The 57,419-nt window shown below is 41.1% G+C and overlaps 5 protein-coding genes across 5 annotated transcripts; 3 read left to right on the top strand and 2 right to left on the bottom strand.

Moving 5' to 3' along the window:
- Positions 1-822: 822 nt before the first annotated feature.
- LOC142369853 (apolipoprotein D-like) lies at positions 823-5,812 on the bottom strand. The gene is made up of 5 exons (XM_075452255.1): positions 5,705-5,812; positions 3,024-3,162; positions 2,826-2,947; positions 1,464-1,549; positions 823-1,257 (listed from the first exon to the last, which is right to left on the bottom strand). The coding sequence occupies exons 1-5, from the start codon at positions 5,737-5,739 to the stop codon at positions 1,025-1,027; spliced, it is 615 nt and encodes a 204-aa protein (XP_075308370.1). The 5' UTR covers positions 5,740-5,812; the 3' UTR covers positions 823-1,024.
- A 3,493-nt stretch (positions 5,813-9,305) lies between these two features.
- Positions 9,306-12,033, bottom strand: LOC142370489 (apolipoprotein D-like). The gene is made up of 4 exons (XM_075453066.1): positions 11,923-12,033; positions 11,723-11,844; positions 9,741-9,823; positions 9,306-9,529 (listed from the first exon to the last, which is right to left on the bottom strand). The coding sequence occupies exons 1-4, from the start codon at positions 12,031-12,033 to the stop codon at positions 9,306-9,308; spliced, it is 540 nt and encodes a 179-aa protein (XP_075309181.1).
- A 4,758-nt stretch (positions 12,034-16,791) lies between these two features.
- otos (otospiralin) lies at positions 16,792-18,473 on the top strand. Its single transcript, XM_075452578.1, has 4 exons — positions 16,792-16,870; positions 17,018-17,081; positions 17,470-17,493; positions 18,062-18,473. The coding sequence occupies exons 2-4, from the start codon at positions 17,027-17,029 to the stop codon at positions 18,247-18,249; spliced, it is 267 nt and encodes an 88-aa protein (XP_075308693.1). The 5' UTR covers positions 16,792-16,870; positions 17,018-17,026; the 3' UTR covers positions 18,250-18,473.
- Positions 18,474-19,264: 791 nt separating this feature from the next.
- Positions 19,265-25,054, top strand: cops9 (COP9 signalosome subunit 9). Its single transcript, XM_075452643.1, has 3 exons — positions 19,265-19,440; positions 20,762-20,834; positions 24,944-25,054. Exons 1-3 carry the CDS (start codon positions 19,378-19,380, stop codon positions 24,979-24,981), a joined length of 174 nt encoding a protein of 57 aa, XP_075308758.1. The 5' UTR covers positions 19,265-19,377; the 3' UTR covers positions 24,982-25,054.
- Positions 25,055-26,530: 1,476 nt separating this feature from the next.
- On the top strand, positions 26,531-36,242 carry and1 (actinodin1). The gene is made up of 6 exons (XM_075452642.1): positions 26,531-28,189; positions 30,150-30,194; positions 30,546-30,691; positions 33,833-34,234; positions 34,484-34,738; positions 34,833-36,242. Exons 1-6 carry the CDS (start codon positions 28,123-28,125, stop codon positions 35,826-35,828), a joined length of 1,911 nt encoding a protein of 636 aa, XP_075308757.1. The 5' UTR covers positions 26,531-28,122; the 3' UTR covers positions 35,829-36,242.
- Positions 36,243-57,419: the final 21,177 nt, after the last annotated feature.

Genomic DNA, 57,419 nt, shown 5'->3' with positions numbered 1-57,419 from the left:
GCATAATGTGACGTTTAAGAACCTAAAACGCCGTTTCTCCCAGTTGACACGGCAACACATAACCGGCATTATCAGAGATCTCCACTTTGGCCGGAGGTTTTAGAAATAATCGTTTTCTGTGATAAAAACGGGGTTTTGGTGTAAATGAGAGGCCAAACCGCAGGAAAATATCTGCGCCTTCCTATCGTGTAAACGGGGCCTCAGATGTATAAAAAGCAAAGTGTGAACATGTGTAGTTGTGTGGTGGTCATTGTCTGTTTCTTTATGTGAATTAAATGTGGAAACTGATAACCTGCTGGTAGGTTTAGCTTAGTTTAAAGATTAGAAACAGCTAACATACGGAGGAAGGAACCTTTTTAGGCTGTGAAAGACTAATAAAGCGCTTTCACGGAACTCTATAGTGAGAATAGTCTGTTACTGGTCTGATGGAGGCACGCTACCCTTGATTGCACAGTTTTTCTGCTGGCTATACAAAACTTCCACAGAACAGATCAGTGAGCAAAATGAAAAGTGACCAAACACTGTTTAATAAATAAATTTTTAATATATCAAGAACCACTCCAGAAACTTCTTTATCACCAAAAATCAGCTTGTTTCATTGAAATTATAGATGAGAGACACTGTGAGACTATAAGAAATGTATATATATACAGTGTATAATCAACATCTACAGTAATGTAGGTTTTATAAAGCAGACTTCCCCTTATCTTTGATGTTCTGAGCAGTTTATACAGATATTAAGTATAAAAATAAATTGAAATGTCTGTAACGCTGTGCTTATTGTGAAGATTCGAGCAGAAGTGAAACCACGATGAGTCTGAATCAAAGCAAATCATTTAATTCTTTGGAACAATTAAAATAATGCGTGCAGAATTCTTTTATCATATTTTCTTTCGAAGAAATCATGAAAAACTGATATCTTGAAAGCTCATTTTGTTATATATATCCAGAACCAGTTTGAAAAATCAGGAAATATCACTTTGCAGAGACAGATTCCTTAAAGATTATGAGCCTCCGTCAGCTTTTAGTGATCCTTGCATGCTTTCTGCTCTGTGGCTTTCATTCGGAAAACGTTGACTCCTTCATTGCTCAGCAGGTTTTTGGCATAATGTACCGAATATGGCGGCAAGAAGCGTGACCGTCCGAGGATCCAGGCATATTCGTAGTGGAAGAGGTAGAGGAAGTCTGTGCAGGAGTACACGATGGCAAAGCTGGTGTAGTCAGTGCTCAGAACCCAGTATGGGCTGTACGGGGAAACTGGGGGCAAATGGCACAAAGAGAAAATGAAAACTATCACAACTTCTTTTTAAGTGAAAGAGTGAAAAGATTTCCTTATGTCATGCAAAATGTTACTTTTCAGGCCTTTTGTTAAACTCTTATATCTTTGTGGAAATAAAAGATCAAAGAATCACAAAAATAAAAATCGGCGTTAAAGCAAAATTCTCTTTCTGACAAATACTTACAAAATGAGAAACTGATTCCAAGCTTGGCCGGTTCTCTGAAGTCTTTAATCACAGCTGTCCCTTCTACGGATCTGAGTTTGTCTTTACTGAAACAGAAGATAAAACATTTTCAAATCATACCAAAGCGAGGCAAGAGCTATTAAGACACTTCTCTGCCTTCTCATGGCTTTCTCCTCTTTTGTGGAAACCAACAATTTGAATTTGGACTCAGAAGCTGTTTAGAAAAGCTCATGGCTGCTGATTGATGTGAGAAAGCTGGAGGAGTTAGATTTTTTATAAAGGTTTTCCTTATAATCGTAAACAAGCTTCAGCCATAACAGGAAAATCAAGGTCCAAGGCTTCGGTAAGAGAGGAGAGGGATGTTTCTTCTTTCATTTTAATCCTGATCGGTTTAATTCCAATTCACTTAAATATTAACAGCAACTCTGACAAATGTAAAAACAATCTGCGCTTTCATGTTTCATTGTGTTTATATAGTGTGTTGTTGGGGCTTTCCCTTTTATCATTGAACTTTGAGGCACAAGTAGAAGACTTTGATATGTTTGATTCGAGAAAAAACAGATGTTTCTATTTGTTTCATACTGACTGCTAACATCAACTTAAAGGGATAGTTCGCCTCTTTTGACATGAAGCTGTATGACATCCCATATTAGCAATATCATTTATGAACATCTTCTTACCCCCTGCTGCGTCCTGTGAGCAGAGTTCCAGCCTCGTTTTGGCGTTGACGAAGGTAGTCCGGCTAGTTGGCTGGGGTTTAAAAAATAAAGCGTCTTGCTTCTCAAAACAATATGTGTTCAAAAGAGTAATACATTTGCATCACAAAATCGTTCATCCAGAAAAAGTCAGACCTCACAATCGCTTGCCGCTATTTTCTCTCCCTTCGTATCACTGCGTGCTGTGCAGACCGTGCAGACCGAGCAGTAAGCACCGTAACAGGTGCGGCTGTCGGCAGGTGGCAGCAGGCATTGATACGAAGGGAGAGAAAATAGTGCCAAGCGATTGTGAGGTCTGACTTTTTCCTGGAGAACGATTTTTTGATGCAAATGTATCACTCTTTTGAACGCATATTGTTTTGAGAAGCAAAACGCTTTATTTTTTAAGCCCCAGCCAACTAGCCGGACTACCTTCGTCAATGCCAAAACGAGGCTGGAACTCGGCTCACAGGACGCAGCAGGGGGTAAGTCAATGTTCATAAATGATATCGCTAAAATGGGATGTCAGCTTCATGTCAAAAGAGGCGAACTATCCCCTTAATGTCAGGCCGAATATGATAAATGGACTTTTTCCAATTCTAAAGCAAATGATCTGTTGTAATCTGATGTAATATCTACTCATAAAAAAGCAGTAGGAAAGTCTCACTAGATTTGAGAGTTCAGCACTCGGATGGTACCATCCATCCTCAGTGCATAGTTTGCCTCGATGCACTTTCCACGAGCGAAGGACGTAGGGATCTTCTCAATCTCATACCACCTTCCAAGGTACTGTTAACAGGAAGAAGTCATTACTTTGGTAGCACACAGTGTAATGTACGTGCATGTATGTTAACGTTCGCGTTACCTTCTGTATGTTGAAGCCGGGCTGCACATGTGGAGCAGAACAGGGACCCCAGCCAAAAATCTGAGCTGAGATCAGAGGGAGCAGCAGCAGGAGGAGGAGGTAGAGAGCCGACATTATGGCTTCAGGAGGTGAGCGAAAGCTGCAGAGGTTAGAGGAGAAAGGTGTTTATCAATGAGTGTGACGAGCGTGGAGCTGTTAAAATGTGTGAAGATGAGGCGATGGTACATATGCTGAGTTATGTAAGTAGCAGCTTCTAAAGAGGAAGCACAATAAGATGATTAATATTTGCTTTAGTGAAGGAAATACTGGAGCATTTTTTATGAAAGCAAAGAAAAAGGTGCCATCCAGCAGTTCCCCAGCAGTGTCTTTTCATTTTCACACAGCTGGACAGATGTTGGTTCGTGTGGAGAAAGTACACCTGTTTCAAATCTAAGTTTGGGATTTTTGTGTTTAGTTTTCTTTGTTCTACTTAATTCCTGTTTCATTTTGGTAATTCTTGTTCCTTTGTTCAGTCGGTCGCAGCTTCCCTGTCACACCTGGTTCACTTTGCTAATTGCCTCACCTGCTATAATCATCCCCCTGCATATATCATCCATGCTAGATCATTGTGTGTGTTTCTTTTCCCCTGTAATGTCCCTTTGAATTTACTTTTGCACCTAAACTTTTTAGATTTCTTCAAGTTCAATGTGTCCACTCTCTATCTATATCAGCACAGTTCCTGACAATCAGGAAGTTTAGTTCTCATCAGGTTTCGAATTGTGTAAATACAAAAAGAACAACACATGATATTACAATGTGTCATTTAACCAAAATGGAGAAGCAGACGTCAGCAATGATCTCAGAGAAGCAACGGTTGTTGGTCATCAACCTGGGAAGGATTATGAGGCCCTTTCCAAACTATTTGGAGTCTGTAAATCTACAGAAAGACAATTGTCAATCTTCCCAGGAGTGGATGTTCCAGCAAGTCAGACTGTGTAATGCTCAGAAACTGAAAAAACCCAAGAGCTACATCTCAGACTCTGCAGGCCTCAGTTAGCATGTTAAATGTTAAAGTTCATGACAGCACAGTTAGAAAAAGACTGATCAAGTATGGCTTGTTTGGAAGGGTTGCAGGAGAAAGCCTCTTCTCTCTAAAAAGAACATGGCAGGACAGCTTAGGTTTGCAAAGCTGCATCTGAACAAACCACCAGACTTCTGGAACAATGTCCTTTGGACAGAGCAGACCAAAGTGGAGATGTTTGCTCATAATGCACAGCAGCACGTTTGGAGGAAACCAAACACAGCATATCAGCACCTCACACCAGCTGTCAAGCACGGTGGTGGAGGGCTGATGATCTGGGCTGGTTCTGAAGTCATTGAGTCCACCGTGAAATATTTGGAAATTATTAAAGTTTTTTTTGAGCAACTAGAGACTACAGTAGTAGCTGGTTGATGTATGATGACATGTTACTCTGGTCACTTTAGTCCTGGCTCCAGTTTCACTCTCTTTGCTCTTTTCCACTCTTCAGACTCGTTTGGAAATGTTGCTTTAGTTTAGGCTAATTTCTTGTTTTTGATGAACTCCACTATGGCACATGTTTGGTGGACTGAATAGAAATATGCACACGTAACATAAATGAATTGAGTTTATGTCTTTTGAGTCACGTAAATAAAAGAAAAGTCAGATAAACTGGAGCAAAATGGACTGAATCAATGAGGAATTGCTTCAAACCAATGACCCTTGTTAAGTCAATACATTAAGCAAGCATTTAACAAGCCTAAACTTTATACATCTGCTATGCAAACATATTTTAAGTAAAAGAAATGTAGTTGATTTTGATCAACTAAATACAAACATGGAGTATGGATGGAAATACAAATATTTCCAATCAAGTTGATCTACTTGAGAAGGATTAACTTCATTTCACAGATTTAAATGGATTAACGGCTGATTCATACGCTGCATCAACCCGAATAAATCCTCTTGATCCATCCCAAAGTATGTTGAATTGAAACAATAGAATTGATTAAAGAGAGCCACACAATTTAGTTTGAAAGTTTTTCATGTTTATTCAACAGTTCCGATGGATCAGATGGATTTTTTCCATCATAGAACGGCAGAAACTCAATGGTCATCGCCGAGTTATTTGTTAAACAGTTGCTTATTAGACGTTAATGTCGAGTTTGCAGGCTGAAACAACTTGTTTTACAAAGTTTTTGAGTAGTTGAACCTCCACAAATCTAGATTATTCTTTCATTTTAGTCCAAAGAAGGGGACAAGGAGTATAACACTTACATAGCTGAAATTATTGTCATTTTAGCTTCTGTTTTTTTCCCCATAGATTTCAGAATTATGAAACAGACAGCAGAAAAAAAATCTTCTTTTTAGCTCTTCTGCTAACTAAATAAATCATGTTGCCTCACTTTTTTTTATGGTTTACACAGAGCAGCTTCACACAAGGCACACTTGCTGCCTCCTGGTCTTATAAAACAATCATAAAAACCTAATCTAAAAGCCTCCTGATCAATTTCGGTTTAACTTTAATGAAAATGACTCAAAACATAAAAGTTACTGATAACTCCAGACGACAGAATCCAAAACCCTGTGACAAGCCTGTAGTCTACAGTGGAAATCAGTGTTTACAATACAAATAAAGACAGAATAATAATGTGTGATTCCCGTGTGTGCATCGGTTCCTTACCTGGGCTGTGGGAAGATGTCGGGCTGGAGGCTCATCCAACCGGTCTGAGAGTCTCCAGCTCTCCGCGGACACACAGGCTCTTGTTCATGATGCTCACAGCACAAGGCAGCTTTTAATCGTTATCATGCGCACATTCCCACATTGTGAGATTGCTGACATCGTGATAAGGGATAAACAGGTCGACTCATTCAGTGCTTTTTATCAACTGTGAGTGTGCCAGCAACTGACTCTGACCATTTTTCAGGCATCTCATATCTGCTCCTCGTGAGTCCGTTCTTGTATTGTTCATTATGTCCCAATTAGGGAAAGTTTGCCGATTGTCTGTCACAGAGCACGGAGTGAATGAGCTGTACTGCAGCGGCGCGTGTCGATGACATCATCACAGTAGATGCGTGTGTAGAAAGCCCCCGATAGCCCCCGATTAACTCCTGATAACAACAACACGGCAGCTCTGAGCTAACAGTGCAATAGTATGCATTCATTCATTCATTGGTCTTAAAGTTTTGGTGAAATAAAGACAGATAATGCCTTATTAGAGGCTGTATTGTCTCTGCCCTGTTCTCTCCCGTTATATGGATAACGGTTATAAGGATATCCCGTTATGTGGATAACTTCCAATAAATTTATACTGTTTTATGTTGAGTGCTTAAGTGCATGTAGTCCACTGTAGTGGACATTTCTGTAACTTCCTGAAAAATGTTTTGTTTTTTTCATGCCCAAAGAAGAATAAAAACAAATTAAAAAAAAAATAAAAATCTTCACTCAGGATTTCACAATTCATGCCTCAGAGGGTTTTAAACAGACATACATGAAGGTGTGTTGTGCAGATAACAGTTGGCTAATCTAGCAGATCTAGTTCTAATCAAGCTACAGCAGCCTGAACAGATGTCATTCTCCCTGCCTGTTGCCCCAGCCCCAGCTGGGAATTGAACCTGCAACCCTCTTGCTGTGAGGCGATGGTGCTAACCACCTATAATGTCCTGTAACATTGTTGTCACTTTACATTTTTGGTGGCCGCTGAGGGTTGTCAGTTCCAGAAGGATGACAACCAAAGCCCACATACAGCTGTTTAAGGAAGTCTGCTGTGCTTTTAGGCAGATTAATGCTTCTTTCATTCCTCAAACATTTGCTTTTGCACTGACGAAAATACGTAAAATACATGCAGCCGTTTTACCATTATATGCAGCCGCGGCCGCTGTATTTGGGCAGGATGGGCAGAGCCCTGCCCGCCACACCCCCAACCTTTCCGAAAAAAATAAATAAAAAAAATATTTATTTCAACTTCAATCACAGTGGGAATCGTATTACACCATATTGTGGCTTGTGACGGACTTTGCGAGTGGAATCTGTTTTTATTTTCGCTGAAATATAGCCTACCTCCAGTGTGGCTGCTTAACGTTAGATCTATGGCCACTGGCCAGGGCAGATGCCTGGCTGCCCTCAGCTAAGCCCCGCCCCGCCGCCCCTTCTTAGAACTCTCGAGCACATTCTACCAATCAGAATCACTGTAGGCCCCTACGTAGCATAATATCATGAAACATTTAGCGCGCCTGTATAGATGCTATTGGGGCAGGTGTATGATCTGCCCTGGACATGGAAAGGACTCAAAGGGTTTAAGAAATATATTACTCCGCCCATCTAGCCAGTGGGAACTTCAGAGCCGCCAAATTCCCCTACAAACTTGTTGGATAAAACGGATAACTATGTCGGATTTGATGAAGGATATTGGCTGTTTAATCCGGATTCACGTTTGTGGTAGGTAAAGATTTTACTTTATAGTTGCTATCTTACAAAGTTTAAGTGATTGTGAACGAAGTCTTTGCAAAATGGGAAACTGGGAGTGATTTAATGAAATATCTTAGCTTGATGAGCAAAGCAATGTTGAGACAGTAAACAATGTGTTGACAGCTTCGTACATGTACAGTAGGTTACTTGTTTGCTAGTTTAGGTTTCCCCAAGACTAGCTAAAAACGTTGCTACACACTGTCCCGCCTACTGCTATATTACTCTGCACAAGCTCAGGAGCGAGTCAGTCTGATAGTAGGCTACAGTGAGTGAAAGCAGTAATCCGCCGGGGAAGTTTTAACCATGGCTGCTAGCATCGAACCTGTACCACAGCCATTTTACATACAGCCGTTTCGCTTCCTATTCGCCCCATTATACAAAATTTGGCCACAACTTTAATATGCTTTATAGTACCAATTCTAACCACGCAGACCCATAACAGGATGTACGAGCTGAAATCTGTAACTATTTGAGCTAACACCTCTCTGCTAGCTCAGCGCTAGGACTGACCATGCCGTAAAGTGATGCCACATGTGTGACGTCACTCGTGATGCAATACTGACAATAAATGTGTATTTTAAAAAAATCTAGTGAGTCTAAAAAATCAAACCAAGTGCCGTTTGAAAGAATAATTTATCCTGCCTTTAGGAAAATTAAAATGAAAAAATATAAAAAATTCTATCCAAAGCAATGGCTCATCTAAGGTGGCACCACATTCATTCTGCCTGCTCTGCACTGCTTCGTTGGCGCCGCCCTAGAGTGCAGTACCACCCGGAAAAAGCCGCCAGCTTTCTCTCTCCTCTCTGCCTGTACTCAATAGGGTTGAGTTTCTCTTGGAGAACTCATTTGAAAGACTAGATTTGGGAACAAAATTGGCTATTAAAAACCTCGGCCCCCATAAACCTGATATTAATATAGTTCAGCAAACAATGGATAAGGGTAGGTCTTTCAATCGGACGTTTTCCCGTGCGTGGTATGACAAAAAGCCCTGGGTCTATGTTCTGTTTCCCATGCTTGCTCTTCCAATCGCCTGGCACGGGGGGATAAGGGGATATGTGGAGCACTGTCGGTGTGTGTGACATGAAGCATTTTTCGGAAAAGGCAAAAAAACACCATTTGCGACAAGTTTCCCTCTAATTGAAACGTGGGCAGTATTAATTCCTTTCACAAACTTTCTCTTCGCTCATTTTCACGGGGCTTTTGTGTTTGTTGTATGGCAGACTTTTATGCGGGTGCGCACATCCCCCGCTGCGCATGGTTACATAGACTATTGCATTTTGATAACGCAGATCATCTGCCCCGCCTATTTTCCAGACCACGAGCCGCTACTGATTACATGCATTGTAAGACACGGTCTCATTTGTATCCTGTTAAATACCTTTTATTTCACTTAGTTTAGCTAAATCTGAAATTCAGATTATTAGTTATTAGACATTAAACATGACATTTTTAGTCTATTCTAGTGAATGTAAGTTTATTCAAACACCCCCTATTTGTAATGTTCAGATAATGTAGCAATAAAATAAGAGAAAAATGAAATGATGTGTTCTGTAACATCGTGTTTATGTTAGAAAGGGACGACACGTCAATGATGTGAGTTCCGATCAAAGCAAATCCTTTTTATTCTTTCAAATAATCACAATGATGGGTGCAATATTGTTTCAATGATGAAAAGGGTTCAATACCAGATCATTTCAAAGAATCGATTAAATATTGATTTTGGCATCAAATTGGATTATGTTTCAAAGGTTTTGAAAGGCCCCAGTGTGACACAGATGAAGATGTCACTTTGCTCAGATCGTGGGTCTCCACCGGCTCAGTAATCGTCATGCTGCTCTGTGGCTGTCATAGAGGAAGTGTCGATTCCTTCCTGCTCTAGTCGGTCTTTGGCCTTTTGCACTAAATGTGGAGACAGACTGCACGACCGTCCCAGGATCCAGACGAATTGTTTGTGGAACAGGTGGTAGTCTCGGCAGGAGTACACGATGGCATACTTGGTGTAGTTAGTGCACAGAACCCAGAATGGCCTGAAGGGTTTGTCTGCAGGCAAAGGTCAGAAAGAGAAAAAGAAAACTATCACAACGTTTTCTTGAACCGAGTAAGAAATAAAATCCTTGAATCACAAGACAAAAAAATGAGCTCTCTGTCTCAACTATCAGCCCAAGTTCAAGTTAAACTTTGTCTTTTATGATGCAAAGTTTTTCTTTAGGCCCTTTGTGTAAACAAAATGCGATGCACGATAAATACTTACATGACACACTGATTCCAAGCTTGGCTGGCTCCTCTGGGTGCAGAATCTTAACTATCCCTTCTGCTTTTTTAGTTCTGCCTTTACTGAAATGCAGAAAAACAAAGTAAAGGGTTCAGTTATTAATTCAGCGAGAGAATGTGTTTTAAGTTCTGTCTGCAGTACATTTTGTTTAAACGTATGTCATCAAGGCTTCTCCCCCATCTCTGGCCCCAGAGCTGAATCTTTCTGGTCTCTATAACTACTGGTCCTAGCAAAAGCATTGATTTAAGGATAATTCAAGACTGATATGCTGCTGATCAGATGATCCGTTTCTGCATAGAAGTAACAATCGTGTGTTTTATAGACATCAAGGTTGAAACCATTTCTTATCTTTCTGGGGTAAAAAGTGGTCCAAAATATTGAAAAACTACATAAATACATAGTGGATTTTTTTTTTCTATTTGGAGCTCTAATCTCTTCTCTCTTTCATAATTTGTTCGTTTTATTCTATGTGTTAGAAGATTCACCGTGGTTAAACTGAAGAAAAGTGAGGTCAGCCAGCAACTAAAAAGATCAGAAGACGAAATCCTGACTACCTGTGCGCAGGGCCGTAGCCAGGATTGTGGAATAGGTGAGGTCCATGATGTGTACAGCGCGCGCCGAAATTTTTACAATATATATATATATATATTTTTTAAATTATATAGTTTTTAATATATAGCCTACATTTATGTATATGTACAATATATATTTATATTTTTTAATGTATTTATTAAATTACAGGTCACACAAGAGTTGTATTGTTTAAATGTCTTTTAATTGTATAAACCAGCATTTATTTTTTTAAATGTAGGCCTACTGTACTAAATTTACATTTTTTTTTACAGTACACCACCATGTTATTAAAGAATATAGGGGGTAATTTTGAACTTGTTGAACTGAATGATGAATGGTATTGATATTCCAAAATAAAAATAATATTCAAGTAGAAATAAATCATTGCAAATTACAGCCCCTAAAAGTACAAATGGCATCACCTAAAATCTCAACAATCTATGCTTTTACATGAGCCTATGTTTTTAATGTTCATATTTTATGCAGCTGATGGTGTCAGTCGGTCTTTTTTTTTCTCCACTAACCAAATGACGGCTTCTTAAAAACAGTGACTTATCAAATTGCTTCAGAAAGTTGTCAAAGAAGACATCATAGCCCACTCATAACTCATTATGCATAGGCTACTGTTTTAAAACTGTTGGCTTTGTTGCGCCCAAGTGCTGCACTGCGCAGGCTTAATCACTTGCGATGTCTGCTAAATTGCGTTCTCTTCCACGAGTCGCACCACTCAACTCGCACAGTCTTTTTCCCTCACACAGGCAAAAAACGAAAACAAAGCCCATGGATGTTAACCACAATCTGCAAAGCACGTTTCACAGAGGTTTTGAGGTTTTTTATGTTTGATTCAGTTGGCGGTCCAAAAAAAAAAAAAAAAAAAAAAAACCTCGGAGGAAATAAGGGAGGTCCAGACCTCGCTGTCCTCTAATGTCGCTACGGCCATGCCTGTGCGCTTGGATGTGCTGTGAGGAGCAAATCAAATGAGAAGTTTGCAAACTTGTGGATGAATTACCCAGACCAGAGCTCTGCTTCAAGCAACTATCCACCCGCTTACTGGCCCAAGCTTCTGGCATCTACAGTCTTACCCGTGTGATTTTTTTCAGTATAAAAAACTTCAAAATGAGTATTTTAAGAAGACGGGTGAGTTTCTGGAGGATCAGCAGGTGACTTTAATTCACAGGTCAGCGTAACTTCCACTCGTTGAGGCACAAGTGCGGAGTTGGATTCTGAGCTGAGCTATCCGACTGCAGGCTTCACTTTTATAAGGTCGAGAAAGTGGTGACAAATCTTCTCATTCATTCACAAAATAAAGAGCAAAAGGCCTCGACATGGAGCATCAAATCAAACATGAAGTCAAATCAACCAAAAACTCAGAGTGCCTCAGTACTCACACGATCATAGAGTACACCACATTGAAGGTCTCATCATCTATCTTTTCATATTTTCCCTTGACGGAGGTTCCTTTACTGAAGGAAGTAGGGATCTTCTCAATCTCGTACCACACTCCTGTGAACTGTTAACAGAGATCAATCATTATTTTGACAGAAAACAGTGTAATTTATGTTTCTATATGTAAAGAACATTGCATTACCTTATCGATGTCGAGGTCCGACTGCACGCGTGGACAGGGACAGGGACCCCACCCAAATTGTTGAGCTGACACCAGAGGGAGCAGCAGGAGGAGGAGGCAGGCAGCTCGCATGGTTGCTTCAGGAGATAAGAGAAGGTTCCAGAGGTTAGAGGAAAAATCCACCTGTTTTCAGGCGTGTGAGGGAGTGAAGAGTGTGGAGCTGGTGAAAGATGTGAAGGGTGAGGAAGTTCGGACTTGTTTAAAGGGAGGCTCTGCGGTTTTGGTGTAAAGATAGAGAACAAATGCAAAACTGTAAAGGAAGACGCATCTGTTGCTGAAGGTGTAGAGAGGGTGGGCCACACTACCCGGTGCATAAAGGGTCGTCACCACACTGAACGAACTCATGGTCATTATGTCGTCCTTCTATCACAAAACAATAATCACACTTAATCCGATCTGAAGCCTCCTGAGCAATTTCAGTCTAATGTGCGTGAAAAATATGAAAAATATACTATGTTGACGAAGAATTCTGGACCACAGAATCAAAAAACAAGATGCAAGTGTGCCTTTCTTACCTGAATAGTGAGAAAATGTCAGGTGAAGACCTGAAGCTGGAGCATAGAGTCTGAATATCAAAGAGTCGGAGCGTGTCTCGAGCTCACTGGACAAACACCAGTTCTGGTTTGTGTTGCTGATGGCACGACGCAGCTTTTATATTCTTGTGCCGTGCACACTCCCACTTTTTCTGAGATTGCTGACATTATGAAAAGGGTCAAACAGTTTGGCTCAACTGCGTCCCGCAATCACTTCTATCAGATGCTTCGTCATCATTCCGTTTATTTGTTTTTTTTTAAATCTGATTTACGACCACATGTCCCCAAAAGTTGCGACGCCGTGTGAAATGTGAACAAAAAAACAGAAAACAATGATGTTGACGGATCCTATAAACCAATATCCCGAGTTGGATTAAGCAGGTATAGATGATTGGATTGAATTTGAAGGCAGAAACTTATATCAGAAAGTTGGAAAGGGCCGTGTTTGCCGCTTTGTAGCCTGTCTGCAGTCCAGAACTTTCAACTGATAAACATTTGGAGCATCATGAAACACAAAATACAGTAAAGAAGAGACAGGACAACACTGCTGTAATAAGAAGAGGGGATGTTCGCTTACCATTTACATTTTACACAACGCATTAGGCTTCTACTTTACCGCATCGACTCAACATTATGCGTCAAACAAGACTGGAGTTATCTTCATGTTTGGAAAAAAAATTCCTTTAATCTTTAATCAACATTTTACTGTTTGTACTGCGTGACATTGACTGTGCACTTTCTTTCCTATCTTCCCTTTTGCTTTTAACAAAACTTTATATGTAAGATAGGCCTCCTGTCACCATGTTGGGTAGCCACTCGCTAATCTCCTCCGATGTGCATCATGTTCAGTGGTGTCCATCTTTTTCCCGGAAGGCCAAATACCGATCTGCTCCTATCTGTCTCAGGCCGACTCGCATCAGCTGCCTTCACTTGGAAAGGTTTATGCATAAGATTTAGAGCTTTCATTTTATACAGGAGTGCGGTAAGATGAGCACATTTTTACTCTATGTTGTCCTCAAAAAAATTGAAAGAAATTACCCAGAAGTGCAATGAAAGCCTGTGGCATCATTAGAGATGCAGAAATGAGAAAAGCTTTTAAAATACAGCCTTTTGTTTTTAACAAAAGTTAAAAGGTTATGGGTAAGTTGCACCCTCTGGGAGTAAACTGACCATCCAGTTAAATCTGAATTTAACCGAGTTTGTTTAATAAATAGGGCTGGGCAACGATTCAAATTTTTAATCTAATTAATCACATGATTTCCCTGATTAATCACGATTAATTGCATTTGTACGCAAAATCCAAAAACTAATTCAAAAGTAGTGTATAGGCCTTTAGCATTTAGTTTTATTTTAAATGTGCTGCCATATGAATGAAAGTGCCATAACATTTGTTGTGCAAACACACTTTTAACATCAGCATCTTTCTGTAGTTTTTATGTAGAAGCCTCGCTCCACTGTCTGTTTCCTTGAATGACTTGCTGCTATCAGTTGTGTGTTTTACCTTTAAGTGATATTTTAGACTGGAACTACTACGCTGAGAAGACAATTCAACTTGGCAGAGTTTACAGATGACTTTGGTTCTGTCGACTCCGCCGTCTGGAAGAACTTTAAAATGAAAATGGCCGAGTAAAAGTTCTGTACCCTTCTCCATGTTTGGTGGATCCGCCGATTACTTTCTTTTCCTGTTCCACAGCAGACAGCAGCAGACTTTTACAAAATAAAAGCCTGTGAGCAACAGACTTTTACAATAATAAAATAAATAATAAAACCTACGTTAATGCGCGATCAAATATTTATCGGCGTTAAATAATTAACGAGTTAACTCGCCCAGCCCTATTTATAAACTTAAGTTAATTAAACTTAACTTTAAAAGAAAAGTGTGGTTGGCTAGACATAGAGGTCAATCTTAACCTATTCTCTGCTATCCCCTGATTAAAGCAGCACATACTAACACCACTGGGCCATGTTTGGGTCAACAAAAAAGGTAGAAATACTCTTACATGTCATTGTTAATAACACGGGGTGTTTACGCATTGCCAAACAGGCTGCTGAAGCTAAAGTGGGGCAGAAACTTTGAATGTACTGACTGTACCACTATAGTTAGCAGACTTTTTTCATAAAGACATCTGGAGATAAGGCAATACAAGTACAGGATAGAACTGTAACAGACAAGAAAAATACAAAACTAGATAAGTACTCAGTGTGTCAGGAGATAAGCTTGATGAATATAATGAGTTTCACCATGTTGGGTTAATCTGGAATATGTGTAAATTCATGTGTGTGTTCTCACGTCTCTGCTTCACATTGTAGAAATAACAGGGTTTGGAAAACAGGGGAATAAATCAATTAATGAATCAATAAACTAACTGCAAGAGGTTTCATAAATAGATCAATAACATCACTTGCAGGGTCTTAAACAGAAGCTTGATCTTGGTCAGTTTGGTAACCAACAAGCCAACTATGAAGGAGATCCTGACTGAAACAATAAGTCACTGAACGGATGATGTCAGCCTGCTGGGAATTTACCAAACGCCTCCTGAATGACTCTTGGACCATGAGAAATAAAATCATCTAATCTGGTGACATCAGGATTATTGGACCTCCGTGTCCTACACGATGTGTGTAAGAATCACCTCACTGGTACCAATCCCTGCACTCAAACACGGTGATGGCAGCATCGTGCTGCGGGTATGTTTTTCTGGCGCCAAGCGCCAAGCGATTGTGAGGTCTGACTTTTTCTGGATGAACGATTTTGTGATGCAAATGTATTACTCTTTTGAACGCATATTGTTTTGAGAAGCAAAACCCTTTATTTTTGTGGCCCCAGCCAACTAGCTGGACTACCTTCGTCAACGCCAAAACTCGGCTGGAACTCAGCTCACAGGACGCAGCAGGGGGTAAGAAGATGTTCATAAATAATATTGCTAATATGGGATGTCATACAGCTTCATGTCAAAAGAGGCGAACTATCCCTTTAATGTATGTATCATTGGGACGCTTTTCAATAGAAGAAAATACTATTCTAATCTGGACAGATGATTGATGGATAACCGGGACGATTTGTAGCTGAGTTGCCTGTAATTTTTGTTAGTTCGTGACCCCACCAATGGGGCTTAAACAAGTAGTCAGGGGTGTGAATATTCATGGAATTGTTGTTTGAGTTCCAAAAGTGCTTTTTGTTTGTCATTGTGGAGAACTGTGTGATGAAGACAAAGATTAAGGGAATCTATAGTATTTGACTCTGAAACCATGCTGGGATCCCACAGAAGAAACAAAGTCCTCCTGAGACCCGGCGATTCATTTTTGGACCTGGTGGGGATGTCACTGTTGTGAGGGTGGAGCTAAAACACCACCTGGACTCTCTGGACATTGTATGGGGACAAGAGAGATTATTAATCTTTTCTTTTTATTCTAATCAATTGTTTATTTCCAAATTAGTGTCCAAACTCTAGCAGTAAGAAGTCAGCAGCGTGCAGTAATTCTTACCCCTTTAAAAACGCTTGTTTTTGTTGATTGTCCGTTGTAGATGACAGCGGGATTTCCTACTTTCCATATTTAACATTCTTCAGGAAGTTATTTTACTGATGCAACAAAATCAGACATAAAACTGTCGGGGGAGGGGGGTGCAGACAGTAGAGCTGAAAGGTGAAAAGGCTCATTAACCTGATTTCATTTCCGTTAATAGTGCATTGAACTACACCTCTCCGTTCTCCATCAATTTAGATTCGACCCCAACATGAAGGAGTAGGCTTTTTCTTTTTCTGGATGATTCAGGCCAAAATCCCAAATATTGCTCACTTCAACCCACACATACACGACCAGGTTTGAGAAAACAGGATGACATCTGTAAAGTAGTAAAGAGACGATCAAGCAAGAGCATATGTGCGTTACAGGGGACAGATGAGAAGAACTAAACATGATTTTTCTTCCGGGTCTCAGGAGGATTCAAGGATCGATGACAAGAGTGAATGTAGATAATAGTAAAGACTTAACATTATTCCCCAAGCAGGCTGGCTAACTCAGAGCAAGCACATTCTTCCAGCTGGGTTGTCTGAAATCAAACATTTCAATGTGACACAAACTGATCAGCATCAACAGTTGTGAACAAGCTTGACATGCCCAACAATTCAGGCCTTGTTGAATAAGAGCTGTTTTTCAAGCACAGCGTCCGACCACGGAGCAAAAGGAGACCTGCGTGGACAGAGTTTGAATATGGGACGGAATAATCTGGGCATAGTTTGGCTGGGTTTGTGAGTTTTCGTGTGTGTGTGAGCTGGAGGTCGGCTGCCTCTTCGAGCCCCCCGACACCACACACCGCAGTGAACCAGCAGAGGAACTGCAGCATCGTTCTGCACAGCTTCGCAGAGCATTTCCAGGTAAACGTTCCGCAGAGCTTCGCTTTGTTCTCAGATAATTATGAAAAGCAGGATCGTATATATATATATATATATATGTCCTCTTTGGTATGATTAAACTGCTAAAGATCCAAAACTCAAACAAGATGGGCATTTTTGTCTGTGCAGGAGGACAAGATGAAGCTGCTGCTGTGGCTCGGTGCGCTCTCCCTCTTTGCTTGTCATCTCAGTGGTGAGTTTGTTTTTAAATCTCTCTTAATGCTGTAAGTTTATTTACGGAGTGAGACGTGCTTAGATAGTGTTTCGATCAAGTTTGATAAATGTTCTCGTACGAATACATCGAAAAACGTCCGTGAGTCACGTGCTGCATCTACAGGAGACAAAGAGAACTCTGTGTGAGTATCCAGGATGAATTCCTTCAGGCCCGAACCGTTGGTGTGTGTGTGTGAACGTGCACATGGTCAGCAATAATATTTGAGAAGGGAGCAGGTATTCCTGCAGCCCTCTGGGGGGAAGCTCGGTTTTTAGCTCGACAGACCTGAATCCCGTCTTTGTTCATGGAAAACTGTGGAATTTTTGGGAATGTTAACCTTTTCCTCTCCTCTTCCTCCTCTTTACAGACGCCAGAGTCATCCCAGAAGGAGGTACTTTTTAACTTCTTTTTTAACTTTAAATCACATTTCATATTCATTGAGGCTGTTCCCATTCCCTTTTATAGACTGCAACATAAACATACGCTAACTCAGCAAACAGTTAGTATTAGACGTTCTTTCTACATTTAGAATGTGTGTGATTCTTTCTGAAAGACATAATTGGGTTTATACGTTTAAAAAAAAAAGAAAGTGTGTTTCTAAAGCTGACAACAGCTGTGTGTGAGCGGAGGCAGACAGAAAATATCTCACCATCTAAACAAATGTGAACATTTCCAAGGAGGAACAAAAGAGCAACAATAGAGGAGGTGTGGTTCCATTCTATTGAGTGGAAAAACTTGTTCTGTATGTCTTCTCGCCTACATAATCTTCATTCAGACATTCAGGGACATCGTGTCTCTCATTTATCACTTTTACATCATTATGACCTGATGCAACATTCAAAATGTTTGTTCCCGTGCTTAAAGAGCAGCTCAACTCTTAGAAGAACATGGCAGGAGTGTGGGTGGAGCTGTTCTAAACTATTTTGATTGTTTGGTCTGGTTCATTGCTCGTCTCTTAGTGCCATATGACGAACCACCACCTGTGCCCTACTGGCCCTACTCCACCTCTGACTTCTGGAACTACGTTGAATACTTCAGATCCATCGGAGCTTACAACCAGATCAACGAGATGGCTCGGGCCTTCTACGCCCACCAGCCCCTCGGAGACACCCTGGGATATGAGACCAACGCAGGGCATGAGCACTGAGATGGGCAGGAGGAAGAGAGGAAAGGGGGAGAGAAAGAAAGGGAATGAGACGTCCATATAAGATTATTATTATAAGTTAAAGGGAGAACACATACACACATAAACTTTTTTTTCTCATTGTTTGTAGCATGGTCATACGTATAGACTACAGTTAGAGTAAATAGCTGTTATAGGACTGTAAAATCTATTCATTTAATGTGAGAGAAATAAATTGAACATTTCACAACAAGGAAATTATGTCGTCTTCTTGAAATCTCTCTTGTCCCAGCATTTATTTATTCTTTTCATTCTTTCAAAAGAATCAATCTATTAATGATGAATCTATTTCTTTATTTTTTTTAAAAGAATTCAGCAGAAATGTTCAAAACAGTTCAGACTACATTGAGCACACAGCTCTATGTGGGGTCCACAAAGCAATAGAATAAAATGAAATAAAGGAAAGATAAAATAAAATAGATCAAATTTAAAAAGATTAAACAATAAAAATTTGATTAAATGTTCTCTTGTTCTCTTCTTCCTAAAATCTCTCTCCCTGCATCTATCTATTTTCCAAAACTTTAAAAGATACTTTTAAATCTTCTTCTTCTTTTTCGAATATTATCATTATTTTTTTATTATGTTCAAGAACTAATAAACACATTAAAACCAGACCAAACCATATAAATGAAACAGCTCTGGGTTACCATAAAAAATCAAATGAAATTGAAATAATTAAATCAAATCAATTTTATTTAAATTAAGCTTTCCGAAAACAATTATAAAAAATGTATGTAACATTTCCCAAAATGCTCAGTTGTTAAATATCCCAAATACTGGAACTCTTCTTCACTAGTGTTCTGAAAGAACGATTTATTGTTGAATTATATGAATGGAATTCTAATAGTTTTATGTATTTAGGTTGAAATTGTTGAGGGGATTTAACCCTTTCAAGATAGGTTATATTATAGATAATAACAGTAGTTCGTGAAGGTAATTTGGCGGAAGAAAGCGGACCTAATGGAACAAACCAGGAGTTAAGGTCGGACACAAATTAGCGTTGCACACATCTGAGTCGTTTGTTTTAGAACCGAGAAGCTATTCTAGCTAACCTAACAAACTTTAAGCAACACCAACTGCCTTCGCTACAAGATGAAACCCGCTGTGGACGAGATGTTTCCCGAAGGCGCTGGACCCTACGTGGATCTGGACGAGGTTGGTCCACAGATTTGGAGCAAAAAAATAACAAAGCCGTTCAAACATGCTAATTACTAACTAGCATGCTAACACTTAAATGTAACGGAAACGTCAATAAACGTCAACGGCTGGCTTTGTTTAAAGAAAAAGGGTCGAGTTATAAATGAAAAAGTGTGGAGGAGTTTGAGTTGAGATGTTACTAAACCCACAAAATGGGCGCTGGCTTTATGTCGGTTTTGGTAGGAGTAAGAAATTGGAGCAGCTCTGGTTAGCATTGCCTGTCTTTTTATATATTTGTGTATCAGCTTCAAAAGAAGCAACTAAATCCTGTTAAAGTGGCACTTTACTCAGATTAGATCTCCCAAAAGAAAAGAGGAACACGAACTGATACTTAAATCTAATTAACTGACAGTTAAAAACCAGATCCTTGTTCACAGATGTGAGTTTATAGTCGGTGTGTGTATTTCCTGCTGATGACATTTAACTCCTTCAACACCGCAAAATCTGAGCTCTTTGAAAGATTAAAGATCTCAATTTAAAGCAACATTGGCTTGTTTTTTTCTTCTTTTAATCTGACAAGATAATTCTCAGATTAGTGGTAGGAAATGGATTAATTGTATGTAGTTCCTTTCCAGCCAGTAACATTCATTTATAGGAGAATTTCACTTCCATCAAGGCTTTGCTCCTTAATTAGCTTAATAACATATTCTACTGTGTTACTAAGTTGTTGTTTTTTTACTGGCTCTTAGCAAGTTAATGCTGTAATAGATGTTTCCTGTCTTGTAACTATAGTATGAAGATGCATCTAACTAATATCTACCCCTGTGTTATTACTTTTTGTTGCTTTTAAAAGCTGAGTTAACGTAACGTCCTCTCCTGCAGGCCTGTTTGTCGCTTTCCAATCTTCTCTTGATATCGTTCGCCTACGTTTAGAGTTGATATCGCCTCAGAAACATCACAGACTCGGCTTTTACGCAATGACCTGCCTCCTGAACGTGATGCCACGACAGGATTTCAGTTGTCAGACGGTATTTCGTACAGATAGTGTTGTGGTATCTCATAGCTGTAAAACCGGACGCTCTTTAGACCTAACCTTAATGTGTGAAAGCTGCTTTTGACTTCCTATCTTGCCTCACAAAAGATCCTGTGAACTTGTAAAGATAATCACTCAACTGAGGGGGATAAGCCATAGAAGGGAACATCTCTTTAGCATAAATTCACATCAACCTGTGTGTGACCATGACCTGGTCCTACTGTGTTTTAACCTCTAATAGGTATAGACATTGTAATGCAGCTTGTGTATCCGCTCCTTATGAGTTGTAATGTGGTGTGTTAACAGGCAGGAGGCAGCAGCGGCCTGCTGATGGACCTGGCCGCCAATGAAAAAGCTGTGCACTCGGATTTCTTTAATGGTAAGACACAGATTTCTGCATCTATGCAGTCAACTCTGAACACGCTTCAAGTTGGGGTTAACGCTCAACTGCTCCTCAAACACAGCTGCATATATTTCAGATGTATTCTTTCACTTGTCTCTCGACTGAGGCATGATTAACCCACATGGCATAAAGCTGCAACCTTCCTTTACAAGGAACCCTAAATGGTTAACATACCTGTATTTAAAGCTCTTCAGGTGCCAACCTGAACAAATCGGCAGCATGGCATGAATATGAAAGTGTCTCATGGAGCATATCAAGTTAAGTAAACTAAAGATGCTTTATGAACACAGTGAAACTAGAGGGAGTTTTATTGGATGGTCTGTAATCAAGTTTCCTCCCTAAAACACATTGTCTTCTTGCATTAACCCTCAAGAATCCCGTGGCTTCCCCGTAAACGGCAGTTCTATACGCAGGCAGAGGACGCATAAAAACACAAAGCTAATCTGTTTTCCGTCCTGCAGCGCTGGCTCCCGGCTGAACAATTTTGGCTCAGCTGCACATGACCTAGAAAGAAAAGAGCTGATTGTTTAAAAAGAAGAAGAAGGAGGCGGAGAGAGGGGGACAAAAATGAGTAGAGGAGGATGGTAAAGTGAGTTTATAGCTGGTGTCAGACTGAAACTCAGCAGGACACCTCGCCAGTCAGCTGCTTTAAAACACTCGGGACGTTGACACTGCTAAGATTCAGTCTCAGAGGGGCCCCTCCAACTAAAAAAATGTATGCACTCAAAGTATTGTAATACCGGCCTGATGCTCAATGTCACGACTTAAACCGCGAGTTTAAAGTCATACAGCTTATTAGCTGTGAAGTAACCAGAAGTCGGTGGCTAAGCGCCGCAGCCTTTAACACCAAATGACTCGCGTTGTGCAGCCTGAAAGTGAAGTGAGGTGCAGAACATATGAAATGCTAATCGCATGTCTCTGACATGTCGGATGAACAGCTGTGTTCTGTGATCCGCCGATGCCCCAGAGGAGTCCGAAACACTCGGTGCACGTGCGGTCCTGAGCTGCTGTGACACAGCCATGTGTCTTTGGCTTCGTTTACAGCAGCAGAGAGCGCGTTTATTCGAGCTGTTGAAAAGACTATTAGCCTCAATCAGCTCCTGCTGGTGATGGATGTCATTTTAACCGGCGCTAGTTGGCTAAAAACACGCTATTATCTTACTGTTGCAAATGGAAAAGTGCCACTGAGGGAGTAGCTGGCGCCTGAACCTAACAGTTACAGGGAGTTGGCCAGTCGAGGCAAAGCATCTGTATGTGTAGGTTTTCTTTTGTTGCTATCGGGTAACTTACGGCAGTTTTGGTCTGAATCCTGGAAGTGATTCTGTCTTCGTTCATAAAACTCATAATGATACAGAACTATTGTTTAATTTCATGGAGAATTTGCCCTTTAACGGTGTCTGCAGGCATGATGGCGTGAGGTCAATTTGACTGTGAAATGTGGGCGTTTCGTATTAAACATGGAGGGAATAAGATGTGTAAAGAAAAACTTTGGCTTTTCATTCTTTTATGACTTTCAAGTGGTTCTGGGTTTCCAAAGGGCAAGCTGTTTTTGGCTATTCACGCCAGCATAATGACAAAGATAAGCCCTTTGTCAGGCCTAGTCTGCTGAATTAGGCTCATCCTGTAGATATTTTGACAAATGCAAATGAATTAGCCTGAAAAGCAGCCCCTTATGACCTAAGTGTTCACCTGTCGTCACTTTCAATCTATTGCGAAGCTTACAATAAATCTTTATTATTCGTTTTAAGCACAGCATTGTCTGACAAACACCGGTTAGATACAGCATCTGAGCAGGGATTTTGGCCACGTTTACATGTGCGATGGGCTCTCAGTTGTCTGCCACTCGGCCTCTGCTCCCTCGGGACCGACTACATCCCGTCTTTGGTGTCAATATCAGCGACTCTTCTTCTGAAGCAGCGAGGTTTTTCCTACAAATTTTGCAAGTTGAGGAAAAGAAGTTGGGGATATAGTCTGAAAGGGTTGCTAAATCTGCCGAGTTGGCCACACTGTTTCCCATTAATTTTGAGCGCAAAGTCGTGTCTGGAGCTTTTTCTGGGAAGAGTATATAACTAACTGCACACCGGTTTTAATTCATGAGGAGCATTTCGGTGCTTTCTACAACAGAAACTCGTTGTAGATGTTCTGTAATACATTCAGACAGCTTGAAAGGTCAGCGAGCTATTTATACCAACCACAAACTGGCAGCTTTTTTGTACAGCTGACTGCGAGGATAATGTATAGTCTGGCAAGAATTATGTAACCGAGTACAAGAAGAAACCCTGTAATCAGTGACTAAACACAACCAGAATAAAAAAAAAAAAAGGAATGATTCTTGCAGCCGTCATGTTTGTCCACCTAATTGTTGGGTTCATCCAGACATTTTTGTTCAACTCCAGCTTGATTAAAGAGAGGACGGTGCTTTTTCTTTTTAAAGTTTACACTGACTCCTCTTCAGTGTCTACGGCGGGTGTTGCACGGCTAAATTCGACTGCAGTGCATCGTATTTGTCTTCCAAATATCCTGTTAAAGCGAGCGGATCCACAGCATCTGGTGTTACTTCTGTACGACTTTCCTCTACTTCAGCACCAACTGATGCAGCTTAAAGGGGAACTGCGGTATTTTCAACATTAAGCCTCTTTTATGAGTCGTCTGCAATGTTTTAGAACCCCCCTCACCGCTTTTTTGATGTTTACTGCTGTCTCCGGTATTTGCCTAATTTTGATTCTTCTCAACCTGCTTCAGAATGGCAAGTCATGCGCATGTCCAAAAAGGTCCGTAAAAGCTCCATAAACGTCCGTTTTCAAAATAATCAACTCACCGGAGTGGTTACTGGTGTGCACTGGTTATCCATATCAAATTCTGTTGCGAAAAGTTGCTTCTGTCGTGTTTTATTTGACATTTTGTACTGGATGTTCGTTGTCGTTCGTTCAGTTCTCCTTTAAAGCCGAGTTATTCAGACCTACTTTTTTTTTCTTTTTTTCTTTTTGGTTGGAAATGATATAAATAGCTGACCAACATTTGGAAGACACAATATTAAAGTGTATCTATCTATTTATGAGCAATCAGAGTAAAAAGTTCTCTTAATTCCTAACTTAATTCTTGCATTTCTCCACTCTGGACCACTCCAGGTCTTTTAAAACTGGAAGGCTTCCCTGACATGGTTCTCTTTTACTTTGGCTGTATGTTATTGTCTTTTTGGAAGTTTCTCTGCTTTTCAAGGCCAAGTTTTTCTGCAATTCATTCTGCAGTATGAGCAATCCTGGTACCAGGATCTCAAGACGGACCCTCCAATAGACACTGCACAAGTTTGTTAACCACCTTCTCCAAAACATGAACAAAAAACGCCATCCTGGCCCAAAGGTTGTCTTCTATTCTGCGGTGAGATGGTGAGGAACAGGAGGCTGTTTGGCCAAAGAAAGGAGAAGCATCTCACTTCAAGAACAACATCCCTGGAGCAGGATGAGTGGAACATTTTCCTGAAACCAACCCTGTTGAACTCAGAAACACAGTAAGATCCAGGAGGGAAATATCAGGCGATCCACAGGAAATGTTCCATGATCTGAAACTGAATACCGTCCAGAGTACGTGGAGGGAGACTAATAGTGATGACATGGAAGCCTTCCATGTTTTACATATTAAATCCTTACGTACAAATATTCAAATGCTTTACTTTGACTCCAAATCGCACGAAAATATATATCTGATGTGTAAATATCGGAGATGCCAGGTTTGGTCTGTGAAATTCGATCCGACAGTCGACTCGCAAAGATCTTTTATCTTTCATGTTGTGAAGCGAAACATTCTTGTTGTCCTTTCATGGTGTTATGCAAATGTGTGAGTGTGGCACAAAAACAGTGTATGTGAGCCATTAATGTGCTGATGGAAGCTGGCAGGTATGGTGGGAAGCTTCGGCTCATCGAAACTGAACGCCTTAGCTGAAGTCTGAAGGGGGAAAAGTCATTATTGGCAGCGTAATTAGCTGAGAGTGTGGGAGTGTTTTGGGTAAACAGCTGGACTAATTTAAACCCTGTTGTTTTCTCCTCGTCTTTGTCTTCCTTCTTCTTCTTCCTGTTTTCCATCTGCAGACTTTGAGGATCTATTTGATGACGACGACCTGCAGTGATGACGGCAGCTGTGTCCCTTTGTGATTCGTGAACATGTAAATAGATTAAACCGAGAACTTCTTCACCCTATAAGCTTTCTCCTTATTTGTACAGCCTCCCCCTATTTAACCGACTCTGTACCACACTGAAATAAAAGCTCTTTGCTTTTACAAAAAAAAAAAGGTGTCTGTGAACCAGATGTCTGTGAATTCTGAGAAATTCCAGCTTTGGAGAAAATTATGAGTATGGTTTTGGTGTTGTCGTGTTTGAATCTGCTCCTGTCTGGATTGTAGGTTTGTGGGCTCCTCAAAACACCTGTTAGCAGAGGTAATTACATACGAGATACAGTGTTAACATGGCCACTAAATGTTCAGCCAGGGCACGATCGGACAGGAAAGTATGAAAATGCTTTAAAAAAGTGAGCAATTAAAGCCCCGAGGTGCAGAACGGAGCGTTAAAACGTTTATCTGCTGTTCTGCGAAGAAACAGGGAGAATCTGTGGTTTGAGCGTCTTTAAACTGTTTCTGCTGTGAAGGAAACTGGATGCAGAGCGGCGTGCACGAGCTGCAGGTTCACACTTTAAAGGCAAAAATGGGGAAATGCGTTCGTTGGAATTCAGCATTTCCATGGAGGTCAGTCGTGTTGTAGAACTTTCTACAGAGAGAATTCAGGATATGACATATAAAAGTAACGTGTTCAGAACAATATAGACACCAAAATGACATAATTTATGTGGTGGATGACCCCACATCTTTTCAGAGGTTTTTATCATCTGCTCGATGACGACTAGTTAAATCATTTAGATTATGTTAGTTAAGTGCCAGCCCTGATTTCATCTGATCTTATTAATACTTTGTACATATATTCTTATTATTTTACATTTTATTTTATTATTTTCTATTATATTTATATATAATATAAATATATATTTATTTATTTTTTTATATATTTTTTTTTTATTGCACCAAACAGACCAGGCCGAATTCCATGTGATGTGAACATTACTTGGCAATAGAATATTTTCTTATTCTGATCGTTTCAAACCTTGGATTAACACAAACCCTGTTATTTATTAAAGTGTATTGAGCATAAATCTGACGCATCAGTGCGCTGTGAGAGGCAAACTACAACAACATAACAGCAAATATAACTTAACAGCTGGGCACCATAAATGCTGATTTGTCCCCTCGCTAAGATGCTTACAGGTAAGTGAAAACCAGGCCAGGATTTTGTCTCCATGCTTTAACGGTTACTGCCTAACAGTAAGTGAGGTGGATGGGGATTGGCTGGCTCACGTAACACAGCAACATTTACGCTAAAAACGTTGCTTCCTTTTGCTGCCACTGTGTTTCCTGCGCCTTCCACATTCAGTGTTTAACACCATAGTGAGCACAAACCGTTCGTCTTGGCATCTATAAAATGCATTTAAAGAAGTTGTTGTACTGGTAGCGTCGCATGCCGTGGAGTATCATCCTCAGAACATGGTGCGCTGCGTAGAGACAATAAAAACTATTTCAAACTGGTTGCATTTGCTTTTTGTGACGAAGTTTTGATAAACTTACCTTGCTGTCAATCATGGATTTAGATCATTTGGTTCACTATTTCTCTTAAAAGAAAAACGATGTCAGGTTTTCAGGCACTAAAACTTATTGTCAAACTGCAGTAAAACACAAAGTAACCATAGTTTAGTCAGTGTGCTGGAATGAACGCTTCCAAAAAAATCTGAATAAACGCATCCTCTTTTGGAACTCTAGTCAAATAATCTTTCAAAAGTAGTTTTGTCCTTAGAAAACTTGATTTATTTGGGATGAAATCACATTTGGTATGGAAATATCTATATATTTAAGTTGAAATTGTCCATAAAGTAATAACGCCACCATGGAAGCTGGCACAGAAGTGAACCTCATAACACTTCTCAGTGTCTTAACTGGATTACTGCTGTTTTCCTTCAGATATTGTGATATTGCATCTTGCAGCTCACTCATGAGCTTTTCCACTGAAGCCGCTGTCTGTGTGTACCTGTGTTTCTCATGCGGTTAGCATGCCTGAACACAGTTAAACTGTGGAGGAAACTGTAGATTATCAAATTCCTCATGTGTGGACCAGCTGTGCCTGCATGTTGTGTTCGGGTGTTTGGCCCTCAGTAAGGACTCTTGAGAAGTGCTTATGTGGCACCCTAATTACCCTCCACTGTTTCCCCTTTTGTTTTAGTCTTTGCTTTATCTGCTCAGGAGTTTCCTTTGGACCCCCAAAACAAAACCAGAGTCTCCTTCCCAATGTTTAATGTTAATTATCAATGACAACTTGTCATAAATAAAAAAAATAACACTTAAGGAAACATCTTTTAACCCATTTTCCACGTCTCCATCCCTTCTCCAAGCCCTCCCACCTCCTTTCCTGCCTTTAATTACCAAGTCTCAAAGATGCCCCATTGGCTGAAACTTTTAGCCAATCGGGCATCTTCTTGGGGTGGCCCTCGATCCCCTCGGGTGGTCTCGAATGCGTGTGCGCGTCAGAGACGACGGGCTCTGTTTAAAACCTTGCGGGTTCCGTCAGGCTTGGCAGTCTGTAAGAAAGGCTTCAGCAACAAGGTGCACAAGGAGTCCGTATCACACACACAACAACCAAAAACACACCCTGTGGACCAACACGACACGTCGGGCCATCTTCTGAGCTCACCTCTGGACCCGCAGACGGACACGGCAGTATAAAATAACCACAGGTAAGCCGCCCAAGCAACGGGGAAGCCTGTGTTCACAGGAGTGGATTTAGGTTCTTTCCAAGGTTTCAGGTTCAGGTCAAAGTTTGCTGCATAAAAGCACCTGGTTCTGCTTTTATGGTGGCAAACTAGAGGCTCCTGCACAGCCAGGAGCTGCACAGCAACATCTGTATTTAAGGAGGAGTCACTCCAGGTGAACACCAACAGGCCGAGATGGGAGTTCAAACCTCCCCATTTTGATTTGTAGGATATTTGTCTTTGAGCACAAATGCACCTATGGTGGCAGATTGGTGACATAGTTTAACTAGAGTTTTTACTTCTCCGGCTTCAGCAATAATCTGTGAACTTAACGTGTCAACAGGCAGATTTTAGCTTTAAGGAGTAAAACATCATTTTAAACATCAGCGCGTTTGGTTTCAGCAGGAGAAGAGGAGGTCCAGTTATGGCTGAACGGAGGAGTTTCCACGGAGTGTTGATCACCGCTCTGCTGGCTGTGATGCTGCTGCCTGGTGAGTACACAGAAAAAGATTCACAACTAGGGGTCAGGGTGTCTGATCTGTGTCAACAGAGAGGCTGTTATTTGGTCTGTGCATAAACATTTACAAATAAAAACATGCAGGAATCAGCCAGTGTTGTGAGGATGAAGCTTGTGATAAAGTATCACATAATCTGCACGATGTTACTCACTGATGGCGGGAATCGGCCTCGGGGGAGTTCGAGACTTTTTGGTCATATCAGCAGTCCAAAACCACATAGATTTAAACATTTTTGATGATCAAAAGCTGTGAAAACAAACAGTAAGTGTTAGAAAAATGAACTTATAGACAGCAACTCGTGTAGATCTTATTCCCCTTGAACTCATCCACGGTGTTTCATCACATTCATGAAATCCCAGCAACAATGGAGCACTTTCTGAGCTCCATACAGCAACACCATGAAAAGATGGCGCCTCAGCACTCAGAAAGACAAGCGTACTTAGAAAAGGTTTCCCACAGCACTGAGATGGCACCTATTAGAGGGACAAAAGAGCTCTTTAGGACTGTTCAGGCGAATGCTCGGCTCTTGTTCTTCTCATTCGTTATTACCTACAGCAAAGGAGGAAATGTAAGTCTATTCTTGAGCAGAACTGAGAGCATTTTTTCAGGTTTCACACAGAAACACTTGATGAATGCAGTATATCAGTAAGTGATGAATACTCTGACCTGTGGGCAATTATGAGTCATTCAAGCCTGTTGCACTGATGAAAAAATGGCAGCCATTACCTCTTCATAATAGCAGGGACACTTTTCTTCTGAATTGCTCATAATTTACTTTGTTACACTTCAAAGCATCCCAGCTCCAAGTTGATAATAGAGCTATATCTGAATATGCTGAATGTTGAGCTAATGTAATGTTGCTGTTAGAAGGCCTGATACACTCAAAGAATCGCCATGAATCTGTGGAAAAGTGGCGAGATTGCGAAATGAAATGCAGTAAATTGCCAACATTCACACAGGCCCACGTCTACACCCCAGCGCTCATTTATCACCAGTAAAGTTTCAACATGACAACTGGTTGCTCCTCCACCACCTGTTTCCAGTTTGCTTTTGACATGATTGGCATTTTTACGCAGGGGCTCTGCTCCGCTCGTGTCTCATCTTTCCTTTTTAAAAGTTACGTGAAGGAGAAACCCGGTAGGAGCGGCGGGGGGGGTTCTTTCATCGCTCTTGGTCCAGTAAAAAAATTAGTACCTGTCAGCATCACCTCCTGCTCTGCTCTCTTAAAGCTTGGCTGTTTCCAGATGTGCCAGCCACTTTTTTACAGGCTCGTAAAAAAACAACACAGCGGATACACCGAGACAGCATCATTTACCCCCCCTGCCTCCTCTTGCTCCACATCACCTCGGGTCACCTTCACTTCTCCTTCTCTTTAATTCACTCTACACCTCCAGAACCTTTGCTCATACGACCTTACGCGCTACAGCGCCTGCCTGCCTCGCCTCTCTGTTTACTCCCCCCCCAAATGATTTGTCTGAGATGTTTTTCCACTTTGGACACGTGCCACATAGATCTGAATTATTCCCCGTGAATCTTTTTAAACCCGTCATCTGTCCCCCCCTTATTCTTCCTCTTCCTCTTTCTCCTCCTCTTCCTCTCTTTCTGTGAGGGATTAAACAGCTTTTCCCTGCGGAGATGAAAGGAACCAGGAGCAGAGCTGAATCTGCTGTTCCCTCAGCTGTAAGGGGTCAAACGGTGCACCGAACATGTGCACACAGACTCACACACAGCGTGAGGTTTGATGTTACAGGCGTCCCTATAAAATCTACAAAGAGCTGCCATTGCAGCGCTTCAGGCAGAGCCAATTACTTCTGCCCTATTAAATGAATGATATCAGCTTCTGAGTGTTTGATGTTTAATGTCATGTTATCACTCAAGTTAAAAAAAAAATCGGTTTACCTTGGCAAACTTTTGTTTTTCTTTGTATTTGCAGCATTTTTGTCCGCTGGACCTATTGCCCAGAAGCCAAAGGGAGATGGTGAATATATCATTTTTACCTTTACCTTTACACAAACACGTGTGTTTGTTTCTATAAAAGGAAAAACCAAGATAAAGACCATGAAAGCGGTTGAAAACTGATTCCATGAAAGCATTTCTTTGATTAAAGAGTAGCATCAGTTGAATCATGTTGTATCAACACTGAACCCTGCGGTTAATATCTGATGCTATAGCAGCAGGGCTTAATGATATCCGACCTTGAAGTTGAAACCTCTTGCGGACCTTGAAGGTCGTGTAAGCTACTTTACAAGTTTCTGGAAAGTCCTTGAATTTTGTGTCCAAGTGAGTGTGGAAGCCTTCGGATCAGCAGTGTCTCTGTCCTGCTCCTCAGCGGGGGAAAGTATTCAGGAGAGGGCGACTGCTGCAGCGTTGCAGAGGAGGCTGATCCGTAACCGCAGGAACATCAGCTGGTACAAACAGCACTCTGACTTCTGGTCCTGGTACAAGTACTTCACTGACAACGGCAAACAGGAGGCAGTGAGTAAACTCTGACGCACTCAAAGTCTTAAAGTCCCCGTGAAAACCAGCCTTGATGTTTGAATGTTTGTGTATGATCTATCCGTGTGTATTTATTCATTTATGTAGTCCTTGTCAAACTTAAGTGAAACCCAAAGTGCTTTACAATTCAAGGACAAACATAAACACACAAGCAGATAAACAAAACGGAATAAAAAGAAGTGACATTAAAGCACTTGTAGAAGCAGCCTACAGGATTCTATCACAGCTGAAGGTGATAGAAACATAAAAATAAGAGTATATTAAAGCAAGTAGCAACCAGAAAGATCAGTTGATTGAGTAAAACACTTTGAAAAAGGTGGGTCTTAAAGTTAGAGAGAGTTTCTGGGTCCCATAGACAAACTGGGAGCTGATTTCAAAGAAGAGGAGCCTGAAAACTGAAGGCTCTGCCTCCCATTCTTGTGCTAGAAACTCTGGATGCTACAAGGAGGCGAGCGTTCAGAGAACACAAACTTCTGATGGGGTGATATTCAGTGATGGGATCTTTGGATGGAGAATTAAGAGCTTTGTATACAACAACCACAGTGTTTTGGATCAACTCAAAGACTTTCAGTGAATTAATTGGGCGCCCGGCTAAGGTGGCGTTACGGTAGCCTAGCCTGGATGGTATGAATGCATGAACTATACTTTCAGCAAAGATTTGAGAAAGAAAGCTCCTGATTTTTCAGAGTTTTCTGATGAAAGAAAGAACTCTGGAGACTTGGTTAATATGCAAAATAAAAGACAGATCCTGATCCAAAAACGACTAAAAGATTCCTCAGGGTAGCGCTGGAAGCCACGGTAATACCATCAAGAATAACTACAATTTTGGACGAAGAAGAGTTTTTAAGACTATTACCTCAATTTTGCCAGAATTCAAAAGTTAGAGGTCATCCAGGCCTTAAGCTTGTTATTACAATAACTGATTAGTTTCCTCAGGTTTAACTGATTAATAGAACCGAGTATAATCAGTATAACCTTAAAAGTGTGTCATGATTCCTCACTACATTGCCCAAAGCAAGCATATAAGAAGAGAATAATATGGGTCCCAGTCCATCACCCTGTGGAACACCACGATAAACTTTGGTATGTATGGGTGCACATCATTTACATTAACAAACTGGAATCTATTAGATAAATGTGACTTAAACCAGTCAAACATAAGACCCTTGATCCTGATTATATGCTTGATCCTTCGTAGTAAAAATATTGTGATCAATAGCGTCAAATGCAGAACTGAGGTCTAACGGGACCAGCACAAAGACAAGACCATTATCAGAGGCTATAAGGACGTCATTTGTTAGTTTAACTAATGAAGTTTTTAGCTTTTTCAAGGACTTTAGAGACAAAATGAAGGTTAGATAGGTTATTCCATCATTAGCTAAAACATCAGGGTCAAGAGTGGGCTTTTTAAGCAATAGTTGACTAGCAGCTAACTTACAAGCCTGTGGTATCTAGCCAGTTTATAGACATATATTGATCAGATTTTGTCCAACGAGTTACTAAGAAGCAGAACATCCTTTAATGTTATACTTTGAAGGGGTACAACTGACATGTTGATGAGTTAGAGTCGAGTTGTGAAGGAGCTCATAAATGGGGTCGTAGGAAATGAGGATGAAAGGAGTTCCTTAAATCTGGTCACAGCTTTGTCTGATAGATGCCAAAGATGATAGCCATGTTTTTTCCCCACCAGAGTCCATATATCCCCTGACTGTGAACTCAGACGTTATTAAAAAAAACGATCAGATAAGAAAGGATTCTGAGGTAATAACTCCAGTGTGTGGTTATGGGAGTCGATAGGTTTTGTCTCTACGGTGATAAAATCCTATCAGTTCGACTAAGGAAATAATGCAATAGCATGAATGGTGAAATCACCTGCTATAATAACAGCATACAACACTAATTCAGATTCATTTAGACGATACAATACAACAAACAAAGGTGTTTTTTGTGTCTTCCAATATGGTAATGAGAGGCTAAGAATGAGGCTTTCTAAAGACTTTAAATGGTGGAATGATTGAGTTTGTTATGGCTTTCTCCTCTCCTCCTCCAGTGCTTAGATGGTTATATTGAGTAGGGGACACAGATTCCTTTGGAGTGATACACTCGTCTTGGTGGAACCAAGTTTGGATCATTTGGATTCTAATCAACAGGAATTATTATTGTCATGAATATCACTTCTGATTGGCCGTATAAGAGTGTAACGGGGACTGGGGGCTCTCAGTGTAACAAGTGACAGAACGGGACAATGAGCTGGAGATGATATGAAAGGTGAACAGTAGGAGGTGCTAATGCCTGAGACGAGAGCCGGAGAGGAGTCCGGGGAGGAAGAAGAAGGGGGTTCAAGGGTGTGTGTGGTGAACGTCAACAGTCAATCATGCGGAGAGGTTTGTATCGCATGCTATTAATGGGCAGCCAGCAGATGACTGCTCCTCCTGTTAGGATGAATCCCATCCTTCCTAAAAAGACGTATCCCAGAAAAGGCACCCCCGCTGAACCTGGAGATGGGTCCTGAGATAAAGACAGACTGTTCATTGCCTCCTAAAACATCAAAAAGGAGTTTAAAATCCTTCTTTATGCTTCCAGACTGGCAGGTTGTGTTATTAGGGCTCCCATGAACTATATCGGGAGTTTGGCCACGATAATTGGGACAGTTACATTAGGTAAACAGTGTGAATACCTGCTTTCAGAAGAGGGTATTTCGAATGATTGAATCCCAGATAATTACAGTGGAAGCTGGGAAAAGGAGGCAAGGAGAAATGAAACGAATGCTAGAAGAATTTTTAGTATCCTCATCAGCTGTTTTCTGTATTATTTCACCCAGCAATGACAAAGTAAAGTAACATTTTTGGATATTGTTCGATTGCAAGTTGCAAATTGACTTTTAGGACCACGTCAATGCAGTATTTAAAAAATAAACATTATATAAAACCATGTGCATTTATTAAAAATGAAGAAAACCCAACATTTCTGCTCCAATATAAAATATGATAAAGATTCATCACAACAATGTTATGATCAACGTTTCAGCAATGGTAATCGTGTCATAATCAAAATCAAATATCATCACAGCTCCACATCAGGTATGCTAATCTCACTATTAAACCCCTCCGTCCCCCCCAGGTTCAGGAGATGGATCGCATCTACCTCGCCTATCTCCAGAACAAGAATCGTGCTGAGGGGCGCCGTGCCTACAAGGCCTACTTGCGCCATCTGGGAGACATCTATAAGTCCTGTTCTGAGTCTGAAGACCCCAACTGCGTGGCTTCCTCCACCACCAGGCCTAAACCAGAGCCCCCCAAACCAGCACCATTGAAAACCTGTGACCCCACAAAGGACCCCCAATGTCTGTACATGGCTTTGGTCCAGGGCAAGAGTCCCTACCTGCCCCTGGTGCTCCCAGTTGTCCCTCTCGCACCGGTCAAGGCCCCTGCCCCTCTGTACGTTCGCTCTGCTGCTCCAGTCAAGCAGCCACACTCAGGATACCCCTACTACTCTCCATCTGTAGCGCCTTTCCTTACCAAGGTTTGATATATGCATTTGTTTACATATATTTGTGTTGAAAATAGTTTAGTGATATGATGGAAGGCATTTTTCTAGGTTTCAGTGGTGAGTTTTGTTGATAGTTGATTTGTTAAGCAACTTCTTAAGAGTGCTGTGCCTGGAAGTCACAAATGCTGGTTTTAAAAAATGTGACTTTAATGTTTTTTTTTTAACTTAAAGACTGATATCTTATTGATATCTAAAATATTGGCATCTTATTCTCGTCTTCAGGAGCAGAGGGCGGAGCTGCTGCGTATCTGTTCTGCTGATGATGTGGAGTGTCTGCAGTACCATCTGAAAGCGGCCTATGGGCATCATTCGTCTGCTGGGCACCCTCCCTCATACGCCCACCTGGGCTGTGACCCCAAAAAAGACCCTACCTGCAAACCCAAATTGGTGCAAAAGGCTCCTTCTGGTCTCTACCTCCAGTACCCCAACTGTGATCCACTGCGTGATCCCTACTGTGCCTACGCTGCCTCCCTTGTGGTATGCTTTACTTGCCATACCAACTAATTCACCAGATTTTACCTTTCTTTTCCATGTCATCGTTATCGTGACTGACTGTGATCTGTCCCTGCAGGCTCCCCGTGCCCCCAACCCTCCTGCACCTGCTGGCCCCGGATCCTGCAACCCTCTTATTGAAGATAACTGCAACCCTCTTACTGCCACCAGATTTTCCTCTCCTCCAGAGGCGTACAACAGTGAGAACAGAGATGAGGCTGCTGCTATACGTGCGGCACCTGCTGCAGAGCAGAATGATCCCTATGCAATGTATAGAGATGCTTATGCAAATGCTAACAGAGTTACAGACCCTTATGCCATGTACCGCCAGGCTCAAGCCCCAGCTTCTCCTTCTGCCTCTGATCCTTTTTCCATTCTGCGCCAATACATGGCCCAAGCTCAGGATAATGACCCGTACGCTCCACGCATGGAGGCTGCTCCACGCATGGAGGCTGCTCCACGAATGGAGGCTGCTCCTGAGTTTAACCCTAACGATCCTTTCTCTGCTATCCGAGATGCGGCAGCTGCCATGCATCGCCGCGGCCCTCCCACATCCAGGCAGCAGCACCCTTTTTCTCGTCCAAATTTCGAGGAGCCAGCCCACGATGAGCACCACCCTCTGGGTCCCCCTGGTAAAACCAAGGAGGGCTACGACTGCTTCATTGGTTATGACCGTGAATGTTCCCCTGTGAAGCCCAGCGAGCCTCACTCTGGAGTTAACCGCCGTGTCCCTTACCCCATCGAGGCCAATGAGCCCCACCTGAATACTGACGGCACCCGCAGAGGAGTCCTGGAGCCTTCCAACCCCCACTGCGACCCTGAGTACGACCCTGACTGCCGCCTGCGTCGCTATGAGCCGGAACAGGCCCCGACCCATCCCGAGCATCACGCTGAGGAGGACCACAACCAGGGGGCAACAGAGGGCGAGCAGCAGGAACAGGAGCAGTACGAGGCAGAGCCCTTCCAGAGCGGCCAAGGTATGCCCAGCCTCCAGGACATACTGAGGCTCTACGGAGACCACTACCCCGAGCAGGATGATCACAGAGCTTATGCAGACGACTACCGCAAAAAATAATCATGCTAACACACTTGCATGCAGTTGGACATGAATACACAGTCCCATGTTCTTGTAACTCAGTTCTTGAACGCCTCACGCAGCAAGCAGCCAGTTCTAACTGGTCCAGAAGTGGGACTCAGGTGAAGTCTATGGACCTAATGAGCAAGAACATGCATGTACATCTAAATATAGCCTCCTGCTGAAGGAGCACGCTCAGAAACATTGCTACAAAGTCCTCAGCTTTCTATGACTTTAGTTGCTTCAAACCTTTCGGCGCATTGCTTTTCTACTTCCACCTCAACCTCCTCCAAGCGCTCTAATGTGTAAGGAATTCTTAATCCTCAGCTCTGCTCGCGTATCTGTGCATTTCCCTTTTTAACATTTTGACTGTTGCTATTTGTCAGTGATGGATATTGTAAAGATTTTTTTCCCCATTTGAAATGTTCGAATAAAAAGAGAGAAATCTGATTTTTGCATTTTATTTAGTAACTTTTTACTTTTACTACAGCAACATACCATTAGATAAACTGACTGACTGAAATAAAACGCTGTCACTTCTACATTTTGACATGTTGACAACCTCACACCTGTTTCTGTGTGTATGCGTGTGTGTGTGTGTGTGTGTGTGTGTGTGAGGGGGGGTAGTTTTATTCCAGGTTACGTAACACTTCATTTTTCTTCAGCAGATAAACGCATATTATCATAAGACCCCTTCTACCTGCTACCGTGCCTTGGGAAATATTCCCTCTCCTTGATGTTTTTCCTCTTTTGTTGCATTGCAGCCTGTTAAAGGGAAATGATATAATTTTGTTGTCACTCGGACGCTATTTAGATCATTTGAGAGCCGCGTATATATCCACGTATATTATAACGGGAGTGAACGGGGCAGGGCCATGAAACCTCTAAATAAGGCACCAAACTCCTTCATTTCACCAAAACTTTGATACGAATCGCCAGTACTACTCCCATGTGAGTTAGGGTCAGGAATGAGTTTCGTGCCTTAATTAGAGGCTGCATTGGCCCTGCCCAATTCACTCCAAATTCCATTGGGAATCCAAAAAGACGGAGAAAACCAAAGTAAACCTTGAGGTAAGAATGAATCATGCTCTGTAAACTTATAGCGGAACCTTTTTCCATTCAACTTGAATGTCTCCTCACTCTTCGAGGTCATAAATGTTTTCATTTACCAACTCAAACGTCACTCCTCTTTTGTCTCTTTTAAAGGTTTCAGAGAGCTCTGCTCCCATCTTCTGTTTCTTATGAATTCATTGTTAAAAACACAAACTAGGAAGGTGACGAAGAGCAGAGGCCTGACCTCGTGTGGCCGTTAGAAGGTTGGACAGAAAACTGCAGCCTTTCGCCTCCTGAAAGAAGTATTTATCGTGGTTATCATCATCCCTGCACTTCCTGTTTTTACTTAATTGAGGGATATATGTGTGGAATGGGGTGAAAATTGTGATTCTAATAAAAATCGAGGGAATCTTCTCTTAAAGGAGAACTGCGGTATTTTCAACATTAAGCCTCTTTTATGAGTCATCTGCAATGTTTTAGAACCCCCCTCACCGCTTTTTTGATGTTTACTGCTGTCTCCGGTATTTGCCTAATTTTGATTCTTCTCAACCTGCTTCAGAACGGCAAGTCATGTGCATGTCCAGAAAGGTCCGTAAAAGCTCCATAAACGTCCGTTTTCAAAATAATCAACTCACCGGAGTGGTTACTGGTGTGCACTGGTAATCCATATCAAATTTCGTTGCGAAAAGTTGCTTCTGTCGTGTTTTATTTGACATTTTGTACTGGATGTTCGTTGATATTACTCCGCCACCGCTAAGAAAATAGTGCAAGCATGAACGAGCTGCCAAATAAAACACGACAGAAGCAACTTTTCGCAACGAAATTTGATATGGATTACCAGTGCACACCAGTAACCACTCCGGTGAGTTGATTATTTTGAAAACGGACGTTTATGGTGCTTTTACGGACCTTTCTGGACATGCATATGACTTGCCATTCTGAAGCAGGTTGAGAAGAATCAAAATTAGGCAAATACCGGAGACAGCAGTAAACATCAAAAAAGCGGTGAGGGGGGGTTCTAAAACATTACAGACGACTCATAAAAGAGGCTTAATGTTGAAAATACCGCAGTTCTCCTTTAAATAAATCTTACAGTGAGTCAAAAATATAAAAACAGACTTACAGTCAAAAGGAGAAGGGGGGTAATTAGATGATTAGACCCCAGCTGACCTTAAAGTGACCTGAACCTTTGGATTGGACCAATAGCTGTTTAGCTGAAGATGTGGCACTATCCTAAATGACAGACTGATAAATAGGGATGCAGCGGGAGCAGATTACACCAACTGTTAATTAAATTTGTTACGTGTTGGCAGACTTGGTATTTATAAATCAGTATTTGAACTTTTACTTAAATAGTACTAAAATATAAGAGGCTTCACAAAAGATAATTAATTTCCTGGGAGGACTAAAAGAGAGCACTAAATATTCTGTGTATCTGACAGTTAAAAGGCTTCACGCTCGCTGTGATAAGCATCCTCGTTTCTTTCATGTGCCGTTAAAGCAGGATCAGGGTCAGCTGCCTGTTTATAACAGTGTTTATTTGCTGTAAATCCATTTGGGGGATAAATTAACTAAATTGGGAAGCAGCAAACGGAAATCAAATCACATTTAGTCTGAACGGTAAAAAAAAAAGAAAAGAAGGACGACAGGCAGAGGAAGCTGTGGAAGAAGTTGTCTTCTATAATCTGATTTGACGATAGCGCAGTGTGGGAAAATGTCAGGTCGCTGAGATAAAGGCTAATCTGACAGCAAATGACCTTCTAGAAAAATAAAGACAACACTTCTGAGAATAATAAAAAAAGTTCAAATGTTTGTGTCTAAGAAGTAGAGATAAGAGCACCAAGGTGTAAAACTGTTAAAAATCTCTATTTTTTCTGAAATAACTGGCATAAAGGTGGCTCTCCTTTAACCTCACTAAATGTTACTTCATGCTGAACGCTCCTTTAGCTGTCCTGAGTTTTGTTTCAAGTCTCCTATTTAAAAAAATAAAAACCTGTTTCTCTGTGAGTGATACAGATTTTAATCTAAGGGAACACATTATTTCTGCAAACCAGCAGAGTTGTACATTACACTGAGAGCTGAGGGAGGATGGAGTGATGAAACATATGATAAAGCTCATGTAACAGCAAGCAGGGACACTGTCTTCTTCTCGTCTGTTCTGATTGGTCGGCTCTACTTGCTTGAGCAGCCTCCGCCTACCACTCTGCATCAGTTCCGTTTAAATCTGAATTCATCATGAGCAGTTGAACGCGACTTTGACTGAATGAGGCTGACGAAACTGCCAGTGATATGAAAAGGCTCTTCTTGTCGTGTTGACTAAAGTACTTTTTACACTTTTTAAGTCACATTCAGACCCATTCACACAGCTGTCCATAAGGCAGCTCTGTAAGCTGAGTTTGTGAAACTGTTACACACAGTAGGCTCCCACATTGCGTTTTATTAATCTCTCCGTTGCATATATTTGCATTACAGGGCAAAACGGAGATGCCAAGCAGTGCATATTTTTTTTTTTGGTCCTTCCACTTTGTCACATTTTACTCATAATTTCAACATACTAAACGAGAGAAACAAATTTAACATTTAGCTTCCTAGAAGAAAATCCCTTCAGTTGAAACTTTTATGATCCGTAGCCTACGTACAATTTCCGATTCCAAGCTGTTCTTCAATAATCTGCAACATTGTCTCTAAACTCTGCGTAGTCCTTACATTGTTTGTCGTGAAGCGATCTGAGTTTGTCTGGTGCGAACAAACGTCACATAATGTGACATAATATTCTTTTTTTTTTTAGAGGAAGAGTATCAGATGAAAACAACAAACTTGGAGTGCAAAGGCCTTTATTCTGTGCACATTATGGCTAATGCAATGCTTTTTCTGTATCATGCGCACAGGAAGCCACTGAAATGTGGAATCATTGCTATGCACACACCAAACGCTCGGTTCAAGCTAAACATGATCTTTATGCTTTTTTTTTTATTCTTTTTCAAGATGAATGCTGTCCTCTTTGAACTGTGCTTTAATCTTTTGCCTGCAGGACAACTCCTTGTGCAGAGGAGTTACAATAAATCTCCTCTGACAAATTTCCACTGCAAGTCAGCTCATGACTGCGTGTTATTGATTTTCTCCTCTCTGCTAACAGAGGCTGGTTATTGTCTGTGTTCTTCTCTCGGTTTTATCTGATTTTTCTCCTGAGGATATTGTGTCTTTATCAAATTAACCTTAATAATATCTGCACAAGTACAGTTGATCTTTGAGGATCTGAGGATGTGACACAATAATAGACTTCAACTTTGACTTCACTTAACTCAGGGAGGCCAACACTGATAAGGCAGCTTTGACTGCACTCTCTTTGTTTTGGTGTTATTCAATTTAGATATAATTGGTCTGAAATTATTGAATGTTGTCATGCAAATTTAGTTCTAGCTGTTGCTGTTAGCACCCGGCACGTGGGCCACATCATTAAGTAGAAAATGATTACTTAAAGTTAAAATCCAGCGAATTCAATGTGAAGTGTTGCACCTCCTGAAAATGCAGATTAATTAAGACTATAAAGATAATTGAAAACAATACACGACCCTGCAGGACGAGTGGCTACACTAACAATTTAATGCATTAACTCCTGCATAATTAGAAACATGTGATATCAATCTAATATTCATGTTGTATTTCTAAACTAATCTAAGTGGGAAAGTGTCCGAGAAGAGTGAAAAGCCAGGGCACTGTTGTGTGAGGCAGCAAAAACAAAAAGAAAATGACGGGGCACTGACTTGGTCCCGAGATTTATCGTTCAAGCTGTTGGCTCTGCCCACAGTAATGCCTGGAGAGATCTTTGGGAGCCGAGAGAAGAACAGAGCCAGTCTGAGCAGACGGGAAAATGCCGTCTTGTTGTCTGTCCTGCTGTAAAAAGCTCAAGGAAGAACAATTACACTAAACAGATGGTTCAAGCAAACACTGTGATAAAGTAATAAATTACAAGTCTTGAAGAGAGTATATTTCTAAATGCTGGTTGTGTTTCACCATCTCAGTTTCATGGAAAAACCTGAAGTAGTGTCACAGCATTTCAAGATTCAATCAATTTCACTATACAAAGTAGAGCAGAACTTTAAAGCAGAGACGGATTAAACGGACATAAACGGTACGGTTTAAGCTAACGATGTAGTCAGTTGTAGCCACTGTCAGTCCCAGGCTGAGCTGGCCGTCATGTTTCCTTATGAGTCACGGCGTAGCCTGATACACATCACTGATAACATCACTTGTTGAGTGTTTTTAATAAAAAAAAAAAAAGAAAATATCTGCATGTAGGCGAATCCTGATGCTGATATTCATGTTCTCTGTGTAGTTTTAAGAAATTAGTCATGTTTGCGTTTGCATTTTGAGTCAGTATGGCGGAGACTCTGCTGCCTTTGGGACTCGTAGGACCTCATTCCTCTCTTTTACTGGCCTGGATCCACAGTCCTCCTCTGCTCTTTGCTAAAGGGCTGTGATCCCCTTGGAATTTTGAACAATTTCCACCCGTCTTTTAAGGAGCTTGGTAAGGTTTACTGGCTTGTTATCTGTGTTGAGGAGCTCCACTTTGCCACACAAACCAGGTTGAGTTTCTGCCCCCGAGTGGCACACACACTCTGTGATGATGCACTGTTTTTAAAAAAGGAAGTAAATAAGTTCGAGCTAAGTCCTCTCTAGTTACCCGTAACTAGAAAGTATTCAGTATAATTAACATTAAGCTTATACACTCACCGGCCACTTTATTAGGTACACCTGCTCAATTGCTCGTTAACACAAACAGCTAATCAGCCAATCGTATGGCTGCAACTCGATGCATTTATAGCCATGTAGAGGTGGTCAAGACAACCTGCTGAAGTTCAAACCGAGCATCAGAACGGGGAAGAACGGGGATTTAAGTGACTTTGAACGTTGTATGTTCGTTGCTCTGAGTATGTCAGAAACAGCTGATCTGCTGGGATTTTCACCCGCAACCATCTCTGGGGTTTACAAAGAATGGTCCAAAAAGAAGAGAAAATATCCAGTGAAAATGCCTTGTTGGTGTGAGAGGTCAGAGGAGAATGGGCAGACTGGTTCCAGATGACAGGAAGGCAACAGGAACTCAAATAAGCGCTCGCTCCAACCAAGGAATGCTGAATACCGTCTCTGAACTCACAACAGGTGGAACCTTGGAGAAGATGGGCTGCAGCAGCAGGAGACCACACCGGGGGCCGCTCCTGTCTGACAGCAGGAAACTGAGACTACAACTCACACAGGCTCACCAGTAAGTTGGGCAATGGAAGATTGGAAAAACGCTGCCTGGTCTGACGAGTCTCCATTTCAGTTGCAGTCGAATTAGTGGCATAAAGGGAACGGAAAGGAAAGGAAATTTCCACTGACGCATTAAGTTGCGTTAATTCTGAGAGCCCGCAAAACTTGTTTTTTTACGCAAGATTAACGTGCGCACGTTCTATAAATATGTTCTATAAATTTAACACGTTAACATATATATAGATGTGTGTATATATATATATATATATATATATATATATTTACAATTAATTCATTAATTTTGATAGCCCTTGTATATACATTTATATATATAGATATATATCCGTCCCTTTATGAGCACAGTGCACCCATTTTCTGATGGCTACTTCCAGCAGGATAATGCACCATGTCAGAGCTCATATCATCTCAAACCGGTTTATTGAACATGACAATGGCCGCCACAGTCACCAGATCTCAATCCAACAGAGCACCTTTGGGATGTGGTGGAACGGGAGATTCACATCATAGATGTGCAGCCGACAGATCTGCAGCAACTGCCTGATGCTGTCATGTCAATATGGAGCAAAACCTCTGAGGAATGTTTCCAACACCTTGTTGAAAGTATGCCACGAAGAATTAAGGCAGTTCTGAAGACAAAAGGGGGTCCAACCTTTTACCAGCAAGGTGTACCTGATAAAGTTGGCGATAAGTGTGTGTATATGTGTATATATATATATGTGTATATATATATATATATATATATATATATATATCTACACATATATATACACACACTTATCATACAAACCTAATTTTAATGTGACAAAGTACAAAAATCGAACCAATTTCAGAGGGGACTTATCTAAAAATGCAGCATCTGGATCAGACAGCTATCTGCAGAATACTCTATAATACTTAATCTGGTAAATCTTACAATGGGCCCATGAATAACTATAAAGAGGTAATCATCTGGATAGTTTACAGTTGCTCTTCTGCTGGCCTGTGCATTTCACCTATTTGCTGATATTGGGAGTAGATGCACTTGATATACTTGTCATTGGGACTGATAAGAGGGCAGCTTCATCCACTGTCCTCAACATTCAGCAAACAAAACAATTTGATTCCCATAATGTAGTTTTGAACCACAGACAAAATGATGAATCTGATCATAAAGTTGATGATTAGGATGAGGACAAAAAAGATGACGACAACAAGGAAATATAAACAGCTTCATAATTTTTTTTTTTTAAAACACAGCAGACCTAATCTTTTAAGTAACAAATAAGGGGATTAATGGCTTATATTTTGTGATTTGGAAAAGCCGTGTCTTTAAGATTTTTAGCTTGAGGGAATGCTGCATTTAGCCATTGTTATTTTAAACTGAAAAGACTCTCAACTTGATTAACGACTCTGTAATCAGGCCAAGCAGGGCTTGCTACCTTGGGAAATAAAAGAGAATATAAGCACACACCCAGTGACATAAGAGGCAGCCACCATTGTTTTTTTAGAGGTAGGCTTTGTCCTTTGCCACACAATATAGTCAACAATGGATTCCACACAAACCCTGCTAAGGAAGCAGTAGAAGATGTTAGCAAATATGGGTGCTACGATGTTTCTGAGCACAGCCAAATTCGGTGATTAAGACCTTCCTGCCATGTAAACAACATTTTTATGTATACTAATAAGGTCAAATTTGGAGTAAGCACTAATCAAATGAAACTATGTGGAGTATGCTAACCTTAGCCATGTTAATTAGGCATGTATACACCTTAATCACACTATTACATCACAAGTTTTTACGACTTTGTGCAGAATAGGACGGCTGTGGGGAAAAAAGAAGACACTTTTCAAATGAAATTGCTCTCCTCAAAAGCTTGTTCTTCGAATGGGAACAAAGCTTTCAATGACTCTTTAATTTGAGCCTGGTGTTTTGAAGCATGGAAACATCTAAATCATGCAGGGCTGTGGCCCCTGATGACCAGAGCTGAGGAACATCGGCATAAGCGTACTTAGTGTCTCATTAATTAGCTGATGCTCTGTGGCTTGTAAATGAGAATATTAAGGGGATATCTTGTATGCAGCTCATTTAAAAGATGTTGTCTTTCTTAGCTGGAATATTGCTATCTACATAGACGTAGCCACTTAGGGACAATCAGGGGTTTCTGAACGTGATGGCAGAAATGATTACCCTGAAGAGACACAATGAGATGAATGAGGATCAACTATCAAAGTAGCAAATCTTTGATCTCTCAGTCTCATGTTCTCAGCAATAAATTCCTCTGATCCTGCTTCATAAAACAAAGCAACTCAAATCAAAGAGAGGATAGTCTGAGAGAAACTCTGTCCAAATGAATGAATGATGGCATGTGTCTCATCTGCTTTTGTGAGATGGAAAGAGATCCTCAGCCCTAAATATATCTCAGTCTGCCTCCAGCTGCTGACAAAGTCAAGCGCCCTGCAGTGCCATAAGCATGCACATGCACACACTTACTCCTCACGCTCACCAGGACCCCAGAACTGACATTTTGCCTCATTAGGAGAGGACTTTGATACTCCCATGAGAACTATTGGTCTTGACACGGTCTGTGTTTTCGCTGGGAAAGATCCAAGTGAGGTAACGAAAAGAAGTAAACAGAGTAAAGCCAGAACTCCTCTGCGTGGATGCAGATGTGCAGGAGGAGAGGAGGTGATGTCACTCATCGCTGATGCTCTCAACACCAGTCAGAGATGATTAACAATTGCAGACTAACAATAGAGCCTTCTGTCAAATGAATTACCAAACATTCTCAACACCTCTATCATGCTATCTAGTGTCTAATTTAAAACTAAACCACCATCCACCAAACACGCACACACCTGCTTCCCCAAACTATATAAACTTTCCCCCGTCTTGTCAAACAATTCAGATAAGAGGAGCTCTTCTTACAAATCCCTTCATATGTCACTGACTGCACAATTATCCAGGTGGAAACACTGAGAATCTCAGATGTTCACACTCCAGTCAGAACCTTTCAGAGGGAGATAAAGGGCTTTGGAACAACGGACCCATGAAGATGGGAAGGATGGGGACAATGGAGTGACGGAGGAGGGGGTGGATGTGGAGGTGGCCGGACAGACGGGGGCCGAGGAGACAAGACGCATCACATGAAATTTGTCCTACCCCTGTCGACCATGTCCTTGTATTTTGGACAAGCTGGACAACAAGTACAGCTGCTTTATTGTTGCCTTTGCAATAAAAACCTTGGGAGAAGAAAATGGATGTTTTACATACTGCTTCTGGAGTGTCACATTCTGTGCTGTGACAACACATTCATTCACTGTAGCTGCTCTGTTGCACTGCAGCACATGCTTTTAGAAAAATTGATTTGCTATCTCAGATGTCAGACGTGTACTCCCGTTTCTGAAAGGATGTTGTACAGTTACAGTATCCCATCAGGACTTCAGCGCTTGGACTGATTCATCCCGCCTGAAAGCTATTTTCAGTGAAGTGTGAGATGGGCATCGCCAACATTGTAATCCGCCCGCTAAGAGATTCAACATTGAGTCATTGAGACCGACACATGTTCAGAAAAATAAAAAGACCGCATGAGAGCACATTTTTAGGATGATTCAGACCTACCTTGTCCTTGCTGAAAGAAACTCTGACAGGGTGAAGGACCAGCGTCAGGAGCTGGGAGTTGGTATATTGTTTGAAGAAATGTTAGTCTTCTTCTCTTTCCTCCATATAATCACTGATAGTGAAGGCCAACCTGTTCATCAAAGGCTCATCTATATTGACGAGGCAGGATTAAACTTGGCCAAAAGAAAGAGAAGAAAAATAATTGGTCACATGGCTATTGTAAAAGCCCCCAGCCAAAGAAGAGTGGATTTCACAGTCCTCCGATATCAAACCACCTTGTTTTCTGTAATACTATGCTCTTTCTCTCCAGGCTGTGTTTACATTACCAGAATAATTCACACCAGGCATATCTGTGTTTTTCATTTTTAGGGCTGGGCGCTCACAGAAATGTGACTCTCAATTCGGATTTGTGTCACTTAAACATATGGTGCTCATTGGATATAAGTGATACGTGGCCATGCAACACTCATATTGGATTGCATTCGCTTTTAGCTTATGTGCATGTCCTGAGCGTGGTCATCGTACACCTGCAGCACTACTATATCACTGCAAGCAATGGACGCTAAAAAAGCAAAAGCTCACGGTTGAGCTTTTCTTGTCTTTCTCGGTCTTTTCTGCCCAACAAGACAAATGTTTGTCCTCTCGAGCTAAATGCCATTCACGAATTTGCTGAGATATCATCCTAATGAGAAATGTGACTCAATCTAATCTCCTGAGTGTCTCACTAAGAATGTATTCTGTTGTTGATACGAATGGTGCAAGCAAAAATGTATCTGGTGCAAATGCATGTTGTTTCAGTGGACAGTCGTGGACATTAATTAAGATTATGAAATGTCAAATCTGATCTGCCTTGTGATGGACTGGTTGTATCTGGCCTCTTGCCCAGTGACAGTTGGGATGGGCTCCAGCTCCCCTGGGACCCTGAGTTGGATTAGATCTGTATTATATTCCAAATGTAACAATGTGGCTCATCATGTGACTATAGCTTAACTCCCAATGCAACGGGAAAGTGGTCATACGTACAGACTGCAGTAGACATGGTTATTTATCAGATCACAGCATTGAAAACACAATGCCAATGCACATGCTAATTTTCACTTAGGATTGAGTGTTAGGGACTACTTTTTCTTTACAGAAACACACATTTAATGACTTCTCACATGGAGGCTCTGAAACTGACAGGAAAAACTCATAGATAAAAAGAAGAGATTGAACAATTTTACTGTCTGCAGGTCAGCTGGCAGTGCACTCTTTGTGCTGTTGTGTGGGGCTGACGGGACTACAGGTATATACTGAAACTGCACCACTATTGACAATGGGAAACAATTAAATCTGCTTGTTTTTCGCAGGTACATTTGGTTTAAAAACTGCATAATAGATCATATACATACCAGAGGGGAGGGCCCGCAACCACAGCAGCATCGCTGTATTGTCATTTGGGACAATGTCAGGTCTCATCGAGGTTTACAGCCAATACCCTGTCATCTGCATTGACCTCCTCCAGGCCATTGGACAAGCTTGTTAAGACACTTCAGTTGAGACTTGTCAGGGGTGGATAAGACAGGCAAGGGGGTCGTCCCCCAGTGCATGACCAGAGCAAATTTAGCCTTTAATGGTGATACAGTGAGACATTGTTTTTGAAGTTGTTGTTGTGTGAGGAACATAATTGTGTCCCATTTTGAAAGTGGAGTACAATGACTCATTATTTTCAAACCAGTGTACTTTCTGATTTGAAAGAACGGGTTTGAATCTTGTCATAAACTGTGTTGTACTGTCTGTACAATATTTCATTTGTGCATCCAGGAACAAAGATGGCCAGTTTTTTTTTATTGTTGTGGCACATTTTGTAAAATAAAAATGAATAAAAAAGAGTGTTGGGCCTCGGTTTTCTAGCAGATCGAGTAAAAACCCAAGAAATATTTGTGGTAATTACGTTTTGAGAACTGGCACTAGCAAACTTAACCATTGGCTCAGGGTCTTTTCTAAGATCAGACTCACAACATGAAGAACATCAAGTGGTCATAAATTCTGAGGAATTACATTATGCATATCGAAAATGACAGATAAATCCCGGGGCTGTTTTTTCTGCCTCGTTGGCATTCACACTTGGGGCTTGAGTCGTAAGCTTCGCGTTTTAGGCTGCAGTCTCACTTGCATATTGCTGTCTGCTTTGTTTTCCACGGATTATCCGTTCCGTCACCATGATCATCCTGCAGGAACATGAATGGATGATAAAGTTTTACTGTCATCCCAGTTCAACCTCAGTTCCAAACATCTCAGCTTGTCCAGACTTCACAGTCTGAAGATAAAAACAGTTTGAAACTATCAGACTATGGAGAGAATCAGCCAAACTAACTCCCATCTCGGGTCCTGGTGACAGTCTTATAGTCTGTGCATGGCTTTACATAAAGTAACTGATGTGGAAACAACTGAAACTGAAAGAAAACAGCTGATGGATACCAACAAGGGAAGTAAAAAAAAAAATGTTGGACTGACTCCGCAAGCTTAAGGTGTCATAAAGATGTTTGCTTCTGTGATTTGAACGGCTGAAGAGAGCCTGCTCATTGTCTGGGAGCGATTGTGCTGTGATAAGACCTCACGGAATAATGTGACAGCGTGACAGGATCAGATGACGTTAAAGGAACAGTTCACTATTTAAGACCTTGAGTCCCAGTTCCAGCTTGTTTATCAAGAATAAGAAATGAGGAGACCATTTTCACAACAATAGCTCATTTCTATCCATTTTGGCTGTTTTCGCTGGTCCATCCTGCTGCTACAGACAGGGTTCCATTGGGCACTCTGTTCAATGTCCTTAAAACAATACTAATGTTAATTTTAAAGAAAAGGTCAACTCACCGGGTGGTTAGTGGTATTAAAAAAAAAAATGTCAGCGCATTTTATGGTTTTCCATCCGTGTAATCCGTGTTCTTTGCTGTTCAGGAACTATTTTTCAAGCTAAATCACGACGCACGTAAACATCCGCTCTATATTTGAGTCTGAGGCTCTAGCCCTGGCGCAGTGATCTCACAGTGAAAGTGAAAGTGAAAAGTCTTCCAAACGGAATACAATTGGATTACAAAATGCTAAATAAAGCAAAAAATAACTTTTATTTTGCAACACAATTTTTTTTGGGACACAGAGGAACATCCACGAACCACCCGGTGAGTTGACCTTTTTTTTAAAATTAACATTAGTATTGTTTTAAGGACATTGAACAGAGTGCCCAATGGAACCCTGTCTGTAGCAGCAGGATGGACCAGCGAAAACAGCCAAAATGGATAGAAATGAGCTATTGTTGTGAAAATGGTCTCCTCATTTCTTATTCTTGATAAACAAGATGGAACTGGGACTCAAGGTCTTAAATAGTGAACTGTTCCTTTAAAATGACGATTTAGAAAGGGGGCAGTCTGTGGTGCAGTGGGTACAGCAGGCTCCCTATGTACAAGAGGCTACAGTCCTCACTGCAGCTGGCCCCAGTTCGAGTCCCGCTTTGCTGCATGTTGTTCCCCCTCTCTCTCTGCCCCCTGCTTCCTGTCTATCTATACTGTCCTATCTAATAAAGGCATAAGAAGCCCAAAATAATAATAATTAAAGAAAAGGACAAAGATGACTTTTTATGAGGTAATGAAATTACAACAATCCTTAGTTTCGCACTCAGATGAGAAAAGAAGCACCCTTAACATTTGGAGAATTCAGCCATCTTTTATTATGCTCAACACGCGGATACTTAGCAATCATCTCACTCAGTTTAGAACTCTACTAAAAAGATAATCCGATGTGGAGCTCAGTGCATACAGCATTAAAGAAAAGAAACACTTACTATAACTGGAAGAAAAACTATAAAAGTACACGAAAAAGTCAAGTCCGTCTGTATCACTAAGGCTTTTCTCCCTTTTCCTTTTTCTTCATGCAGAGCGAGCCGCAGTAAAAAGGCTCTCCGACCTTTACCGTCTCCCGTGATTGCTCAGAAATGAATTAAATCAGAGAAAAAAACCACCCGATTGACAGCTCGACTTGAGACATGCCTGCACGAAGCATCGCCAAAGAGCCGAACAGGTGTTACATCTGTCACCTTGTGTTGAGAACCGGTAACTAGAACCAGGTGGAACTCTTCTTGTGTTTCCAATTAGTCACCCAAAGCAGGAACAGGGGAAAGGAACCGATGGAAGGAAGGTGAAAAAGAGGTGAGAGATGATGAGGAAGAGAAGGGGCGAGAAACAGAGGGACACAGCAGGTGTCTGGCTGTATAGGCAAAGCTCACAGCGTCTCCATATTATTTTTCAAAATGATATTCCAACACACGTCACTGATTATGGAACGTCAGTACGTGGAGGTGAAAAGGTTTGGGAATCAGCGGTCGTTCCTTTCTTTTCTCTCCGAGTCATAGAGGCGCTCTCGTCTCACGGGTGCAGTGTAGTGTATGATCCGTGCGTGCTCATGTTGAGCGGTGCGGGCCGATAAAGGTCACATATGACTTACTGCCCTTTTAAATCTTGGATAAACAGAAAGTGCCTCATTAGCCTGTTGTGAAGACTGATATCGCTGATTCTGCCTCGCTCAGACATACATCGTTTTCAGTTATGAATCATAGCGAGGTTATTTTTAAAATAACTGTGTAAGGCTGGTTCTTTTAAGCTGCAGCTTTCAGAAAAGCTCTAAAGTAAATGAATGATCTCAGATTATCATGTGGCAACCTGTTCTCACTCTCAACCAGAGGTGTCAAGTAACGAAGTACAAATACTTCGTTACTGTACTTAAGTACACTTTTTAGGTATCTGTACTTTACTCCATTACTTATTTTTCTGCCTACTTCTTACTTCTACTCATTACATTTTCACACAAGTATCTGTACTTTCTATTCCTTACATTTTCAAAACAAACAGCCTCGTTACTCTTGGCTACAGTTTTTTTTTTTTTTTTTAACTCTTGGCTTGAGTTTAATGTTTATGTATTTCACGTCATGTGCGCCATCCACACCTAGCATGAACGAGTGTAATTTGATGGATCATATAACGCAAACACTCATCGGTTAGGCTATTTGTCAAATTTGTGCTGACACAGAAGGAAATCGTCATTCGTCAGAAGCAAGCAGGTGTTCTACAAACTGCAAACGCGAAGCTGCGCGAAGTGTGTGCCACGCCACAATGTCGGATTCAGAAAAAGATGGCGAGAGCGTATCGGGAGATGGAGACGAAGACCAACAAGACCTTCCTCATCCTTGGCCCTATCTCAAAGAATTTTTTGAAATAGTCGGGTGCAAAAATGACTCGTGGAAAATGTAATGCAAACTCTGCACACCCAAGACCCACGTGTAGAACTAATCAGTTTTAAAATTAAGCTTGCAATTCATATAGTGGCATCTACCTTTTTGTGTGGGTTTTTAAAAATAAAAAAATTATTTTTTTTTTATTTAAAGGTTACTTTATACTTTTATACTTTAAGTAGGTTTTGGAGCACATACTTGTTCACTTTTACTTGAGTAAAGAGGTCAAGTTGATACTTCAACTTTTACCAGAGTGTTTTTAAACTGCAGTATCTATACTTCTACTTAAGTAACAAATGTGTGTACTTTTGACACCACTGCTCTCAACTTGTCACATCGGGACACTTGGTGAAAGGCCTTCTGTGCCCCTGAAGCATCCCTTCTGGAGATGCAGGATTTCCTGCGCTGCTAACGTCATTTTTTCTTTTTGATGTTCACGTTCTTTAGTTTCTTGACTTTAGGTCATGTTCTGTTGTCTCCTATTTGTTTTCCATGAAGCTGTTTCCTGTTGATTGAATAATTTCTCTTTTTTGATTGGCTTCCTGTGTTTGTTTCACACCTGGTTTGAGTTCTTTTACGCCACCACTTTGTTCCCCATCGCGCTGTGTTGCAACCTCCCTTGGTGTGGTAATAGACCATGGCCAGGTCATTTCCCTTATCTCGTTTCCCAATTAGCACCCACTCCACTCCTCTATTTATGTCTCCGTTACTGCCACCAGAGATGCGAACAGAAGAGTTGATGAAAGACATGAGGAGATAAGAGGCCAGGGCAGAGCAATTTAAGAAAACGAGACGTCCTTGCTTCTGAGCGTCATTTTAAATCGACGTAAACTAAATATGACATGTGACACAACTGCTTAGCCATTGTTGAGTCGCAACCTAACACTGTATTTGACCCTCAGATGAGCATTTCAGATGAGCATGAAATAAAGTGGTAATGTACGTTTAACTCAATTTAAAGTGTAGGATTAATGTGCGTTGCCCCTGGGTGCCCCCCCAAAATGTTTTTTTCTAACCATAAATAATAATAATAATGATAATAATAATAATAATAATAATAATGATAATAAACAATGTTATAACTGTTATAATATCGTTTTGCTATGTTACTAACTGGGTGTAACTCACGTGAAAAACCTGTAATGTATTTTCCGGAGTATAAGTCGCACTTTTTTCATAGTTTTGCTGGTCCTGCGATTTATACTCCGGAGCAACTTACAGTCCAGAAAATATGGTATATTGATTTCGAACTGGAGCTACGAACACATGGATGACTGAAAGCACCGTTCCCCCCCCTCCCACCTACTTATGAGGGTTTTGTGGCTTCTTAAAGGAAACGTTTGAGACTGACTGTCTGCTCGGATGTAGCAAAGCTTGAATGAGTCATATTTCTCTGCTGCCACTTTTAGGGGATCGTATATACAAGATGGTTTCAGTTGGACGACTTGTTTAGATTTTACCTGCACTTCATTCACGTCACCTCAAAACTCCGGCGGTGGTGTCGTTTGTGAACATTTTTAATTCTTTTGGGTGAGCTCTGTTTGCACAACAAAGAGATGATCTTTCCCAAAACCTATCCAATTAGTTTTGTTGCCTAACCTCAGCCATGAACACAGGCATTTTTCAATGCATTTGCACCCATTTCGCACGTGCAAAAACTGGTCTTTTGCACTGAAACTGAGCTTTTTGGAAAGCTCCAGGGTGAACATTTTCATTGAGTCTTACTGCAAACTGTTTAAGTGTGGACTGGAAAACCGGGGCGCTCAGATTTGGCACCGTTACTCCCCAATCTGGCGTCAGGTCAGAATATATGTCTTTGTGGGAATGGCAATGAGAGACGGCAGAAATATTGCTGATGCTAACCGTGATAACAGCACTTTTTACATGTTTGCACGTCAATATATAGTTACTCTCTGACTCCAACCAGCCAACATCCCCAGGTATCCCCCAGGTTTTAACCCTAACCCTAACCCCAATTAAGTGGTTGTAGTGAACGGCTTTGCCTGCACATAGAGCAGAAGAAAACTATGATTACATCACCTGTTGGTGCTGTCAGAAAAGCAAAATGTGATGAAAGGAGAGATAAAGTTTGACAGCAAACATCTTTAGATAGGCATCAAAGGTTTTGACAATAAAAAGGCAAGTATTAGCACTTTTACCCTGTATACAAGCAGTCAGCTGTCTTTTGGAACTTGTCTTATTCTTGTTATGTTTTGCATTTCATTATGGACAGAAATAGTCTTGTAAACGGTGTCTTGTGGATGAAACTTTTCTCAGGCTGTTTTAAAAAGCCTAAAACAGTAACTAAAATAAATTAGAAAACAAAGAGAAACCCAGTCTCTTGGCTAAAGTTTGAAAAATTGTGCTGTTGAGGGCTTAATATTACCTTTTATTGTACACATGAATGCATTGTGCTTATACAGAGTTGATACACTCCTTTTTGACGGGAACAAGCACTGACCCCATGCTGTGAAGGGTTGAGTTGAGTGTTGGGAGAAACTACAACAGCTTACAGGTGGGATGAAGCCTACGGTGCAAACTTACCGGACGCAGGGAGAAGACTTCTGACCGGAGCAGAGATGGGGTACGAGGCTGATATCGGACCAAGGACCTATCAGGGAAAGCCAAGTCTAAACCACGGCTTCTCCCCAACTTAAGAGTCGAACCCTCTTTCTGATCAGACTGCCTGGCCGAGAGAGGTCCGCAGCGCTGTGTGAATTCAACCTTGAACCATTTGATAGATTCTGAGGTAGACTCAGAGTTTGTATTTCCTCTCTAAGACTGTGCTCAACTTACACCCACAACGTTAACTTTTCTATCCACTCACATGGATGAGTCACTGAATCTTTTTTACCTCAAAAAACATAGTCAGGTAAAGTCAAGTAAAAAGTTTTCTCACTCAAAGGTACAGATTCATCTCAAGATGAGTGTCTCAGTTCTTTTTAAGTTGCTCACATAAAGGTCACAAAAAATTCTGAGACAGAAACAACTCTGGTCAGGAGAAACTAATTAGGCTGGATGATGGGGATTTACCTCTCACTTGTGTACAAAAAGGTAATCATGAAGGCTTTTTCAGCTTTAACTAGACAAGACTTCACCCTCTGAAAAGAAGATTAAGTTGATATTGGTGGATAACATCAGTCTCATGCGCCGTCACTGCTCTCACAATCAGATTAAGAGGTCAGAGGAAGACGGAGTCAGCGATTTTCTCAGGCAGATGTACGTACCCTCAATATCTGCAGGATTAAGCTCGAGAAGAGTCCACAGTTTATAAGAGGGGATTTAAAAAAAAAAATTGTCTTTTCTTGTCCACCCTTTGAAACTTTCCAGAAACTTCTTCTCTCGGTGGTGATTCTACATTGTGATCACTTTAGGTTTGGCTTGTACCCTTAGCAACCGAAAAGAGTATTTTTTTCCCCCTTTTAAGTCTTCTGTTGAAGGTGAAATCTAATTTTTTGCACAAAGAAATGGGTTCCAGCAGTGAACTTATTGTAAGTCTTTCAGATAAATGACAGCTAATTTGTGTAGTGTAGTACAGTTTGTTTGCAGCTTTGAAAGTGGATAGTTTCTCCTTCTGGTTCAGTCAATTAAGATTTGACTTATACCCCGAGGTAATAGAGAACTGTTCTAAAAAGGACGAGGAAGAGAAATGACTACGGAGAGCGGTGGGGTGCGCTTGGCTTATCGTTGTGGTGCAGGGTTGCTCAGAGACTAAAAACCATGAACTAATTTCATACCAAATTTACATGAAAATTACTATTAATTACTCTGAGATTCTAGAAATATTGGAAACAATTATTTCGATCCATATTATTATGCAAATGTAATTTTGTTTCTGTTCCCTGTGTGAGGCGGACAAGCACCGTTCATCTGGTTGTTATCGACTGATTGAGAAACAGAGTGAGAGAAAAAATATTTCTAAGTTTTGTCCCCTGTTCAGTGTTTCCCTCCTTGGTTTTCCTCCTGTTCGTTGCATAAGTGATTAGCTCTATCTATCGTCTGATGCTCAAGGGCCAAGGCAAGCGGTCGCCTCGAGACAACCTGCGACAGGTTGTCATGACAACCTTGGTGTGATAGATGTCCACGCCTCCTGCTGTCGTCCTGGCAATGCTCCGGTGTTTATCTTGCTATCCTTTGCTTTAAGCTCTCATTCATCATTTTGCTGCTCAAAAGGAGGCACATCCCTCACTAACGGTGCCTCTGATTAAATATTAATCACTTTTTAAAACACTGCCAGGTGCGTGTGTTCTTGTTGCTTCCCTCCAAGCCCAGTTGCTAGTGTTTTTTTTCCAAATTTGCTTCCGTCCAGCAGTGAATCTGCTCTCTGAGTGTCACCTTTTCCACATCTAATTAAAGAAAAGTGATGAAACGCGCTGGAAATTAAACCTGAAGTGTCTACGAAAGTGAAGCGGCCATTTACTCGGCGTGTCAAAGCCCATTCTGATTCAATTTGTCTGAATTTGCGAGCCCGTGTGTCTCAGAACTTTTTCTGTGTACGTTTCCCCAAACTTTTCAGGTTTGGCCACAAAGCTTTGCCATCTGGAGCCACAACGCCTCGGGTTTGTGTCTGCAAGGCCATCATCAGAAGTGCAGAGCAGCTGTTTTGAGTCGCAACAGATGGCTCCTCCTCCTGTCCTAAAGCTCATTGCGTTTAACCCTTGGCAGAGAAAACTGACTTTAGTAAAAGTAAAGACACAACAGGAGGATCAGTGTTCCTTTGTGCATCATCAAACAAACAAGCTCCTGTTTTGAAAACTGCATTCAGATGTGTGTTTGTTTAACATTTAGCTCCATCACTTACTGGAAGAAATCAAAAAGAAAATATCAGATTTTCTGCTGGATTGGTTTGTTAGTGAGGATATACAGGGTAACACGCTGTTTGTTTGGTATTTCTGTCGTTCGTTGGTTCTGAGGTTTTTTGGGGCGGTCCTGCCAGCACTGCCCTTTTAATGTTTTGTCTTCCGCTCTTTGATCCTTCAGAGGACTGTGAAAATTATGGCAAAACTTCAAGCTCGAACCTTTCATGTAGTCCGTTGGGATTTTGTGAAATGATCTCATTGTACAGGGTGTGCTCTTTTCATCTTATATGGCATGATGTTTGCCTTGCCTTGGCTTGATCCCCAAGATATTAAAGTTAAGTTTAGTTGCTAATATACATCCAGGTTGCATTTTAACAGTCAACTTTTTGCCACTTTTTAATGTTGCCATTCCTTCTCATGACACTTAAAAGATGTTCTCATTGTCATGGTCCATGGATTTGGTTTTCCTATGTTCTGTTTATCCTTTTTTTGTCTTCGGTTTACTTCTCGCTCTTGAGTTCCCTCGCATCCTGTTTTATTTAGAAGAGTAGATGTTTAGCTTCCTCTCTGTCACGCCTGGTTTTCGGTTACTGATTGCCTTGTCTGTTATCACCTCCCTCTATATATATCCTCCAGCTTTTCATTTGTTCGGTGTAAGATCGTTGTTTTGTCTCAGTGAGTCCGTCCTGGGGCCCGTTGCACAGAAGTAGGATAAGGGATTAAGCGGGGATATGTTGGCTATCCTGGATCAACTTATCCGTGATCCGGTTGCACAAAAGTAGGATGAGGGAAGTGGGATATGTTCAGACGTAAGTTACCATGGAGATTTATTCTGTGAAGCTAGCCTGCTCCAGACCAGGCTAAGTTCCAGGATCTATTTAATCTCATTCCTTGTCTCAGTCAGCGGTCGCCACAAATGGAAACCAATATTTATTCCACTGCCTAGAACATATTGTTAAAACATTTAACTATACCCACTATCATTATTGAAACATTTGTGATCATTAATTGAAATCATTTTAGATAACTGATGATTTTAGATGAACCACTAGATAATTTAGTTTCCCACAACTACACATAAAGTACATCACCATATAAATATAAATACACATTAGAGAGTACCACAATGTTCCTTTATTGAACAAGGATGAATCAAAGCAAGTAAACCATCAGCTCCTTTCAAAACTGAAGTCACACAGTGCTCTACAAGACAAAAAGCACAGAATCAAAGCATGCAGTTTGAGACAAACTGTTTGTAAAAATGGGCTACACAAATAAAATTACCTTGCCTATACAGCACAAAAACCTAACAAAAATTCCTCTGCCATTGCAGGCCCAACTTAAATCAACAGGCATATTAATTAAAATAATTTAACACATATTGGTCTCTGACCAGCCGACCACAGTCGTCATCCGGGAAGATGGCAGGATTGTCCCAGTCTATGAGAGCTGGCACTCTGGGGGCCCTCTCCTTTCTCAGGCAGGCCACATTGTGGAGGACAGCACAGGCCACAATGATATCACATGCCCTGTCTGGGCTGACTCTCAGGTGGTTCAGACACTGAAAACGTGCCTTCAGTAGGCCAAATGTCATTTCTATCCGGGCC

This window comes from Odontesthes bonariensis, chromosome 20, assembly GCF_027942865.1.
Source record: "Odontesthes bonariensis isolate fOdoBon6 chromosome 20, fOdoBon6.hap1, whole genome shotgun sequence".
NCBI classification, from domain to species: Eukaryota; Metazoa; Chordata; class Actinopteri; order Atheriniformes; family Atherinopsidae; genus Odontesthes; species Odontesthes bonariensis.
This window is presented reverse-complemented; position numbering and strand designations above follow the sequence as displayed.

Bases quoted from the DNA above. Each gene is read 5' to 3' on its own strand.
- LOC142369853 (XM_075452255.1), bottom strand. From the start codon at position 5,739: ATGAGCCTCCAGCCCGACATCTTCCCACAGCCCAG. The intron at 1,550-2,825 runs GTGAGACTTTCC...CTTCTGTTTCAG, and splicing joins GTGCTGAACTCTCAAATCTA to TAAAGACAAACTCAGATCCG. The intron at 1,258-1,463 runs GTAAGTATTTGT...ATTTGCCCCCAG, and splicing joins TGGAATCAGTTTCTCATTTT to TTTCCCCGTACAGCCCATAC.
- LOC142370489 (XM_075453066.1), bottom strand. From the start codon at position 12,033: ATGCGAGCTGCCTGCCTCCTCCTCCTGCTGCTCCCTCTGGTGTCAGCT. The intron at 9,824-11,722 runs GTGAGTACTGAG...TCTGCATTTCAG, and splicing joins GTGGTGTACTCTATGATCGT to TAAAGGCAGAACTAAAAAAG. The intron at 9,530-9,740 runs GTAAGTATTTAT...CTTTGCCTGCAG, and splicing joins GCTTGGAATCAGTGTGTCAT to ACAAACCCTTCAGGCCATTC.
- otos (XM_075452578.1), top strand. From the start codon at position 17,027: ATGAAGCTGCTGCTGTGGCTCGGTGCGCTCTCCCTCTTTGCTTGTCAT. The intron at 17,082-17,469 runs GTGAGTTTGTTT...TCCTCTTTACAG, and splicing joins CTTTGCTTGTCATCTCAGTG to ACGCCAGAGTCATCCCAGAA. The intron at 17,494-18,061 runs GTACTTTTTAAC...CTCGTCTCTTAG, and splicing joins CAGAGTCATCCCAGAAGGAG to TGCCATATGACGAACCACCA.
- cops9 (XM_075452643.1), top strand. From the start codon at position 19,378: ATGAAACCCGCTGTGGACGAGATGTTTCCCGAAGGCGCTGGACCCTAC. The intron at 19,441-20,761 runs GTTGGTCCACAG...GTGTGTTAACAG, and splicing joins CCTACGTGGATCTGGACGAG to GCAGGAGGCAGCAGCGGCCT. The intron at 20,835-24,943 runs GTAAGACACAGA...TTCCATCTGCAG, and splicing joins GCACTCGGATTTCTTTAATG to ACTTTGAGGATCTATTTGAT.
- and1 (XM_075452642.1), top strand. From the start codon at position 28,123: ATGGCTGAACGGAGGAGTTTCCACGGAGTGTTGATCACCGCTCTGCTG. The intron at 34,235-34,483 runs GTTTGATATATG...TCTCGTCTTCAG, and splicing joins TAGCGCCTTTCCTTACCAAG to GAGCAGAGGGCGGAGCTGCT. The intron at 34,739-34,832 runs GTATGCTTTACT...CTGTCCCTGCAG, and splicing joins CCTACGCTGCCTCCCTTGTG to GCTCCCCGTGCCCCCAACCC.